Here is a 72,089-nt window from a genome sequence, read left to right on the forward strand (position 1 = left end):
ATATTGAAATGTGAAGTGTCACTTTGACTTGCTCTTCACATTTTATTCCTCCATTATTTCCTATTAAAAAATTAACTTGTAGACGCATGTCATGCTCATACACATGCTTCCCAAGTGTCTTGCACACACCTTCCACAAGACCATATTTTGCAAATATGAAACAAAATTTCAATCCAATACCAGTTTGACAAGCACCAAATCTTGCCCATCTTCACTTTCACCATCCTTATCTTAACACCTTTAAGAAATGAGCAACTTGACCTTGCTTCAAAATGAGGTGGTGTCATTTTGCAAAGAAGATTTAACCTTTTTACTAATGAAATATTTCACTACTATTGTCTTTAATTGATACTAAATTTTGCCATTTTCCAACAATTTGTATTCTTTGTCTACATTCAAAACCAGTATTCTACCACCATGTTCCTCTAAATAGAAATTATGAATGAATTAAATTGCATAATATTAATCAAAGTTGAGCAATAGTCCTAATTAATGCTTCTATACAACCTCTCCTATAGAATACTTCCCAACTGAAAGTGTCTACCTTTGCTAGTTGCCAATTCATTGCTAACTCCCTACAACCAACTCATTAGTTGTAGTAGGAACATCAACTCCCGTAGTTTCTTTGGTATTAAAATTCAATTTTTGTTGTAAGATTTGGTGATTCCTTTTTCTTTTAATGGTGATTTTAACCTTATCTTCTTGAATATTTCTCCCAACATGTTTAGAACTTGTCAAGTACTCTTTTCTTTGTATGTCATACTTCAATGTTCTTTCCTTTTAGGTATCCTATAGAGGTGACCCTTCACTATCAAATATACAATTCCCTTAATAGATTTATAAATATTCAGCATATAAGGAGTATGATTTGAACCATTGTTGCGTTTATCTTTATTCTCTAATTTTCCACAACCATTCAAGTCAAACTTCTCTTATTCCATTTTTAAGCTTTCATCAACTTTTTAACATAGTTGATCCCCTGATAGTGTTTCCTCTTTACATTCCATAGTGAGATATTTTGGTTGTTTTTTAATCCTCATACTTTTCTTAGTATCAGAGATTGATTTCATTCTATATGCCTTATCCTGCATTTTCCCAACATCATGTTCATTAACCGCTTCAATTCCTTGTAATGGGCTGTCAGAGGAATATCAATATAAAAATTGTGTACATAGGATCCTTGATACTTTTATCTGATAGTGGTTTCTCAATGAAAATCTTAAGATTCCTTGAACCTTATGATAATACAAAATATTCTTGTGATATTTGCATAGAGAATCAAATGCTATTGTTTCACTAGTTTCATCCACCAAAATTTCTACACCTCTTTACAAGATGGCCTTCATGGTATGCCCAATTCAACATTCTTCTTTACTTTCTCTTTTGCAAAGGGTATACTACCTTTTGAATCTCCAAAGTCACTAAAAAAAACTGCTCCATATTGGTCGGATCCAGTTTCATGATGTGGACCTTCACCTATATCAACAAATTCTCTAGAATCAATTTCCTTGAATTGACATTGTTTGCCTTTATAAGCTAAATCTGCATTAAATTTCCCACTTCCTCACATTACAAAAAGCATTTGTAGGATATACAACAACAAAAAGTTCTGGAATCCATACTAGAATTGACACTCCAAATTAAGATCTAAAAGGAGGTTCACTCAAAGTAATAGGAAAAAAATAATTGCTTGTGAGATGAGATGCTTCACAAGATAAACCATTAGAGTTCTTCGGGCACAAATATTGCATTTTTGCAACATAAAGACTAGAGTTATTCAAACAAACTAACATGTATTTTTAATTATTTCCTATACACTTTTGATTACAGACTATTCCATAATTTGCAATTATATGAATGTCAAAAAATGTTGATAGAAACCTTAAGCATCTTGAATGTTTGGAGATTTTTACCATCAAACTTAGGTAACTGCCATCCACAATTAACTTTAGAGTTGTTGTAGATACTCTACAAACTAGATTAACCATGCTTTCTTCACTTGTATATGTTTTCCCAACAACCCCTACATCTTTAGCATTTGAAATTTATACCAAGGACTTTGCTTTTCTTGACTTGTGGCATTGAACCTTGACACATTTACCCTTTTCCCTAAAGTGTTGAATTTAAAACTTATATCTTCCATCAATATCATGTTTAAACAAGGTTTCTCAACTCAATGAAGTTCTTATAGTGTATCATTAGGTACATTTTGACCAAATGAAGAATCAATAGAATTGTCTGAGTTTTTGTCCTTGTCATTAAATGAATTTTCTTCATCTTTGATATACTTTTTCCAAAAAACCATGTGTAACAAGTAATATGTAAGATTGAATAGGGGGCATCACTAGGCAATCAGAAAAGTTGGATTGCTCAAAAAATCACTTGAACTAGAATTTTGAAGCCAAAAGAAAGACCCCCCAATTTTGGGAAAGAAGATAAGGCTTTACGAGTACCATGCTCAACAAGTTCTATATACTTTGCCCCATCCTTGCAAATAGTTATAATAGCCATAGTGTTTTTCTAGTAGCCACCGCTACTTATTAGGCATTCATTTGTATATATATATCTCGTCAAACAAAATAATTGGCCCTATAGTTTCTTTTAATTTTAAAATTCTACAATATGGCTTTCAATATAGCACTTCTCCCCAGCCTACCTTAGTACTACACATTATTTAGAATGAATATTCTCTTCTCTATGTTGAGGTTATTTGTTGTACATGACCCACAAAATCATTGAAAAGTTGCATTAGCTGAGATAATTACCAACCCTATGTAAACCCACTCAAGATTTATATGAAGTCCAGGGCAATTTTCTCTGGATATAGTTGTGAATGTACTAATTACAAATATAGAATCACCCAAATTTACAAGAAATGGGTATAATGTTTACTATTGTTACCGATTGACTATGGTGTATTTGTGAAATTTACTTGTCCAATATTGCACTGTTGAACAGACAACTATGAGTTGTGAGGATTACAAAGGGTAGGTCCTAGAGGATTGGATTGGTTACAATAAATAGGATCAGTCTTTCAAGGAAGGTTTTTATTAGCGAAATCATTTAGCATTTTGTTGACAATACCTAGTACTTTGCCAATTACAATAAATAGGACCAACCTTTTAGAAATGTTGTCAAAGTATTCATGCACCCTTTATATGGTTTCATAAAGGCTACAAAATTTTGTTTTAAATTTGCTCTTTGAATTTGTCAATAATTTCTAATGACTTTTGAAAGAATCCACTGTGTGTAATGAAAGAAAGCTAAAGTGTAGAATAACGTTTTCAAATGCTTAATCTAACAAGAGAGATGATGCTTAATCTAATGACTTCTCCCAGGTGGAGGTTGTTCCTCTTATTTTTGTTGTGGACTCCCTTGTCCCCATGGATCCTACTCTCCCTCTTGTTACTGGTGTGGTCTCCTTGCACATTGTGGTTCTTACTCATGTTGCTCCTATTCAATAACAACCTTCTGCTTGAAGTGATGACACACCTTCTAAAGGGATTTCCCCTCTTGACTCCACTTGTAATGATACTCCTAACAATAGTATTGCTTGGACTTTTGTTTATCATAGATGAAAAGATAACTCTCCCAATACTCTTCCTCGACGAGTTGTGGGTGTTTCTTCCCACTCTTTAGTAGGGTTCCTAGTTGTATTTCTAGTGTGTTGTTGAAGGTTTGTTTGGCCTTTGTTTTACACAGTGGTCTTGTTACATGTTCTCAATGACATGTTCATCTTGAATTTGTACAGGGTCAACACCCTTGTTTTGTTTTTTACTTTAAAGTTGCCTATGGGCTATTTGTATGGAAGGTCAACACCATTGTTTTGTTGCTTTTAATAATAAAACACAAGAGAGATGATGCAAAATTTTCTTACACTCTTAAGCTATTGTAGATTAGATAAACACATATAAAATTATATCTAAACAAATAAAACCACAACACCAAATATACGTGGGAAAACCCTTTCAGGAAAAACACCACACTCCAAAAGCCAACCTCAATTGTATTATCAACACCAATAGTTACAATACATGCATAGAACCAACACTCTTCATGAGTAAATACAACAAATAATTCTAGAGAATATTTGGCACATCAATCCTTCTTAGAATATATTCAACCTAGCATACAAAATACACCGAAAGCCACATATTTATAGAGCTCAACACAAGTGGAAAGCGCCCATGGTTTTCAAAACCAACTTCAATGCCAAAGAGGCATATGGTATTGTAAACAACAATTTTCTAAACCCATGAAACATTGCACATAAAAACTTCCAATGCAACAAGGTGTAACACAGTCGGCATAACTGATGGAGATGATGATGAGATGAGAAGATGACTGGTAAAGTTGGTATGATCAGGTCTATGATGTCAAGGGGATATTCTTGGCTTGATGATGATGATATAATTGTAATAGGATGTTTGATGACTTTATTTGTGTTGTCATTGATTGCGACCATGTTTGTTTAGTCATCTAGGTCATCTAGATCTACCAGTAGTGGAATGAGTTAGACAACAAGCTAAGTTGTTGTCAACTGGTAAATAGGAACAAAGCAATGATCAAGTGACTGGTGCAGACGATTGGAAAATATTCAGGTGTTGCGGTTTAGAATATATGCTCATAACATTGGCATGAGTCTGTGATTCAAATTTCATCAGTTTGGTGAACCAGAAAGCACATTTGTAATTGACTGTTATGAACTCTGTGAAGAAGACTGAATACCGGTATCATATCTTTAACCAGTAATGATTTAAGGTTTGGCGGTGGATCTTATCATGATCATAACTTAGTGATGACATGTAAGAATCTGTGTGTAATGATAATATGGTATTTGAGCGCGTACAAGGATCAGATTTCTTGGGAAACAACAAAGTGCTTAGGAGAATGAAACAAGGGTTTGATTGCTTATCAAATTGTTGTGCGGTGATCATTCAATGACGAAAATCATCTAGAAATTTGTTGTAATAATCTGTAATGTAAATTCACTGTATCCTGTTGATGTAATTAGGGTTTGTAGCCGCCCTAACTTAAAAGTGTATTTAGGGATAGTTGCAGAAGAGATTTTGTGTTGGTGATTTGAGGAGAAGGTATTGTCAAACCAGATTGAAGTGTCTGCATGTGTGTAGCAGAGTTGCGTTGAAAAGGATATGTACTAGCAAGCAAGGAAGTGTTGTAATCAGATCATTTGCCTTGTTGTTCGCTAACAATTATAGCAATTTGAAATCCCTTAACCGGGTAGATCCTAACAGGTCTTATATTGTAAATCCCTTCACCGAGTGGCTCATTAACTTGAGTTTGAAGTCCTCTAAAAAGGTTACTCCTAACGGGGTAGAGCTCCTAATAGGGCTGAGGCAAAATCCCTTAACCAGGTGACTCCTAACAAGGTCTGCTCTTAACCAGGCATATTGCAAAGCTCTTAATCGGGCTAGGCCTTTAACCGAGTGCATTCCAAAAGAGTGAAAATATTTTGTGGGTGCTAATTCCCACTGTGGTTTTTCCCAGTTGGGTTTCCACGTGAAAAATATTTGTGTTCATGTGGTGGCTACATTGTTAATTTGTGCATTTGATATCTTTACATTGTTTGCATAATGATGAACACCTGAATGAATGATTTGTTAAATTTGCTTAAGAAGATTGTTTGAGTAGTTATTGGTACAGTTTTTTGAATTATTTCATAATTTTTTTACTATTGATTCACCCCCCCTCTCAGTAGTAACCGGATCCTCATAATAACAATTGGTATTAGAGCACTAGGTCCTCTTTGTGCAGAAGCAGTCTTTGTGCAGAAGCTTAACTGCTTGAGGTAAAGATCCAAGATGATGAAGAAAGAGGCTCCTAAGTTCACAAAGGATAAATACAGAATATGGAGCGACATAATGAAGATCTACATCAAAGGCATAGGGCCATAGTTCTGGGAGCATGTGGTTAATCAGTACACACCTCCTTCCGATACTCTAACTGCAAATCAGCTCAAGGAGCAGCAGGAGAATATTCAAGCATTGGAAGACATTGTAAGTACTCTTTCTAATTCTGAGTATATTGATGTTGATGGTTTAGAAACCTCTTATGAAGTTTGGGAAAAGTTGAAGTTGATTTATGATGGAGATGAGCATGTGCAAAAAGCTAAATAAGAAATCCTAAGAGGAAAGTTTGATGACATGAGGATGATGGAAGGTGAGAATATCACCCAGTACAGACAGAATAAAAGAAGTAGTTGGAGGAATCAAAAGTGCTAGTGGAACCATTGCAGAAGACACAGTGGTAAGTAAAATGCTTAGAACCTTACTACCTACTTATCCTATTAGAGTATCTGTTATCCAAGAATTGAGGTCTGTCAGCAAAGATAAAGTTACAGTTGATTCATTGATAGGCAAGCTTACTGCTTTTGAATTGAATAGATTTGACAATAGTGTACCTAAAGAAGAATCTGCTTTCAAAGCATCAATATCTAATGCACCGATAAGAAAAGGAAAGGATGTCTATCATAACCATGAATATAGGTCAAGTCATCATGGCAGTGGCAATGAAGAAGTGGATAATGAACATAACCTAATGGATATTGAGGCTTTACTGGAAAAGAAACTTCCTAGAGGCACCGGTAAGTACAAAGGCAAGCTTCGTCTTAAGTGCTTATCATGTAACAAAATAGGACATATTGTTGTTAATTGTCCTAAAAGTGATCAAAAGGAAAAGTTTGAAAGGTTTAAGGGAAAGGATAAGAAACAATGTTATGTTGCAGTAGATGAAGGTGTTACCGATGATGAATCAGAGGATGAAGATAATGAGGAAATTGTTTTTGTAGCAGTTAAAGAAGATCTTTCTAAAAAGAAAACTTTAGTGTCCCATATTGACAACAGTGATGAGTGGGTCATTGATATTGGTTTCTCACACCACATGACCGGTAACAAAAACAAGTTCATCTCACTTGAAGAATTTGATGGTGTAGTGAGATTTGGCAACAATACACCATGCTTGGTAAAAGGTAAAGGTTCAATTTCTTTAAATGGAAAAAGTAATGTTGATGATGTGTATTGGGTTGAAGGATTGAAGCATAACTTGTTGAGTGTTGTTCAACTAAATGATAAAGGTTATCATCTTGAGTTCAAGAATGGAGTGTGCAAGATTTTAGGAAGCAAAGGAGAACTGATTGCTATCAGTAAACAAACAAAAGGTAACTTATTCCATCTGAATACTAATGTTAACAGTTGTTTGGTTGCAAAAGTTGAGGACAGTTGGTTCTGGCATAGAAGATTTTGTCATGTAAATTTTGATAATTTGGTTAAGGTCAGCAATTCAAGTATGGTTAGAGGTATGCCACAACTAGTCAAACCAGACAATGTGATTTGTAAGGAGTGTCAGTTGGGTAAGATGACTACTTCCTCTTTCAAAAGAAAATCATTTTCTTCTGAAAATATTTTAGATTTGGTGCACACTGATTTATGTGGTCCTATGAGGACTAGGAGTTTTCAAGGTGATAAATATTTCATGATATTTACTAATGATCATTCAAGAATGATGTGGGTTACTTTTTTGAAGGAGAAGTCTGATGCTTTCATCAAGTTTAAGGCATTCAAAGCCTTAGTGAAGAAAGGAACCGGTAAGAACCTAAAGTTCCTGTGATCTGACTGGGGTGGAGAATTCACATCAACTGAATTTGTGAAATACTATGATGAGAATGGAATCAAGAGACAACTATCTGCACCAAGGACACCATAGCAAAATGGGATTGTAGAAAGGAAGAACCAAACCATAGTTGAAGCAACAAGAACAATGTTGATACAAGGGGATGTACCTAAAATGTTTGGGAGAGAAGCAGTCAACACTGCAATATACACAATGAATCCAGTATTGGTCAAGAAAGATAGTGACAAAACTCCCTATGAATTATGGTATGGTCGTACTCCTAAAGTTAGTTATTTCAAAGTCTTTGGCAGCAGGTGTTACATAAAGACAGATGAGTATACCGGTAAGTTTGATCCTAAAAGTGATGAAGTAACTTTTCTTGGTTACTCAACTAAGAGCAAAGCATTCAACTGCTTTAACAAAAGAACCAAGAAGATTGTAGAAAGTGTTAATGTAAAAGTTGATGAGTATTCTGACAAATCTGATGATACCAGCAAGTCTAATGCAGTAGAGGAACAAAAGCTAGTGATCATTGAACCGGAAGTTCAAAATGATGTTGACCATAACAATGTGGAGGATACTGCTCAACCGATTGAAGATGAAGAAGAAGAACGCGAAGAGACTTCTATACCAGAACTGTTTATACCTAGATATGAAAAGTTGAATCACTCTACAGATCAGATAATTGGAGATAGGAATGCTAGAGTACAAACAAAAAGAAAGATCAAAGAAAGTGCTTGTCTGATTTCCAAAATTGAACCTAAGATAGTGAGGGAAGCTCTCAAGGATGATGATTGGATAAAGTCTATGAATGAAGAGCTTGATCAAATAGAGAAGAACAAAACTTGGTCACTTGTCCCCAGACCAGCTGATAAAAATGTGATTGGTACTAAGTGGGTGTTCAGGAACAAATTAAATGAAAATGGTGAAATGATTAGGAACAAGGCTAGACTAGTTCGCAAAGGATATGCACAAGAAGAAGGTGAGGATTATGGAGAAACCTTCGCACCGGTTGCTAGACTTGAAGGAGTAAGAATGCTACTTGCATTTGCAACATTCAAGGGGTTCAAGGTATAACAAATGGATGTTAAGTCTACATTTTTGAATGGAAATCTAGAAGAAGAGGTTTACATTGAACAACCAGATGGATTTTCATTGACTGAAGACAAAGACATGGTGTGCAAACTTCATAAAGCTTTATATGGATTAAAGAAAGCTCCAAGGGCATGGTATGAAGACTCCATTCACACCTGATAAAGATTATATTTCAAAGAACTAGTGAGGACAACACAATTTACTTGAAGATAGAAGGAGACAAGTTATTGATTGCAGAAGTGTTTGTAGATGATGCCATATTTGGAGGAGATGATGACATGAGTTTAACTTTTATAGAAGGAATGAAAAAAGAATTTGAAATGTCTTTGATAGGTGAAATCAAATTTTTCATTGGTTTGCAGGTCCAACAAATGGAAGGAGGAATCTTTATCACCCAATCAAAATATGTGAAGAAAGTATTGAAAACCTTTGGAATGGAAGACTATAAACTGATTGGAACCCCTATGGTTACTGGTTGCAGATTATCCAAGGAAGATGATTCAGATCCAGTGGATGAAACTGAGTATAGATCCATGATTGGTAAACTACACCATGTTGTTCAAAGTAGACCAAACATTTCTCATGCAGTTGGTATAGTGCCTAGATTTTAGATAATCCTAAAGAGACTCATATGGTGGCAATGAAGAGAATTTGCAGGTATCTTACAGGAACTATTGATTATCGATTATGGTATCCATACAAAAGAAACTTCTCTTTGAAGGTGTTCACAGATGCTGATTGGGTAGGTAATATAGATGACCAAAAGAGCACAACCAATGGTGCATTCTTTCTAGGAGGAAGACCGGTATCCTAGACTAGTAAGAAACAAAGTTGCATTTCTTAGTCTACAACATAAGCAAAGTATGTGGCTACATCTATGAGCTATACTCAAGAAATATGGATGAGACATGTATTAGAAGGATTCAAGAAGAATATGACAAAACCGATGGTCATATATTGTGTTAATACTAGTGCAATAAACATTTAAAATAACCCAATATTGCATGCTAGAACAAAGCATATTGAACTGAAGTATCATTATTTGAGAGAGAGTGTAGGAAAAGAAAGTCAGTATGGATCATGTGTCAAGCAAGGAGTAGTTGGCTGATATCTTCACTAATCCATTGCCTAAAGAAACCTTTGAGTATGTCAGAGACAAGCTAGGGGTTACCCCCCTATGGAAGGTCAACTAAGATGATGTTGCAACATCAATCTAGTGAACTAATGGAAGATCTTTCACCATGGATTGATGAGAAAAGGGATACTCCTTAGGGGGAGCAGTAGAGATGAAGAAAACAATTGCAACATAAGATGAGTTTGACACTTTGCACCTTTGGCATTGTTGTCAAAGGGGGAGAAGAAAAGTAAACAGAGAGAAGAACAGTGAAGAGTAGAAAGAGAAGAACTGATAAACAGAGAAGAACAAGTACAACAAGTCATAACAGTTAGAGTTCCAGTTTTATATGATGAGCTTTTGGTGTTGCCATCAATGCCAAAGGGGGAGATTGCTGGCATAACTGATGGAGATGATGATGAGATGAGAAGATCACCGATAAAGTTGATATGATTAGGTATATGATGTCAAGGGGATATTGTTGGCTTGATGATGATGATATAATTGTAATAGGATGTTTGATGAATTTATTTGTGTTGTCATTGATGGCAACTATGTTTGTTTAGTCATCTAGGTCATCTAGACCTACCGGTATAGCCTAACTGGTAGTGGAATGAGTTAGACAACAAAATTGCTAAGTTGTTTTCAGTTGGTAAACAAGAACAGAGCGATGATCAAGTGACCGGTATGGATGATTGGAGAAGATTCAGGTGTTGCGGTTCAGAATATATGTTCATAACATTGGCATGAGTTTGTGATTGAAAATTGCATCAAGTTTGGTGAACCGGAAAACACATTTGTAATTGATTGTTATGAACTCTGTGAAAAAGAATGAATACTGGTATCAGATCTTTAACCGGTAATGATCTAAGGTTTGATGGTAGATCTTATAATTATCATAACTTAGTGATGATGTGTCAGAATCCGTGTGTAATGATAAGATGGTATTTGAGCACGTACAAGGATCAGATTTCTTGGGAAACAACAAAGTGCTTACGAGAATGAAATAAGGGTTTGATTGCTTATCAAATCGATGTGCGGTGATCATTCATCGGCGGAAATCATCTAGAAATTTGTTGTAATGATATGTAATGATTTGTAATGATTTGTAAAGTAAATTCATTGTATCTTGTTGATGTAATTAGGTTTTGTAGCCTCCCTAACTGAAAAGTGTATTCAGCGCTAGTTGGAGAAGAGATTTTGTGTTGGTGATTTGAGGAGAAGGTATTGTCGAACTAGACTGAAGTGTCCGCATGTGTGTAGTGCAATTGTGTTGAAAATGATATGTACTAGCAAGCAAGGAAGTGTTGTAATCAGATCATTTGCCTTGTTGTTCCCTAATAGTTATAGCAGTTTTAAATCCCTTAACCAGGTAGATCCTAACATGTCTTATATTATAAATCCCTTCACCAGGTGGCTCATTAACTTGAGTTTGAAATCCTCTAACAAGGTTACTCCTAACAAGGTATAGCTTCTAACAGGGCTGAGCCAAAATTCCTTAACCGGGTGACTCCTAACAGGGTCTTCTCTTAACTGAGCTAGACCTTTAATCGGACACATTCCAAAAGAGTACAAATATTTTGTGGGAGTTAATTCCCACCGTTGTTTGTCCCAATTGGGTTTCCGCATAAAAAATATTTGTGTTCATGTGATGGTTGCATTGTTGATTTGTGCATTTGATATCTTTGCATTGTTTGCATAATGATGAACACTTGAATGAATGATTTGTTAAATCTTCTTAAGAAGATTGTTTGAGTAGTTACCGGTACAATTTTTTGAAGGATTGCAGAATTGTTTTACTACTGATTCACCCCCCCCCTCTCAGTAGTAACTAGATCCTCATAATAACAAACACATCCATAATGATCATCTTGCCAGATGCAACACCTACTTCACACCACTTGTTGAAAGTGAACTCCATTATAAATATCAATTGCTAAATAATAACTCTTCATGACTCTCCCACCAAACTAGCAATCATCATAGTAATTTAAAGAAATTGTCATAGTTCCAACATAGAAACCTATGACACTAGTTCCCTAAATTTTAGAACTTCCAAAGTGGGTGAAAATAAAACAAATAATTAAATAAGCATGTTTGGGCTCTAAGGTTGAGACACCTTAATCCCAACATTCTCCCACTTGTTGAAGACATGTCAAGAGTTAAAACACTCTATCATCCACTCAAGGCTCCAAGGCCCATAGAACCACCACACTATCTAAACTTGTCAGTGGTCACTAGTTTTGTCAGTGCATCTACAAATTTCATTGAAGTGTCAACTTTTTCCAACTTCATATTTCCATCTTCCACCATATTATGAACAAAATGAAATTGTACATCAATATGCTTTGTTCTAGCATGAAAAATTGAAATCTTCGCTAAACAAATAACACTTTTGTTGTCATAATAGAGAGTGATTTGACCTACATCAAAATCATTATATAAACACAATCTCTTAAGCCAAATGGCTTCCTTACAAGTATGAGTAGCTGCCATGTACTCTACTTCTATAGCAGACAAAGTGACTACAACTTGTCGCTTACTCATCCAACTAATAGCACCTCCAAACATCATGAAAACATATTCACTGGTGGATATTCTACTATCAATGACACTTGTCCAATCCGAATCCACATATCCATGAATGCAAACTGAATGTCAAGGTCCAAAAGGATAACTATGAAAACACAAGGAATACTTAGAAGTACCTCTCAAATACCCGAACACTCTCTAACCACATCCCAATGCACCCTACTACGATTAGCCATATACTGACTAAGGACTCCCACTTCTTAAGCAATGTTTAGCCTCATATAGACCATAGCATACATCAAGCTGCCAACAACACTCGCATAAGGTACTCTACACATGTCCTCGATTTCAGTATGATACTTTAGACAATCATCTAGAAAAAGCTTTGACCCATGTAACACTAGAACAACTAATTTCTTGCAAGTTGACATGTTGAATCTATCCAACACAAAGTTAAAATACTTACTCTGGCTCATCCAAATCTTTTTGCTAGCTCTATCTCTAATGATCTCAATCCCAAGAATATATCTCATTACACCTAGATCTTTCATTTCAAACTATGCTGCTAACTGGGACTTCAAATCTGAATTCATTCTTCTACCATTTCCAATAAACAACATATCCACATATAGGACTATGATAAGAATGTGACCATTTTTAGGTTTATAATGCCCATGATGGTCAGATATAGATCTAAAAAACTCAAAGACAAGACATATAGGTGTCAAAATTTTGATACCACATTCTAAGAGACTATTTCAAACCATATAGACATTTATTCAACTTACAAACAAGGTTTTCATTACCTTTTTCAACAAAATGCTCTAGTTGTGACATGTAAATTTCCTCCTCCAAATCATCGTAAAGGAATGTTGTCTTTACACCCATTTGCTTGACTTCTAAGTCATAAGTTGTTCCAAGTGATGGCAAGAATCAAATGAATGTCAACTTAGCTATAGGAGATAATATTTCACCGTAGTCAATTCCTTCCACCTGAGAATACCCCTTTGCAACCAATTGTGCTTGTAATTCTCAACATTGCCACCTAGACCTAATTTCTTTTTGAACACCCATTTACATCCAATAGGTTTTTGTCCTTCAGGAAAAGGTACCAAATCCCATGTAGCATTCTTCTTCAATGAAACCATTTCTTCATTCATAGCTTCCATCTAGGAATCTGCATCATGCATACCCATAGCCTCTCTAACAATCCTAGGCTCATTAGTCTTACCAATCAAAGCAAATATGCAATTGGAATCCAACATAGAATATCCAAACCTTTATGGTGAATTCAGGTCATTACATGGCATGGGTAGGCCTCCTCAATTGTTTAGGTTGAGGTTCTTGCTCTTCTTTATAACCTCCAAAGATTCTTGATCTCTCCTCATCATTATGTCCACTTGGAGCTCGTAGTTCTTCTTTCTCAAGGGTAGATGGAATCTAGACTACCTCCTTCTAATTCTCTTCCTTCTCTAGCTGCCAATCAATGGTGGAAGGTTTCAACTCACGAAAGATCACACTTCTATTGTAGAGAACCTTCTTTGCAACTAGATCCCAAAGCTTGTAACCTTTCACACCAACACAATACTCAATGAAGATACACTTAATCACCTTGTTCTCCAATATTGATATTTTCTCACTTAGCACATGTGCATATGCCTCACAACCAAAGACTCTAAGATGTCTCAACAAGGGTTTCTTACCAAATCACGTCTCCATGGGTGCCTTTTCAACTAGTGTCGAAGTAGGAGATCTATTAATCAAATAACATTCAGTGGCTACAACTTTAGCCCAAAAATTATGTTTAATCCCAACACCACTCAACATACTCCTATCCCTCTCCATTAGAATTATGTTCATCCTCTCCGCAACTCCATTATTGTGAGGGATGTATGGAGTTGTCTTATGTCTTTCAATCAAGCATGGTCCTAAAAAAACCTTCCAAATTCTACCAAAAAAAACTCACCGCCATTGTCAGTTCTCGAAAACTTAATTTTTCTACCAGTTTGGTTTTCAACCAATTATTTGAGTTTCTTAAATCAACTAAAAACTTCAGATTTCCTTCTGAGAAAATACATAAATGTCCTTCTACTATAGTTTTCTATAAAAGAGATCAAATATATAGATCTAGATATCGAAGGAACATTAATATGACCAAACACATCTGAATGAATATAATCCAAAACCCCAAAAGACTTATGAGAACTAGAATAAAAAGAAACACTCTATTGTTTATCATAAACACAATGATTGCAAATGTCAAAGTCAAGAATAGAATCATCAAGCCTTCAACAAGGCTCTTATTTTTTAAGGCTCTAAGACATTTCTCACCAATGTGACCAAGTCTCTGGTGCCATAACATTGTATTCTCTGCTAGGAGGTTCATCTCCAAAGCATTTGCACCCTTAGGTACCCAAAAACATGACCATCAAATGCATAAACAATAATCTTCTTTTCTACTAAATTTGATGGTTGTTGGTTAAAGATTTTGTTCTCTTCAAAATATGACAGTATTGACTCCTAGCCCCGAACAAGAGAACAAACTATTAACAACAGTTGGAGAAGTTGCTATTGCTTTGCAACTTTTCTCTGAATTTTAGAGGTACAACTCCCTCTTAGGATACCAATTTGGGTTTTTCTAGGTATGCTTTTAACCAGAAAGTAGGAAAGGTGAGACTTTTAACCAGAAAGTCGTAAAGGAAAGGGAAACAAGAAACAAGAAAAAGTAACTTGCAACTAATTACTAACGAATGTCACTGCTATTTCATATTCATTCAAAGAAAAACATCATATAACAGTGAATAAAGGGGGAGAAACAAATGTCTTAATAATTAAAGTAAAAAATAATGAACATAAAAGAATCAACATAAGAAAGATGCTTATTCATCCAACATAGCACAAAGTCTAGTCACATCAGATAACTATTCAGAAACCCATCACTTAATATTAAAGCATCAAGATTTATCAAGTTCAGAATTCTTAGAAAACAACAAAAAGTCTGAATTTCTAAGGAACCCCCCAATCCTCCTCCTCCTACATCTAACTTTATACTTTCTTTTATAATAAAATTTATTTTTTTGCTTCCAAGAAACGGTTTCTGCAAAAGTAACGATCTTGAAAATGACTATTTTAAACATTATCCAAGGAGAAACAAAAATAAACCCATCTTGAAACCAAATTTAAAAATAAAACACTCCTAATTTTTCATATCTCTTCATTAGGTTTGGGGTTCCTGTTAGCAATAAATAAAAGTACTAGTGAATCTCCAACTAATTTGTTTCTTGGAAGTTGTGTGTCTTACAACAGCAAGCTGAGTTGGAAACCTATGAAAAAAAGATTTGAATTCTCTGATAACTTCATATTGGCTCATGAGAGAATATTGGTCGTCGGGAAGAAAAAGGAAACAAGAGTAATGCGGACTTCTAATTATCACCCGATAGATATCAGTTCTCCTTTTAGTATCCCAATATCGAGTGAAATCAGAACTTGGCAACTCCAAAGCATAACTCCGACGCGCTAAGGCTTAACCGACAAGGCATGACAGATAGGGAAAAAGAGAAAACAGTTGTTAAGTAGGTATGAATATTTTGAAAAATAAAAGGGGCTAAAAATAGCGAGGATGAAGAATCTGAAGCCCTTTTCTTGGATTTCACAAAAGCACTACTGCACTCAACATCACTTGTGGTGATTCCATCATGAGGTTCTCTTTATGATATAAGTACCAAAATGGTGGATCTACGTATACTAGTTTACTATTCACATGAACGGTTGGTTGTCAAGCCAAATTTTTTATACAATTGCCTTGAGCTATGTATAGGGTATCAAACATTAAAGGTCTAACTTAAAAATGAAGGCACTATATTTTGTAACAATGTAGGAAAGTTTAGTATTGTATATCTTTATAATGGATGTCTCTATGGTTGTTTATGGTGATTTAGAGAAATGCGTAATTGCAATTATATGTTTTCTATTGCCACAATTATTGGCATGGACGTAATGAAGATTTGATGTATACAAGATAGAACCTAATATATTACAAATGCTTTGTAATAATCATTTATTTATTTCATATGGATCATTTGCATTCTAGTCATAGATTATTAATGATCTCCATTGAAAAAATAAATATAACCTTTGATTTTCATATGATTGTTAACTTAGTTCCATCGATATTGGACTGAATATTTTTATTTCCTCTTTATTATTGATTACTTTGTTTTCTAATTATCCATCTTGGTTCAAGATCAAACACTTCTATTTATATACATCTATGTTCTTGTTAGTATTGTGAGTACATTACGTTTCATACATGTTCATGATTTTGTGTCACAAACCAAGGAGCTCTTTTAAGCAAACCTAACAACTATATCATCTGGTAATTTGAGAATGGATGTCTACACCTTACAATTGTGTAACATTATAGATAACAATCTATTAAGGGATTATAAAGAAGTTGATATCTATAGGTGCATGTGCAAGGCGTGTTATCAATTATGAAATAGGTCTAAAGTAATTAGATGATCTTAATCTAGTGATGGTTATACGGTTCAAGTGTGCATTTTGGATATAGTTGTTGTTTGTTACAATCATGTTATATTATAGCAAATTTAAATACCTATTAAGGTATACCTATAGGAACACCTTCTCGATTTTAAGATAAGTCCAAAGTGTAGGATAAATTACACACTTTGAATGTAGGCCTTCAACTACTCTTAATCTATTGATGAACTTCCCTTTTTACCTTCTTGATGAAATGTCCCTACCCTTGAAGTAAGAAGAAGTTCTAAGTTTGTGGACCTATGTATTGGAACCTAACAATGGTGTTTAATAGGGAGATCAAGTTTTGGTCTCTATTTTACAAAACCCTACAACATGTTCATTATAAAATTCAATGTGCAATTAATTAGTAATTTAATCATCCAAAAATAAACAATTACAAAAATAATTATCATAAAAAACTTTAATTTGAAGCACTAAATTGTACACAACTACAGTAATATCTACATATAGAACACCTACATGTTTAAGAATGTTATATTTAAAATTATAAAAATAAAATCTGTCAATGGAGGTGATTGAGGAGCAACCCAACTACGATCTTGATGTGTTTAAGTTATCAGATATCACAAGTTTATGTGACATAATGGAGGCATACCCACTTGTCCATTTTATATGTACTGAGGGACAAAACTGTTGAAATTTGGGAGTGATGCTTCATCAAACCCTTCGTAAGAATATTTTATTGCACATCCATTTCCTTAGGTTGTTTTAGCATATGGCTTGGCTGATATTACTAAGAAGAAGAGTGATAAGATATATGAAAAAGAAAAGGTTGTCCTTAAATGGTGAAAAGTACACATACCCCATCACAGTAGTGATTCGTTTGAAGAATTCTTCCAAACGAGCAAATTGTTCAGCTCATAATCTAAACTTTTATTTTCAATTGACAATCCATTTCTGGTTTGAAAAAAGTGTTTAATTGACTTGATTGATAAATTATACTGATTTATATTCTACGTAAATATGATGCCAACTTTTATGTACATTTAAAAAGTGAGTCATCTTCAATGAAAGCACAAAATAACATGAATAATTGTGTTCTATCAAAACATGCAAATGTACAATATGTGCATGATTTAGGATTACAAAGAAAGCCATTGGTTATATAGGTCAAGGTGAGACACATGACAACATAAGATAGTAATATATGTCCTAGAATAATGAATTAAGATATATGATGATAATTTCCTAAGTAAATTAGAGTGAATAGAACCTAATAGGGAAATCAGTTATGTAATATATCTCGTCCATACCAACAATTGACAAGCATTATGTTGCATACAACTAGGTCAATATAGCTAATTCTAGGGAAGATACATAGATATATCCAACTAAATTTGATCTTATCTATATCTTTGTGTCCAATTCTAAATATTACATCATCTTGCATTCAAATTTTCACCAAAAAGGTATTGGAGAACTTAAACAAATAAGTTACAACATCAATAAGTTGGCATTTGCCAATATAGTCCATTTAGACACTTGGCAACTCTTGAATTGTATTGTTAGGCTTGAAGAGAAAAAATATATTTCAATTCAAGCATTACCTCACATTGTAAATTTAATGGCCCGTGTCTTCAAAATGATGCTCTATACATACATATGAATGATCAGATAATGTGTACAAACTATATCTCTATCCACAACTATCAATCCACAATGGGTTTAGTAAGTTGCAAACCTTTCAATTTGGTCAATAGGTCCTCTATGTAAGGCTATTATCTATTGAGAGGTAGTTGACAAAGATAAAAAGATAGTGGGAAAAGTAACAATTTTGTTAATGATATTAAAACTTAATTTTATGCATATATTTCAATCATTGCAACACATGAGATCACATCTCCTTAGATTATGTTCAACCAAAATGATGCATTTTGACCATTTAACATGATAATGGATGATGAAATACATTCAATTAGTGGGAAAAAGAAGTAGACTTTTATGGATGAAGTAGATTCAATAAGAAGGAAGAGAGAAATGTTACTCCTCACAAAACCTTGCAAGGCATTGGAGAGAAGCGATTCTACCAATTTTAGTTAATTTGTGTCTTCGCATATATGTATTGGAAGAAGTATTATTTGTTTAGGATATACACAATGTGTACAAATTACAAATTATTGATATAAAAAAAAATCATAGGTAAGCAATAACCATGAAAGTAAATTCAACTTGTTCTTTTGAAGAGAAGGTGCATCTTTACTACATTACTGGTGTATTTGTCTAACTATTTGCATTGTTTTGATATTTTCTTAAAATGAAATTGATAGCCTCTAAGTAATTTTATCTTGTAGGATAAATATTTTTTACAAATAATATATGTTATTTGCATAAATTCCCCACATTGTGTAGCCCATTGAATCAAGTTTCTAGTTACACGTTCTTTAGAATCTTTAGTGAATTTTAACCATATGGTATGTGAGTGATCACATAGTCTTATAAAGTCCATAGGTCTTATGAAATCCCTAGATTCATTCCTTGGTTGAGCCAAACAAAAGCAATGAGTTACACTTTAAACATGGCATCAAAGTTTTTAGTAAATGTGTTTTGTGTTATAAAACATTGTTGAGTTACTCTCAATGGTCCTCTCACTTATGTGATGTTGCTCCTAATATTAGATCGCTAGCCTTTTGATTCTCCAACTTAATGTCAATTTTATTTCTAAAATGAAAAGTAGGGTTTACCTAATTTATGAAAGATGTTCCAATTTAATCAGGTCTCACAATGTACCACAAGTTTGAACTAAGGATTTGACAAATGTGTCAATGATCCAAACATTGTAGAATGTTAAGGAATCATGATTGTTGGATTTGTTTAGCCACATAATATGCAAACTTGGGCAACAATACTAGAAACAAGTGAGCACGAGTTGTTTCATACCCCCTTATGGAAGATGTTGAGCCACCTATCATTATTATCTTCTAGGGGAAACACCTTTAGTGTAATTATTGTGTTTAAGAGAATGATTGTCAAAATAAGAAATACATATATAATTTCAAAATAACGAGATGGGATGTAAGATTTGCTACAATATTAAGTTCTCTACTAATTAAAAAACAACTTAATTGAAATTAGGTGTTATTATTTTAATACTACTTGAGTTGTTCTTTCTGCAATAGAAATTTCCTAAGGTACATATTGGAACTTTCATAACATGTTTTCCTAAAGTGGTACAACTTTCTTATAGAAAATATTGTACGAGATGGTGTACATGTACTCCCACCTTTGTGGAATACAATCCAAGCTCTTTGGAATGAATTTGCACTTTACACATTTGTATTTTTGCACCACTTTGGTGAATGAATTTGAAGTATTTTGAATGGAGCAAAGGCTTCATATGTAAGGAGAGACAACATTCTTCTATCTTCTCCACATGGTTAGAATCAAAACTGAGGCATGGATGTCTACTAAAAACCCTATAATTGAAATCATCTACCAACTTTTCAATCAATCCAAGGTTCAAATTGTTGTCAACTTGAGTAGAGAGTAATGGAGAAAAGAAATTGGGGGTTTCAAACACTAGGGGAAGCGCACCAGTAATCGTTTTAGTTCCAATAACCAAACACTCCTTGCACACCCAACCCCCTAATTACTACTAACTTTAAACAAATCTAGAAAAAAACACATTAATGAATTTCACATGTACCAATAGCCACCCATTTTTTAGCATTTTTGAACCATAATTATCTCATTTGTGCACCTTTATTTGTACCAATAGCACATGACTATTGGGGCATTTGTGTATAAGTATTGGCAATTTTAAGTGCACTGTTATTGGAGCATCTTTAAGCATGTATCAGGTGACACTTTGAAATGTGTACTTTTTGACCCTTGCATGCATAATAGATCCCATAGTGTGCATCGTTGCTATTCAGAAGCCAAAACAACAACTATAAGTAGTTAAGTCGCATGTGGAGACAAAAAAAAAAAATCGTCAAAATCAAATGTACCGTTTAGAATCTGTGGGTGTGTGAAGTCAGCTATAATGGCTACTAGTACGCTTCCCCTAAGGCACTTTGACAATCAAAGAGATTATAACATTGCTTCTATAAGCCCTTCAAACGAATTCATTGTCTAAAATGACAGGGTCAATAAGAATGTTTGAGTTGGTCAATTGCATAATAAAAATAACAATATAGATAGTGGACCAATAAAACTCTAACATATGTCCATAAACAAGATTAATGAACGTATAGAAAAATGAAAAAATCAAGATCATTACTGTCGTCTTACATATTTAGAGAGCATTCTTAACTGAATCATTCCCGTCCATAAAAGAAATGGTAATATCTTTACTAGTTAATTAGCTTGGAAATATGTAAAGGCGCTTCTATTCACTTGGAAAATGGAAAACAAACCCGAGTTCAAGGAAGTGTCTTAATCCGTGTAGACCTCAACGACTTCACTCCATTTTCCTTGTCGTAAGAGGGAAAACCATTGGGACCCAACGCGTTTTGCCTTTTTATGCTGCATATTTCAGTAGGAGGACTGATGACAGGAGTTTCCCGTGCGGTCCCATTGAAACCCAACGCGTATTGCCTTTTTATTGATCAGGTTAAAAGTGTTTGATCTACAATTCCTCGCACAGGTCACAACAGAGCCAGAGAGGCTAGTGTGAGAGTTGAATGAGATTTATGAGACAAAGTAAGTGAAGAGACCGGTTACTGTTTATGTTTCAATTTTATTTTATTTTTTAACTCAATTTTCTTATAATTCAATTTCTAAAAAATAATAATAAAAAAGAAAAGTCTATTAATAAATTTCACATGTATCAATAATTGGTTACTTTTTAGCTTTTTTTTTCTATAATTGGTACATTTATGCACAATTATGGGGTATTTGTGCACTACTACTGGATCATTTGTGCATAAGTATTGGCAATTTTAAGTGCAGAGTTATTGAGGCATCTTTAAGTAGGTATGGGGAGCTAATTTGAAATGTGAGCTTTTTGATCCTTGTGTGCATAATAGATCATGCAGCCTGGCCAAAACAATAGCTATAAGCTGTTAAGTTGCATGTAGAGAGAACAACAAAATAATCTTCAAAATCCGATTTACTGTTTAGGATTTATGGGTGCTTGAAGTTAGCTTATGTATCTTGGAGTTGAACTAGTTTATGTATCTTGGAGTTGAACTCTCAGCAAGATAAAAAAAGTTCCATTCAACAACCATCGATTTTTATTTATTCATAGTTTTTAATGTTTTGGTTCAACATGGATTTTGTACTATGAATTTTGATTGAGTAATATTTTATTTTTGTTATCCATTTCTTTTCAAACAAAACTTGTGCTCCACAAAGACGCTTCCCCTTCGGTTTTGGGTATGGGGCCGATAGAATGCACCGACTTCATAGCTCCATAATATACTTATAAATATACTATGAAACTGGTGCATTCTATCGACCTCATAACCGACACCTCCCCGTACTGGATACTAGGAATGGTACAGGGACATGGGACAGCATTGAAATGTACCCTGTCAAGGGGTGAGATGACTGTTTTTGAAAATTTCTTTACAGCAGGATGACCACTCTTTTGATAGGAATTTTTTTTGGCAGATCTATACATGCAACTAAACCTTTTAGATGGCTAAGGTATGGCCGGATATGGGTCTGCCATCTATTTCTCAAAGAAGCCTTTGAAGAATTTTGTCAAACAGTTCCTACACTCTTTCTCTATTTCCATGAATTCACAATTTTCTTTGAGAAATGTTGTCAAAGTATTCACACACACCCTTTATATGGTTTCACAAAGGCTACAAAATTTTGTTTTACATCTGCTCTTTGGATTTGCCACGAGTTTCTAATGACTTCTGAACGAATCTACTGTGTGCAATTCCTATGATGTAGGAATCCCTTGAAACCACTCCACTTAGAGGAATTCTATCAAACAGTTTGCATGCCTTGTTTGTAATTCCACATTGCCTTTCAAATTGCATCAGTTTCGGACGGTTGGCCTCTCCCTTGCCTTCACACCATCCATCGGAAGCCCAACATTCCACCTCAACGCCTTACAAAAGAATTTAGCATCGAAATTTCAGATTTGTGTTTCCAGTGATATCGTTTCCTTGGCATCCTTGAGCTCTGCTCCAAATAAAATATATACTAAAATGCTCAAGTCTTTCTTCTACATCGGGTTGTTATTACCATTTCCAGTATAACCCTTCCATTAGTTAAATTTTGGATCAGAGTTTTGGACCATCTCTTATCTAAGTACCTTTTCCATGTCATCTCTCACTGTCTTGTTTTCCACCCTCCAAGTTTTTGGACTGTTCAGACCTCCCTTTCTATGATGCCTTTTGCATCCTTTTGCATAGAACATTACTTTTGCAACATAAACATTAAACATTAGAGTTCTTTAGATAAACTAAGATGTATTTTCGATCATTTCCCATACATTTTTTATTCTAGACTGTTCCATAATTCGCAATCTCATGAATCTTCAAAAATGTTGATACAAAACTTAAACATCTTGCATGTTTGGAGATTTTTACCATCAAACTTAGGTAACTACGGTCCAAAGTTAAGTTTAGTATTGTTGTAGATACTCTACAAACTAGATTAACCATGCTTTTCTCACTTAGGCTATATATGTTTTCTCAACAACCCCCAGGTCTTAGCATTTGAAATTTCTGTTAGAGACTCTGCTTTGCTGCACCGAACCTGACACATTTCCCTTGAAGTATGAAACTTATATGTCCCATCAATATCACGTTTAAACAAAGTTGCTCAGCCCAACTAATTTCTTACATTAAATCATCAAGTCCATTTTATACTACCTCAGTCCTTGTCCTTGTCATTAAATGAAAATTTTTCATCTTTGATAGACTTCTGCCAAAAAACCATGTGTAACAAGTAATATGTAATCTCGAATAGCGGGCATCATCGGGCGAACAAAATTGCTCAAAAAATCACTCATTTTGAAGCCAAAAGAAAGACCCCACAATTTTGGGAAAGGCGATCAGGCTTTTCAAGTACCCTGCTCAGTAGGTTCTATATATATGGTATTAACGGGTCTGCTTTTTGTTTCTTAAAATATTTTATGTAGACCTGCAAATGCAGACACTTATAATGGAAAAAGCTTACATCCAGCTTTCTCTTCATTTCAGCAAGCATACACTCTTCTAGTGACTCTTGCAGCATTGCTAAAAGATCATTTACTTAGCTTTTAAGTCTATTAGGTGCAAATTATTTAACCTCAATAGTGAATTTGAGAAATTTGAACACATCTTTTTCTTTCTTATAAATGGTTTCATAACATGATATTTGAACTTCTACAATATCACGTCAATAACTTAAACAAATTTATTTTATTTGTTATTTCTTTATAAAAAATATTATAGATCAAAAATATATAATAGATAAAAAATTTACAACTAGTGTGTTTAGAAAATTTGATTTTCAAGGAAATAAAATATTGTCTCATTTAATAGAATCATTCACATATACTTAACAATTAAAGTTTTTAATATCTAATTTTATTATTTTTATAGATTTTGAATTTATATTATACCACTTTTCATTGGATGTCACATAAATGATATACCTGAGTAAAAATAAAACATTTACTGATCTAGATTGTCCACTTGAATGCTAATCATAGTAGCTTACACTTTTGTCACATAAGTCGTCAAAGTGTGTGATGTTTAAGGGCAGCAGACTCTGAGTTGAGGCTATTTGTTGTACCTGACCCATAAAATCATTGAAAATGTTGCACTGGTTGAGATAATTACCAATCCTATATAAACCCACTCAAGATGTTTACTAAGACCAGGATAATCTTCTCTGGATATGGTTCACAAATGTGTAGTCTTCCGGGTATAAGAGAAATGGGTAAAGTGGTCACTATTGTTACCGATTGATTACGGTGCATTTGTGAAATTTACTTCTCCGATATTGCATTGTCAATCAGGCGGCTATGAGTTGTAAGGATTGCAAAGAATAGGCACTGTAGGACTGGATTGGTTACAATAAATAGGACGGTTTCATTCAGCATTTTGTTGACAATATCCACCACTTTGCCAGTAACTTCCTCTGCAAGTGAGAATTATGAGGAGGATAACTAAAATAGTATCAGTCTTGTTCAGAAGTTAAATGTTCACCCAAGTGATTGCACAGCAACACAAACAAAGCAAACCACACAACATTAATCACAAGTAATGGAACACCAACAAGGCATTGTGAGACCACATTTCTTTGAGGATTTTTGTCAAACAGCTCATACACCCTTTTTCTATTTCCATGAATCCACAATTCTTTGAGAAATGTTGTCAAAGTATTCATGCACCCTTCATATAGTTTCACAAAGTTTACAAAATTTTGTTTTACATCTGCTCTTTGGATTTGCCACGAGTTTCTAATGAGTTTGAATAAATCCAGTGTGTGCAATTCCTATGATGTTGGAATCCCTTGAGACCACTTTACTTTGAGGAATTCTATCAAACAGTTTGCATGCCTTGTTTATAATTCCACATTGCCTTCCAATTTGCATGGGTTTTGGACTATTGGCCTCTTCCTTGCCTTAAAACCATCCATCGGATCCCCAACATTCCACCCCAATGTCCAATGTCCAAAAAAAAATTTAAAGGTAAGGATGACCTAGAAGTGCCAAAATTGATCCAATAAGGCCTTGTTGTCACTAGATCAAATTTGATAGTGTCCAAAAATATTTTTTATCAAACAAGTGCATATTCAAAGAAAAGCAAAAGATAAAAGTGATCTACATTTGATGGTTGAGATTTTTGAGTTGGTTTTCTTCGAGCCATTCCCTAGCACCACATTTATAGTGAACTTGGCCATGCTATAACATACTATATCCAAAGGTGTCACTAATGTGAAAATGATTTGCAAGTCTCAAGCATGTTCTTTTGTGTCTCCCACATGGATTTTAATGAGTTTGTAGGCAATTTTCATGCAATTCAAAATGTGTGTCATAATGCATGGATATTTATGAGTAAATGATGATGAGTTTCCTCACCTCATTCATAGTGTTTCTAAGATTTCTTTTATAATATGAATATCAAAATGGTGAATCTACATATACCAAATTACTATTCATATAAATGGTTGGTTGTCAAGCCAATTTTTATTCTATAAATGCTTCAAGTTATTTCTAGGGAATCAAACATTAAAGGTCTACGTTATAAATGAAGGCACTATATTTTGTAATAATGTAAGAAATTTTATTATTGTATATCTCTATAATGGATGTATCAATGATTGTTTATGGTGATTTACAGAAATGCATAATTGCAATTATATGTTTTCTATTGCCACATTTATTGGCATGAATGTAATGAAGATTTGATGTATACAAGATAGAACCTAATATATTTCAAATGCTTTGTAAAAATCATTCATTTATTTCATATGAATCATTGTCGTTTTAGTCATGGATCATTAATGATCTCCTTTGCTAAAAAAAATATAATCTTTGATTTTCATATAACTATTAACTTAGTTCCATCGATGTTGCATTAAATATTTTCCTTTCCTCTTTATTATTCATTACTCTATTGTCTAATATATATCTATATTGGCTCAAGATCAAACACTTTTATTTATATACATCTATATTCTTGTTAGTTTTAGCAGTACATTAGGTTTTATACATATTCATGATTTAGGGTCACAAGCTAAGGAACTATTTTAAGTAAACTTCACAACTGTATCATTAGAGAATTTGAGCATGCATGTCTACACCTTACCATTGTGTAAAATTATAAATAAAAATATATTAAGGGATTGTAAAGAAGTTGATATATATAGGTGCATCTGCAAGATGTGTTATCAATTATGAAATAGGTCTTAAGTAGTTAATTGATCTCGACCTAATGATGGTTATAGGGGTCAAGTGTAGACTTCAACTATAGTAGTTGTTTGAACATTGCAACCATGTTATATTATAGCTAATTTAAAGACCTATTAAGGTATACCTACGGGAACACCTTCTCACTTTTAAGATAAGCCCAAAGTATAGGAGAAATTACCCACTTTGAATGTAGGCCTTCAATCATTCTTGATGAACTTCCTTTTTTACCTTCTTGATGAAATATCCCTAGCCTTGAACTAAGAAGAAATTCTAAGATTGTGAACCTATAGTTTTAGAACCTACTTATAATGTTTAATAGGGAGATGAATTATTGATTTCTATTTTACAAACTCCTATAACATGTTCGTTATAAAAATCAATATACAATTATTAATAAATTAATTATCATTCAGAAATAAACAATTACAAAAAAATAATCATCAAACAAAGACTATAAATTAGAACATTAAAATGAACACATCTACATTAATATCTAGATATATTGAACACCTACCTATTTAAGAATGCATCCATTTCCTTAGCTTGTTTGTTGCATATGGCGTCGGTGGTAGTGCTACGAAGAAGAGTGATAACTGATACATTAAAAGCTGTCAGTCATTAAATGGCGAAAAGTACAGATACTCTATTCACATTACTGCTGCAAACGCTCGTGATGACAGCCTTTATGTACATTTAAAAAGTGTATTAAATGATTGTTTTTAATGTTCAGTGTTGAATTTCTTCACATACAAGATATTTATTGATCTTCAATTATATGTGAAATGGACATTATCAATTATGAAGTCTATGGATCATTTGTATTTGAAAATTTATTGTCTAATTAAAGACTATATATTGTTGTTCATCATTGGTGTAAGAATTGATATAGCATGTTCTATATCGTGCAAGATTTGGCTATGGACGTAGTCACCCAAGACCTAGGATCTTCAATGAAAGTACAACAGAAATCCAACATGAAAGAATAATTATATTTTATCAAAAGATGAAATGTGTGATATGTGCATGATTTGGGATTACAAAAAAGTCTATTGGTTATATAGGTCATGGTAAGACACATGACAACATTAGATTATGACGTGTCTTATTTTATAATGTAAAACATATGATGATAGTGTCCTGAGTAAATTAGTGTGAATAGAACCTAATAGGAATATTGGTTATGTAAAATTAGTGTGAATAGAACCTAATAGGAATATTGGTTATGTAATATATCTCATCCATAACAACAATTGGAAAGCATTATGTTGCACACAACTAGGTCAATGGTAGCTAATTCTAGGGAAGATACATAGATATATCCAACTAAATTTGACCTTATCTATATATTTGTGTTCATTGCTAACGAGTACATCATCTTGCATTCAAATTTTCACCAAAAAGGAATTGGAGAACTTACACAAATAAATTGCAACATCAATAAGTTGATATTTGCCAATATAGTCCATTTAGACACTTGGCAACTCTTGAATTGTATTCTTAGGCTTGAAGCGAGAAAAAATATTTCAATTCAAACATTACCTCTTATTGTAAATTTAATGGCTTATCTCTTCCAAAGGATGCTTTATACCTACATAGGAATGATCAGATTTAATGTGTACGAAGTAAACCTTTATCTACAACTATCAATCCCCAATGGGTTTAGTAAGTTCCAAACCTTTCAAATTGGTCAATAGGTCCTCTATTTAAGGCTATCATCTCTTGAAAGATAGTTGGCAAAGATAAAAAAAAAAAAGATAGTGGGAAAAGTAACAATTTTGTTGATGATATTAAACCTCCATTTTATGCACATATTTAAATCATTGCAACACATGAGACCACATCTCCTTAGATTAACAATATGATGCATTTTGACCATTTCAACATTCTAATGGATGGTGGAATACATTTAATTAATGGCAAAAAGAAGTAGACTTTGATGGATGAAGCGGATTCAATAAGAAAGAATAGAGAAATGTCATTCTTCACAAAACATTGCAAGGCTTTGGAGAGAATTAATTCTCCCAATTTTAGTTAATTTGTGTCTTCGCATATATGTATTGGAAGAACTATTATTTGTTTAGGATATACACAACATATACAAATTATAAATTATTGATATAAAAGAAAATCACAGGTAAGCAATAGCCATGAAAGTAAATTCAACTTGTTCTTTTAAAGAGAAGGTGCATCTTTGTTGCATTTCTAGTGTATTTGTCTAACTATTTGCATTTTTTTAGATTTTCTTAAAATGAAATTGATATCCTCTAAGTAATTTTATCTTGTATGATAAATATTTTTTACAAATGATATATGTTATTTACATAACTTCCCCATATTGTGTAGCTCATTGAATCAAGTTTCTAGTTACATGTTCTTTAGAATCTTTAGTAAATTTTAACCATGTGGTATATAAGTGATCACATAGTCTTCTAAAGTTCATAGGTCTTATGATGTCCCTAGATTCATTCCTTGGTTGAGTCAAAGAAAAATAATGAGTTACACTTTAGACGTGGCATCAAAGTCTTTAGTAAATGTATTTTGTGTTATAAAACATTGTTGACTTACTCCATTTTCCTTGTTGTAAGAGGGAAAACCATTGGGACCCAACGCGTTTTGCATATTTGAGTAGGAGTTTACCATCATGCAGTCCCATTGGGATCCAACGCCGCCAACGCGTTTTGCATATTTGAGTAGGAGTTTACCACCGTGCAGTCCCATTGGGATCCAACGCCAACACGTTTTGCATATTTGAGTAGGAGTTTACCACCATGCAGTCCCATTGGGATCCAATGCCAACGCGTTTTGCATATTTGAGTAGAGTTTACCACCGTGCAGTCCCATTGGGATCCAACGCCAACGTGTTTTGCATATTTGAGTAGGAGTTTACCACCGTGCAGTCCCATTGGGATCCAACGCCAATGCCTTTTGCATATTTGAGTAGGAGTTTACCACCATGCAGTCCCATTGGGATCCAACGCCAATGCGTTTTGCATATTTGAGTAGGAGTTTACCACCGTGCAGTCCCATTGGGATCCAATGCTAACACGTTTTGCATATTTGAGTAGGAGTTTACCACCGTGCAGTCCCATTGGGATCCAATGCCAACGCGTTTTGCATATTTGAGTAGGAGTTTACCACCGTGCAGTCCCATTGGGATCCAACACCAACGCGTATTGCCTTTTTATTGATCAGGTAAAAAGTGTTTGATCCACAATTCCTCACTTTCCACAGCTCACTACACAGCTGGAGAGGCTGGTGAGAGAGAGTTACTTTGTGAATGAATGATTTTTTTTAATCATATTTATGAGATAAAAAAGCAGTTTATGTATTTTGGAGTTGAATTGTTTAGTAAGATAAAAAAGTTCTATTCAACAATTGTTAACTTTGATTTATTTATCGTTTTTCATTTTTTGGTTGATCATGGATTTTTTGTTATGAATTTTGATCAAGTAATATGTTATTTTTGTTATCCACTTCTTTTCAAATAAAGCACGTGTTTCATGGGATAGGTCCTTGTGTTGGTACCTCTATTCTTGTATAGTCAAATACAACATTAAAATGTACCTTGTCAAGTTGTGAGATGACTATGTTTTGGAAGTTTCTTCACAACAAGATGACCACTCTTTGGTAGGAATTTTTTTGGTAGAGCAATAGATGTTGCTAAAAATTTTGGGTGGATGGCTAAGGTATGGCCAAATATGGGTCTCCCATCTATTTATTTCCTTCATAAGGTTTCTTTATGTTGCCCTTTGGTTCGACAGAGGATAGTGCATTTGCCGAGAATGATTGTCAGTGGTTTTATGCAAGCTCTGGTCTACATTTATGGCTTTGGGAGCCCTCTTTTGATCCTAATTGTGTTTCTTTCTCAAAGATGACTTTCTGGATTCTAATTAACAACCTCCCCTTCATGTGTAGATGGCCAAAATGCTAACCCTGTTGTTTGAAAATATTAGACTGTTTGTGAAGGTGGATGCAAACCAAAACACTTCCTCTAGCAGGTTTGCTAGAGCCTGTAATGCCCCGCCAGGAAACCCCGAAGGGATAAGCCAAAACACAAGAATAGAGTGCAATAATTTTTATTTTTATTTTTTTTAAAGTTACACCACATTAAGATACAACAAGATATCAAAGATTCAGATTACATAGCGGAAGACATCAACTAACACCTAAAGAGTTTCCCAACGAGATTACTTAAATTTCACAATTCGCTTAACTCACACAATTAATCCAATAAGCTGATTATCTTAATAACGAGATAATTCTTAATCAGGATAATTTCTTTCAGAAGATGGAAATATAAAGCACAAGCAAAGATTCATCCATTGAGATCTATTCATAATCTTCATTCAAGCTTTTCATAAAAATACAAGCCATACATCTAATATTCTAACACACTAGAATTTCATCATAAACGTATGAGATCTTTTCAAGCATACTTAATTTCCTTAACAACAACTGAATATATTCCATTACTCTAAGTTGCATTCTTTCATTTTCCAATTTATTGCATTTAAAAGATGATTGCATACATGCATCTACGATAAATCTCATCTAAACCACTTATGCATTTGATCAAAATGGCATTCAAGGAAGACTGCATATAAGCATTTAAAGTTAATTCCATTTATCCACTTATCCATTCTAACATAAGCTATTCGTCCATGATAAAGTTGAATAAGGGAAACATGAGAAAATAACATCACATAACACCATAATGATCTCGGAGTTCACCCCTAAAGGGCTACATCTCCGGGTTTGCTCAACTGCAAGACCCCTCTGATAATTAATAAAGTTAAGAATACATGAGGTTACACCATTACAATCCTGCCATCAAGGCGAAATATAAACAATATACAAACGACCACATCGGTCAATTAATACATAAACGATCCCTGAAAAGAAAAGGATCCAGCTGAACATAATCAAGCTAAGACAAAGGTCCATTGGAGCATCCACAAAACTGAGTCATCACCACCCAAGGTCTAACATGAAACCGATACTCACAAGGGTAAGAACAATAGGGCGACCCACAAAAGTGCTCCTAACAGGACAAAACGACAACACACTAGCGAACGTAGGGACAAGTGTCATCACACAACTTGGTACGGTTACCATGGCAAGTCTTCATAGGTCCTGGCCCCATACAGTGGGTTACCCTGGCAACCTAATCCGAGCCTTCGACCCATACAAGCCTCATGTGGACCCACACATCCTCTCGTGAAGACAAGGATGATGGTTTGCCATTTCAGGCCTTCTCACAGCATGTCGGGTCTATGTTAGCACTCATCCCATGTGTGAGGCAAATTATCTTACTTAGAGATTACATTCTAATCTACTGATAGGTTATCACTTATTAGACTTACTTTCGATGGGTTACCCAGCAGCCACTTTGGGCGCGGCCCCCAATCGAAAGCCACTTTCCCATACGACACTAGCCTAAACTCGGACGAACTCAAAAACCAAGGAAATAGACATGGTCAGACGAACGGAGTTCAAAAGGAGGAAACAACCATCTGGTCAAACATGACTCAAAAGAGGTACACTACTGGCAGTACTCTAACTAGAGACCCAACCAACAATGGTCAACCACAATTCAACATTCAACACCCACACAAAGGATATGACCAAATACGACACTACCACAAAACAATAGTCAACTCGGAACCGAGGACTGATATAAGTACCCCAAATCAATCCATACAATAGGGTCCTATCAAACAAAGCACAACTTGCCATTACATAAGCAAAAGCGAATACAGAAATTAAACTCGCATAGGTAATATTCAGCAGATACAATCTTTCCGAATTGATCTAAACATTAAAAGTCGAACAAGCTTTCTACATGATCTATGTTTCCCAAAAATACACTAGCAGGAAATCCTCATTGCAAGGTGAATACAATATCACAATTTGCAATAGTACCATTGTCTACTTCTCAAACAGAGGAAAAATATAAATTAACCATTCATTTTACTAAATGAGAATATCAGTAACTAAACAATTTTCCCAAATGGTACTTAATTAAATTTCCAAAAGCACATCGTTTTAATTCATAATGTCCAAGGGTTAAATATTCATTTCTAACATTTCCAGATTAACAGATGGTTTCCTTGAGCATAAAAAAGAAAATTACTCAAATAATTATTAATCAAGGTATATATTTATTAATCCAAGATTAATCAAAATATAACCAGTTAATATTCAATCGCGAAATTAGCAATTCTAGAATTTAATTAAAAAAAATTGCATTAATCATAAAATGAAATCGAATATTAATTTAACGTATAAATTCCCTTATACAATTAATTAATATCAAATTAATCATTACTTAAGATTTACACCACATTAATCATAATTAAAAACTCAATTAAAAATTAACATTAAACAATATTAAAATATTGTATGTATTTATTTTTTTTTGAATAAAAAAATACATTAAAAAAAAAACATTTATTAAAAACTAACAAAAAAAAAAAAACAATGTTAAATGGGGGCGGCGAAAGCTGGGCCCACCTCCCAACACGGGGGTTGGGTGGACCAAACCCCAGTCGCAGGGAAAACCTTGCGGGCGGCGCCACTGTGGTGCACGCAGGTTCCGCGGCGCCCTGCGGCCACCACAGTGAGCCCGCGGCCACTGTGAGCGGCGAACGTGAGCGGGAGAGGGGGAGGAGGGGGCGGGTGGAGCTCCGCTCCCTGCCCTCCAACCCCAAACACAAGTTTTATTTTTATACGCACAGTTCGAAACTCAAAAAAAAATGCCACACCGAAATTTGTTTATAAATTTTGATTTAATATAAGTTCGGTTTAAAAGAACTATGTTTTGGTATCACAAATTTGATGGGTTTTCATCTCTCCAAACACCAATGGGTTTCAAACACCCAAGGAAAAATTGAGGAAAAAACAAAAAAACCCCAAAACAATTTTCCAGCAAAATCCATATTGGACCAAAAGGAGCCATTTTCACCACAATGATGCAACCAAATTGTTTTCTTGAAGAACACAAGCAATAGATCTTAACCCATAAATCCAAAATCAAATCTAAAATTCAATTTTAAAAGATTGGATCTTTAACAACCAACATTTTGCTTTCAACCAACAGAGTATTTCCATGGCAACAAGGAAGACAAATAATGTAATTCCTACCTCCATACGCATTCCTGGAATAGCTTGAAGGAGAGCCCAACCTGCAAGATCCCGAAGAACTTCTTCCTCCCAAAACCCCCCAAAACTTTCATCCCAACCAAAAAAATATATTTTCCAACAAAAATATCCCTCCTCAAAATTTTCCAAAAATTTAGGTTATAAGGAAGAGTTGACCAAAAATTCCATTTTTGGAATTAAAATTTTTATTTAAAAATAATTCCCAAAATTACTATTTTCCAACTATATCAACAAATTAAATTGCTTTTCAATTCAAAAATTGATTTTCTCACTCAACTGAAATTTAACCTTTCTATATCAAAAATGCCAAAAGATTAAATTAATTCTATTGCAATTAAATTTAAATCTTTCTTTTTCAACAGCATATACAACATGCATTTAATATTCAAAATCAACCATTTAATTGAACTTACTCCCAATTTAAGACGAGCAATCCAATATGAACGAAAATCGCATAACGAAATCCCGATTAATTTAGTCCATTAATCTTTAATGCACAAATACATATTTAATCAAATTAAATACTAAGGACTAATTAATCAATTTTAACCATACACACCAAGCATGCAAACCAAGAAAGTCAACCAGACAAACGACTCGCAAACCCAACCAAAAAGGGAAAACCGACGACGACTGATGATGCTCACTTGAGCACGACTATGGTCAACTAGGGTCTTACGACCACCTAATCCAACTCTAAGGATTAAAGAGGTACACTCAAACCTGCAAATCCAGGTGAAGACAATCCTCACACTCATGCGGCGTTGTACCTGAAATCTCCTGCAACCAAGAGTCATACATGCATACATATATAAACTTAATGAAAGCGTTAGCCCGATATTAGTACCATGAAATAGGAACACTAAACAACTTGCATACAACTAGTGTGAAAACCACATCAATAGCTATGCATTAAATCAAACATCTGACTATAATCATTGTATTAAGATAAACTAACCAAGATTAGAAATTGATTAGGGCAGGGGTACTACAGAGCCTATGTGTGTGTGAAACTTACTACACCAATCCTCTACACTTTTAACAATCTTTACCTGTGTTCCATCCACAGAGGCAATGAAAGCATTTGAATTTTGTTAATTTGTTTGTTAATTTTGTTGATTTTGTTAATTTGTTTGTTATTCTCATGTGAAATCTCAATTCAAGTCTAATGCCATGCATTAAGATACTAATGTGTCTATGATGAATGCTTTGTCAATGTTATGATATGCATATTTGAAATTTCTATATATTTTTAAAAGTTCCCCTATTTTTTAACAATTGTCTGTCATCCCCTACAAAATGGCACAAAAGTACCCTCGTACTGGAAACATGACCCACCAGCCCATACCATTGCCTTCCTTGAAACTCAGTGGAACATGTCTAACTAAATTGATAAAGACTCAACATTTAAAGTATATGTGCAAAGGCAAACAAAACATGTTTGTCCATTTCTCTTTGGGTGTGTTCCACCTTCATGTTTTACACCTAAAATGGTATGAGCTAGTTTTTAGCTCCCTATTAATGTTTTAACATTCCATTTTGTTTTCACTCTTCTATAGTGTTTTAGCTAATGGTCACATGTTGAGTTAAATTGTTTGACATTATATTATCCTTTTTATTTGATCTTTTGTCCATATAGTTCTCTTGTCTGTAAGATTGCTTTAACTTTATCTCACACATACCTTTTGATTTCTACATTGGTGTTTGGACACTCCTACATGTTATTTCTCCATTTATTCATTCACTTAGTGTTAATTCCCCAAGATTGTTGTACTTTTTTTCAGATTGAGAGTCTTCCATGTGTTGAAGTTAGTTAAGTACAAGGCTTCATGTGTAAGTGTCTAGTACAACTACTTGTATATATTTATTTAGATATTGTACTTCTTGATAGGATTGTGTAATAATTTTATCCATAATGTTTTGTATTGGCATTTGGCATCTGATTATGTATTATGGAATGTATATTATGTATGTGCATTTAAACTATTTTAGTATTTAGTTTTACTATTATTTTCTCGATATCTTATATATGATGTATCATGTAATTTAGTTCAACACCATATTGCTTATTATGATTTTTGATATTATATTTATGTTTTTGATCATAGACTTTAGAGTGAATTTTAATTGATACAATTATTGATATTATTTTGTTGAGATTATATTGCATTGAGTAATTGATTGTGTTCTCAATATCTTATATGGAGAAGGTGCACTAGCAGACACAAAAACAATTCCTCTTATTATCATATTAATTATCATACATGAATAATTATTCATTATCATTAATTTTACATTATAAATTATTTGATTAAATAATATTTTATTATTTAAATAAAATAAGCTAATTATCCATATGAATAAATTTAAAAAATTATAATTATCATTTCATAACTTATCCAATAGTTAATTTGTCATAAATAAATTTCATTAAATGAATTAATTCATAATAATGTTTTCACAAATTAACTAACCCTTCAAATTACTAACTTCCTCGTCAATTTTTTCATTTAATATATTAATAAATTTACTTTATCCTCGTTCAAATTGAAAATATTTCTCACACTAATTTTTTTGGTTAACTCTTAACCTTTGAATGAATCTCCATCATACATTTCTTCCAAATCTATAAAATCATATCATTTTTATATTCTATTATTTTTATCCTTAAAAATGATTAATGTTATAATGTTGAGTTCAATATCCACACATTATCAAAATTGCTTCAATACACTCAATTTGAGGTTTGCATTTGTGTTTGAACTTAGAATCTAAGTTTAATGCTCTTATTCGTATGTAATATTTCAAATTTATATTGCATTCAACATTTGATATTTCATTGCATTTCTAGGCATGAGTTTTGCCACAAAAGTGATTATTTAGAGACTATTCAATTTGGGCAAATATATAAATGTATCTCCTCATCTCACTCACTTTGAGTTATGAGATGTATTTTTCATATCTATCAAATTAAGGCTTGAATCAAAGTCAATTTTTTATTCATATGTTGTGAATAAATCAATAATGCATGTGTTTTCATTACATGTACTTATTTTGTCACCTCATTCTCATTTTCTGTATTTATTTGATTTTTATAATTACTTATTTTGAAATGTTGTGATATTGTCTATATGTTAATAATCAAAGTTAAATGGCTAATTATCATCATGAAAATTTTGTATACATGCAAATATTATGAAATTTTATTGCATTTAAAAATTAAAAGGATTATTTAGACTTTATGTCCTAGTCAAATTGATTATGTTAATCCATTACATAAAAGAATATTTTAATTAAATCTAATTGGGAACATTAGTAATTTTCTAAAGTATGTAATTTAAGAACATCTTTGATTAAATATCTACTAGAATATATCCTTCTCAAGGCACCTATTGCACTTTTATGTGAGAAATTGATTTAAAAATAGGCACTTTGAGAAGGATATCTCTTGATGCATTTTGTATAGATTTATTAAACATATATATGCTAGTAGCATATGATGTTTCAACAAGTAAGATATTATTTGAATTCTCATCGTAATTATAAGATTATTGAAAAGTGATTTATTTGATGAAAAGAAATGTACAAAAATAAAATATAAATAAGTAATATAACTCTATTTTTACCCTAATTGAATTAAATATAACTATTAAATATAATACAATTTTACTTGAATTGAACCCTAATAATAATCCTAATTAAATCCTAATTTTAACTTTGACTATTACCCTATTTGAACCCTAACCCTAACCCCAAGCTTTATCATGGAACCCTAAGTGAATGCTAACTCTAACCCAAATTAAACACTTACCCTTATTGAACTCTAACCCAAACTCTAATTAAACTCGAACAGTAACTTATGAGATAAGATAATCCTAACTCTAACACTAACTTTTACCCTAATTAAAGTATAACCCTAATCCTAATTTTAATTAAAATTTAATTTTCTAACCTTAACCATAACCATAGTTGAACTCTTACTCTCATTGAACTCAAATCTTAATACTAATCAAATCATAACCCTAATTGAACCCTAATCCTAACCCTTATTAAACACAAAACCCTAATTAAATAGTGATAATAATTAAACTCTAGAATCCTAACCTTAATTTTGTTCGAACCTTAACCTTAATTGAACTATAACCCTAACTCTAAACACTAATTAAATCATAACCCTAACCCTAACCCTTACCCTGATTAAACTCTAATCCTAAACCTATGAATTGAACCCTAATCTTAATCTTAATTGAACACTAGTTGAACCCTAACTATAACCTTGACCCTAATCCTATTCAAACCCCAACCCTGGCCATAACCATAAGATTTATTGTAGAACCCTAACCCTAGCCCTAATCCCATGAATTGAACCCTAACCTTAACCCTAAGTGAACACTTACTTTTATTGAACTCTAACCCTAACTCTAATTGAACCTTAACCTTAATGGAATCCTAACCCTAATTAAACCATAATTTTGACCCTAGTTGAACCCTAACCTTATTTCAACCCCAACTATAACCCTATCCCCAAGCTTTATTATAGAACCCCAAGCTTTATTGATAGTGTTTAAGTTTCTATTTTATTCGATTCATGAGATTCATGTTCTTCTATATTATCATCCTTGATTGAGCATTTATAAGCTAATGGTAACAAGGTAGGAATGTGGTTGGTAGGTCAAGTTAGCCATAAGCTCTAAAGTGGTAGTAAATCTCATATGCATGGTTGTATGTTGGACCTCAATACCTTGATCACCACCATCAATTGGGATAACCTACCCTTGGGATCTTATGACATAATCATTGGTAAAAATTGGCTCATCAGGATAGCTTCAATCATCACCAAAATATAGTAAAGTATGTTGATGATCATAGCAATAATGTTATGATAATTGGTGTTTAGAGACTCATCTCTCTTCATATAAATCTCAATTATGCAACTTAAGTGGTGAATGTGATAGGGGTGCCAAGTTTTTGCAATAATGTTAAGTGACAATTTTAAAAATAAGTGTTAGGAATTTCCCTTAATGGTCATCTACTCTTGAGGGAGTTTGTTGATGTATTTTCTATTGTCATATTGGGCATGCCACCAAAATGGGATATGGACTTCCACATTGAACTTATTCCAAGGTGTAAGACTATTTAACATGTACCATACTGTAAGACCACTTAGGAACTCAAGAAGATTCATTTGTAATTAGAAGAGTTGCTTGAGACAAGCATATATGACCTAGTGTATCTCCTTGGGGTGCCTATGTCATATTCATGAAGGAGGACTTCATCTATTCATTTATCCATTAATTATTGATGGTTGGATAAAATGATTAAAGGAACCATTATCCCTTGCCAGATATTGATGACTTGTTTGATTAGATGAATGGAGTCAAGATGTTGTCTAAAATTGATCTTCTTTAGATATCATTAGCTTCGGATACATAAAATAGACATTCATCAGACAACTTTATAAACTTGCTACAGAAATTATGAATTCACCATAATCCTATTTATATTAACAAATAGTCCATTGATATTCAAATTGATGAACTAAGTATTTCACATATGTTTAAACTATTTTTTTTTGGTGTTCTTTGATGCTGATATTTGACCTATTAAAAAATCTTTTTAACCATTGATCGCTATAATCAAGTCATTCCCTCTCATTAAAAGAATGGTCATATGTATACTAGTTGATTAGCTTAGAAATATCTAAAGGCGATTTTATTGCCTTGGAATATGATTATAAATCTTAATTCAAGGAAGTGTCTTAATCCATAAGGGGCGTAGACTTCAGTCTCTTCATTTTCCTATTCGTAAATCACGGAGTAAGAAAGCCATTGGAAGCGCCAAATGTGCTACTCGTCTTGGTTTTCCTTAAATAAAGAATCGTACTAAGCACAATGGGGAAGAATCCATTTGTGTTTTCTCTATGGCTGGTGTGTGGTTTGAGCTTTCAGAATGATTGAATGAAAATTTGTAATGTGTCAATTTCCATTTGATCATTGTTTTCTATTTTTGATTGATCACAATTTTTTTTGTTATGAATTCTGATCAAGTAATCTATTATTCTAACAAAGTTGATAAAGATTCAACATGTACAATATCTAGTGCAAAGGCGACAAAACTTGTTAGCCCATTTTCTTTGGGTGTTTTCCACCTCTTTATTTTGCATCTAAAATGATATGAGTTAGTTCTTAGTTTGGCTATTAATATTTTCCACTCTTCTATAATATTTTTGCTTGTGGTTACATGTAGAATTGAGTCGCTTGACATGTCTTTTTCATCCACGTTGTTTTGTCGACATGATTCTTTTGATTTTTTCTCACATACCTTTTGATTTCCACGTAGGTGTTTTTGCAATATTGCATGTTAAATTTCCATTTATTCAAACTTACATTAATTATCAAGAGATTGTTGGATTTTCTTCAAATTGAGGAGTCTCTAATGCACATCTTGAAGTTTAGGATTTGATTCTTTGGTGGTCATTTATAGATAGACCATGTCATTATAGATGTAGGCATAATGCTTGTGTTATATGAACCACCCATACTAGAGCATTGAAGTTCTTTAAGAGTAAGGCTTCATACTTATGTGACTAGTACAACTACTTGTATATATTTGTTTTGATATTGTACTTCTTCATAAGATTTTGTATCGTTGTTGTATAATAACTTAATCGATAATGTTTTGTATTGATTATGTGTTATGGAATGCATATTATGTATTCAATTAAACTATTTTAGTGTTTAGCTTAACTATTTTTTCTATATCGATTATATATGATTTATCATGTTATTTAGTTCAACACCATGTTGTTTATTATGATTATTGATATTTGTATTTATGTTTTTGGATCATGGACTTTAGAATGATTTTCAACTAATATATTTGATGCTCTGCTAAATGGACAAGGTTAGCAAATGACAAACAACACAAGAAACAAGAAAATCATTAGTGTTAGTCAATCAAAAACTAATCTAAATAGGCATATCAAAAGAGATACTAAAATCATGTTAATATATCTAACAAATGAAATAAAGATAATGAATCATCTCCAAATGCCTCTTAGCATGCTCTTAGCTCCTTCTCCCTTGTTCCTCTCCTCTCCAAGTTCCAAAATAGTGTAGCTCTCAGCAGCTTTGTGCACTATGGATGCTTATGGATGATTGAGATTGAAATATTGCTCTCAATGTAAATAAAAAGCTAATACTATGCTATTGATACTAAAATGATTTATTTTATCCAAAATGACAAGATATTAGTTGATTATGCTAAAATACTCTCTCAAAATGCCTATAGGTTAAATGCATGCAAGTTTTCAGGATCTGGAGTATGGAGAAATGGGCTCTATTTATAGGAAAAATGGAGCAATGGATGGTTGAGATTGAGTAATCTCAACAAGGGTCAGGATTGAATGATTTCAAATCCATGTGAGAGCTTTCAACCCAATCCCAGGATGACAAGTGTCAATGTGAGATAGGTTGAGAGGGGAGGGAATAAGCATTAAATGCTTGATATGACCTTGGGAGTTAAAGTCAAGGTTAGTTGAATGAATAAACTCTTTATTCAAAAAATAAAGCTTTTATCCAATGGATAAACTCTTGTGCAAATGTGAAAACGATAAATATGGTCAAAACAATAAATGTTTGGGGAGACAAGTTTGAAATAACCATAAATGGTTATGTAAGAGCCATAAATGGTCATGTAAGAGCCATTAGTGGTCTTGGAAGACTTTGGGGGTTAATTTGTTGAACACACAAAGCATTAAATGCTTTTCAAAGACTTTTGAAGTCTTTGAGAAGTGACTCCATTTTGCTTAGGAATGTGACAATAAATAGGGGATGGATTAAGCTAATTAGGAAGGGGTTAGAAGAATCTAGAAGGGGATTAGATTTTGCAATTGGATTTGGTGAGTGAGGGAAAATAGGATTTTTATTAAAATAAAATTAGTTTATTTCAATAAATGTGTGCAAGTTGCATTTGTAGGAAAATGCAAGTGGGGGGGATAATGATTTAAATAAATATTTTTATTTAATTTATTTAAAAGAGGAATAGGGGGATTTAATTAAATAAATAGATTTTATTTATTTAATTGATTTGAATTTGGTTTAATGAATGAATTAAAATAAATTGAATAATTTATTTAATTAATAGGAGAATATTTGGAGATGAATTAATTAAATATTAATTTAATTAACTGATGGCTAGTGGATTTTTAATCAAATAAATAGCGAATATTTATTTAATTAAGCTGGACAGATTTATGTGACTACATTTGCCCCTTTTTGAGACGGTGTGGTTTATCACGTCGTTTCAAAGAAAGAAAAATCGGTGTGAAGAAAATGCCCCATAAAATGTTAATTTAATGGGTGGTATGCCCCTTCGAGAGATGGGTCGAATTTTTTTGAAAAATCGGGTGATCTCTCGAAAAAGAATGAAAATTGGCAGGGTGTTAGAAGAGAAGGAGTTAGCAATATGGGTGAAAAATAGAAGAAATCGGGGGAAAAATGGAGAAATGGGGGGCTCAGGAAGTTCACGGGGACCATGGCTGTGAGCGGGGGGAAGTTATGGTGACGACGAAGGGTATAAATGGGGTGAAAGGGATGAAAACAAGATCATTTGTGACTGCGACCAGTGTAAAACCAGAGCTCTGATAGTGACATTTTGGAGGAGCGAGCAGCAGTCAGGATGCCGATACCGATTACCGAGCACAAATTTGAGCGAGTCTGACGGTTCCAGCTGCCAGACGACTATGGACCAGCGGTACACAAATTGAAATTTTCAATTTTTAAGCATTTTAGATAGGTGTTTGGCTAAGTCGAAGTTGAGTCGGAGCAAGAGCGCTGGAACTATGGTTTTGGCGCTTTTGCTCCATGAACTAGCGCTATTGTGCCGCAATGGCGCTATTGCCCCATTGTTTGAGCACTTTTGAAATGTTTTAGCGCTATTGTAGACATGTTTAGGCGCTATTGATTGATAAGCGTTATTGAGGGATTGTTTGAGCGCTATTGATCTTGATTAGCGCTACTGTGTAGTTGTTTTAGCGCATTTGTAGTTGGAGCGCTATTGGATAGCTTATTGAACACTTTTGTTAGGGTTGTAGCGCTATTGTTGAGAAACTAGCGTCTTTGCTGGTAAAATAGCGCTTTTGTTTTAGGATAAAGAGATGCCCCAGTTTGGATGAAGAAAATCTCCTGATGCTAATGATGGATGGATGGCGATGTGAAGTGGGAGTTGTTTTGAACCATAGCAGCCTGATGAGACTTAGGCCATTAGAATAAATGCCTGTTGAAGTCTAGGTTGCCATGATTGCTTACCTGTTGAGACCCAAAGATACCTGATCAAAGTATCTGTTGATAGTCTAGGTTTAAACTTAAGAAAGTTTGAAAACAAAACAACTGATGATGATTGATGAATGTCCATGTGCAGGAGGAGCTAGGCGTGTTGCAATTACGCGAGCGACATCCTGTGACATAGGGGTTGCGGGATCGATTGACAGAGGCGGAGGTTGATTGCATTGCCGCAATCGGATTATATGAGGTGATGCACATGCCCGTGATTCGTATGAATCACGGATTGATCACAGCATTAGCAGAGCGGTGGCACAGCGAGACGTGCACCTTCCATCTGGCACAGGGGGAGATGACAGTGACCCTTGAGGATGTGTGGCGCATCCTGCAGATTCCGATTCGGGGGGAGCTGGTCACATATGACAGACCCTAGGGGACCCTTACAGTGCAAAGGATTTTTGATGAGGACGTGTTTATTGATGATGGCTCGATTGCCTGGGAGGAGATAGCAGAGTTATATGAGCCTCTTCCAGCAGTCTTATCAAGTATCGTGGGAGGACTTTTTTGTCCAAACAGGCGATCACATGGTTTGGCCGTGGGGTGGGGACAGGTGATCGAGATGATGGTTACCGAGGGGACCCGATTTGCGTGGGGGTCGTGCGTGCTGGCGCACCTATACCAGGAGCTCCATGAGGTGGTTTACCGGAAGAGGGGTTCTTTAGCAATGGGCGTGACGCTACTGCATATTTGGGCTTGGGAGCACCTACCAGTGACTCGACCGATGAGTCTGAGATTTCGTGCAGTAGACCAGCCGTATATGTTCATGTATAGCGGCATGATGAGTCAGCCCCACCTGGGGAAGTTAGAGTGGTGGCGACGGGCATTGGATGATCTGGATGTAGTCATATGGCGACCATACCTGGAGTGTGAGCCATGGGATGATGATGCAGAGGCACTGCCCTACGTTTTTATGACCTGATTCCTCGTTGGGAGGACCTCATACCATGTGGAGAGACAGATGCCTGGGGAGTGTTGAGACAGTTTGGATGGCAGCAGGGACTGCCCAGTGGATCAGGAGAGTATGCTCGGGTTATTCGGGAGAGGTACGCATGGGGGCCAGGGCTACCGTATGATCAGACACTGGCGGAGTTCCGGACACTGCAGGCGAGACCCTGGGACATATGACCGAGGGTCGTGGATGCAGGGGCTATAGATGAGTATACGCAATACCGGGCAGTGCACCTGATCTTACGGATATCTAACCCAGCAGAGTCAATCCCAAATTTTGAGGATGAGAGGGGACGGAGACGGAGGAGGGTAGGAGGTCGAGGACTGAGGGCAAGTGGAGGAGGAGAGGGAGAAGGAGGAGGAGGAGGTGGTGGGTTGGGGATGCGGGTTCAACGGAGAGGGAGAGGTGGACTGCCTCTATGGATAGCATAGGGGCCATTGATTCAGGGAGGAGTTTGGCTGGGTGGGAGGGGGATGGAGAGGGAGATCCCGATGGACAGAGGGGAGGGAGCTACTGGAGAGGGTGGTGCAGGTGAGGCGGCTATGGATACCGGGGAGGGAGCCATTGAAGATCTTCGAGATCACATGATAGTGCATTTGCAGACCCGGATAGAGGATTTGGAGGCGGAGGTGGCAGCTAGGGATGTGCAGCTATTTGCACGGGAGTCAGAGCTGGCGGTGGTGCTGCAGGAGAGGGATAGTGCAGTGGAGAGATTAGCAGAGCTGCAGGAGAGAGTCCGGGTTGGAGTAGGAGCACAAGGGCCTACGGGGAGGTGATGAGGGAGATGTGACGAGCACAGACAGAGATAGACTACTGACGGGGTTTATATGAGCAGGTGGTGCTAGTTAGTCAGCGAGCTCATAGCTATTCTCAGATGTGGCAGGCTAGATCAGAGCGATCGCAGAGGGTGCAGAGCAGTGGGGGTGTGATGGGTCCTCTACGGAGGGAGAGATCAGGGGATGCAGGAGTGAGTGGGGGTTCGATGAGGCCTCCACGGAGAGATGGATCAAGTGGTGCAGGCACTAGTGGGAGAGCAGGGGGCGATGGTGGTACAACATCTGGCCAGAGTGGCATTTGAGAGAGCATTTTTGCATATATGTATTGTACCATTGTTTATTTGTTGGACTGTATCTTGGATGGCTCTTGGTAGCCGATTTTGTAGACTTCATTGTACTCTGATATATGAGATGATATATATGAGGAGATCCCATATTTTGATGATATGTAGTTGATATGTATGGATGTTTATGCAGGATGATGAGTTATTGCTTAGATGGATTTGTGTACATGTATGCATTTGATGAGATGTTTCTTTTATGCATGTTTTTATGATGATTTATGATGTGGGATACTGACATATGAATGCAGGCTTATATATGTATGATTTGATTTTTGATGTAATGTTTTATGTATGTAATGCCATGATGATGATGTATGCTTATGATGATTTATGAACAGGATTTTGGTGTTTCCTATGCAATGATAATTTATGCGATGATGTTAATGCAATGGTTGACTGAATCATTTTATGTATGGATATGCATCTAGATGTTTTTAGATGAATGTAATATGGAGAAACAAAATGTAAAGTACAAATGTTTATATTTTAAATGAATGCATATGTATAATGGATATATATAAAATGGTATGAACCAATGTTTGGAAACAAATGGATTTTATGATTCTAAATGCTTAAATATGATTTAAGTAAAAATGATAATGTGATGGTACTATAACTTATGGTTTTAATAACTGCACCTTAATGCAATTAAAAAGGATAATGAATGTAATGTGAAATGAATCCTAAAATGAGCCTAATAAGATATTTTAATAAATGGATGAATGAATGCATTTTTTCACTAATGAATGGATGCAATAATAAATGATAAAGGATGATGAAATGATGATGAATAATTGACACTAAATGAATGCCTAGTAAATGATTTAAAACAATCAAAGACAATTTGATCCCATGAATGAATCTAATTATTTATGATTGATGCAATGATGCAAATGATTAATGAAAACTAATGTCAAGAAAATGAACTATATGCAATATTAAGTTAAAAATGACATGAATGGACTTAATGCAAGATGCACCTAAATGCGATGATGATATGACCATGAGGAATGCAAGGTTTTTAAGACTTTGCATGATGCATTGATGATGTATCAGAGTACTTGGTCGTGATTGTATCCAAGACCAGCTTTAATGGTCATTTTTGCATATAAAGCCTACATATGAATGAATGAATGGATGGGTGATATGCAACGGAATGCAATATATAAACAAATGAGATGGAAATGACGATCCATAGTGCTCTATTTTCATCATTGAGCTTTAAAATGTTGGAAGAGAATACAAGCATCTTGACATAATGATTCAAGATGACCTGAGTATTCCTTACATGGATTTTATATAGCAAGTTAATACAAATGACTTGATATAAGGGTCAAGTCGACCAGAGTATTGCTTGCGGAACAGACAAGGATTATCTCCGTTCATGCGTGACTTGGATCGTCCTCCTTGATCTTTTGCTGATCAGATCCTGAGACAAGTGCATACCGTACTAAGAGATAAAAACCTTTATCCAAATTGGATGAGGGGGAAGGAACCAAAGGAAAAGCATTGTACCTGCAAACAAACAATATATAGATAAAGAATAAAGAATAAGGATCCTTGGTAATAGTTCATGCTCATATGGTCGAGGTATACGCTGTAGTCAACAAGTCGTAATGATCTATGACTGGATTTAGCATAAGATCACGTAGCTTGGTGAACTTCCCACGTAGACACCATTAGTACATGCCCCAGAACTTCATCGGAAATAATGCGCAAACGATACAAAACAATGCTAAAAGATCCCGATACAGATAAACGAATGATTGTACTCACAAATCAACCAAGTATTTGATAGCTTAACATAATTTTCTTGTCAAAGAAAATGTCACTTTTGTCTTTGTTTTGGTAAGGAAGGATGCATCCTTGTTTGAAAGACAATTTCTGATTTTGTTGATGTTGATTGTGTGGTTTGATTGGTAAATGGTCATCGTGTGAGTATTATGTTAATGTTTGTTTTGTATCTGTGCGGATGAGTATGTACAAGGTGTTGCCATGTTTTTGTTGGATTTTCGATGGTTTTTCAATGTTTTTTGGATTTTATGGAACAGTTTTTTGAATGTTTTTGGATTTTGTGAGTCATTTTTGAATGTTTTTGGATTTTGTGAAACGTTTTTGAATGTTTTTGGATTTTGTGAGACATTTTTTAATGTTTTTGCCAATGAATCACCAGTAATGTAGAATCCACTTCCATCATCTAGATTTTAAGGGTATTGCCCCCAAGTGTAGACATGACTATGATAGAGTGGGATGTGAGACGCATGAAGTACTATCTCTTTATTGCAGATCAAATAACAAGCCATGGTTTGGATGGATGGATGTGTGTATGTATGAATGTGATCGTAACGAGCCTGAAAGATACTGGAGCCATTGTTTTTATGAGTGGTGCCTGTTTGCCAGGTTTTCACCATCGCACTTACCCAAGGTACCACCGGAGTGGTTGTTCACCGTTTGGATGCATGATTTTTTTTTTTTACTTTCTGAATGTTTTTGTATTTCTTCAGGACATTTTCTGAATGTTTTTGGTATTTTCTGGTATGCAAGGGAGCCTGATGCTCTGTACAGCTTAGGTATAAAACCGTTTGAGGTGCATGTTGTTGATTGGATCTGCTAGTGGCTCTCCTTCTGATGTAGCCAACTGATATGCCCCAAACCCGAATACAACAGTGACAACATATGGGCCCAGCCAGTTTGATTCAAACTTGCCCTGATGTTCTCTGTTTGGTTGGTTGCGAGGATTCTCTCGAAGAACAAGATCACCTACCTCAAATGTACGAGATCTAACTCGGTGATTGTAGCTTCTACTCATGCGCTGCTGATAGGCTTTGAGATGGTTGTATGCAGCTTGTCGCTTCTCATCTAGTAACTCTAAGTCCTGAAGACGGGATACTCTGTAGGCTTCATCATCTATTAGATTATGCAAGGAAACCCGTAGTGATGGTATTTCCACCTCAATAGGTAAGATAGCTTCAGCACCATAGACCAATGAATAAGGAGTTGCGCCTGTAGGGGTCTGAATGCTAGTTCGATATGCCCATAGTGTTGGATTCAGTTGAACATGCCAATCACGACCGACATCATTAATTGTCTTCTTTAGGATCCTCAATATGTTTTTATTGGATGCTTCGGACTGACCATTGCCTTGTGGGTAATAGGGAGTGGAAAAGTGGTGTTGGATATGAAATTTCTCACAAAGTTCACGGACATCCTAATTTTTGAAAGGAAGACCGTTATCTGTGATGATGGACATGGGCACACCATACCGATAGATGATGTAGTTGAGGATGAATGAAGCGATCTGCTTGCCGGTGACTTGGGTAAGTGGAATAGCTTCGATCCACTTTGTGAAATATTCGATGGCGGTAATAATGAATTTATGGCCGTTGGATGAAGATGGATGGATTTTACCCACAAGGTCAAGGCCCCACTGACAGAAAGGCCATGGTGTTGTGATTGGTTGCAGTTCCTGGGCTTGTGCATGTATCAGGTCGCCATGAACTTGACATTTCTTGCACTTTCGGACAAAGTAGTAGGAGTCTTTTTCCATAGATGGCCAATAGTATCCATTGCGCAGGAGTTTCTTGGCTAGTGACAGACCACTTGAGTGAGTCCCGCAAATTCCTTCATGGACTTCTTCCAAAGCCTTTGTTATCTCACCTTGTTCCAGACATCGAAGGAGAGTACCATCAAGATTGCATCGGTATAGGGTTTCAACAATAATGGTATATCGAGCAGTTTGGCGAATGAAGGTTTTACGTTGGTTATTTGATTGGTTGGGAGGAAGGGTGTGATCGCGGAGATAGGTGTAGAACTCACCGTACCATGGGGATTCAGAACCGACAAGGTGACATATCATTTTGGATTCGGTGATATCATAAGCGGGAATCCAAAGCTGTTCTACCAAGAACTCGTAGCGTGTTGAATTTTGTGGAAGATCTAGGAGAGATGCGATGGTAGCCATAGCGTCAGCAGCTTGATTCTGATCTCTTGGTATCTGCTCAAAAGTGATAGTAGTAAATGATGTCTTTAGAGTGTCCACCATTTGCTTATATGGCATGAGTTTATCATCCTTTGTCTGATATTCATCTGTTGCTTGTCGAATGACCAGTTGTGAGTCGCCATATACTTGCAGTTCTTGTAATTTCCATTGTACGGCTAGCCTGAGTCCTGTGATCAAGGCCTCATACTCTGCTATGTTGTTGGTGCATGGAAATGTGAGCCTGTAATACTTCGAGATGCTATCACCTTGAGGTGTGATAAACAGAATGCCTGCCCCCAAGCCATGTCTAGTGTATGAACCATCAAAGTATAGCTTCCATGTTTCTATTGTTGTGATCATGAATATCTCTTCATCTGGAAAATTGGAAATGAGAGGATGATCACCTATGAGAGGTGCATCGGCCAACTGATCTGCAATAACTTGACCTTTGATAGCTTTACGATCTACATACTCGATATCAAATTCACTCAGAATCATCACCCATTTGGCCAAGCGACCTGTCAATGCTGCTTTGCTGAGTAAATACTTGAGTGGATCAATCTTTGCAATGAGTTGTACTTTGTGTGTTAACAGATAGTGCCTCAGTTTAGTGGCTGCTAAGATTACTGCTAGGCAAGCTCGCTCGATAGGTGTATAATTGAGTTCATAGCCCACCAATGTGCGAGAGATGTAGTAAACAACACACTCTTTTCCTTTTGCATTATGTTGTGCCAGTAGTACACCCAATGTTGTACTTGTTGCTGAGATATAGAGTAATAATGGTCTACTTGGATCTGGTGGCATCAGCAATGGTGGATTCATGAGATAGTCTTTAAGCGTCTAAAATGCTTGCTGGCATCGGGCATCCCACTGAAAGCGGATGTTCTTGTGTAGTAGGTGTGTGAATGGGTGACACTTATCAGCCAATTGTGCAATGAATCTTCGGATGGATTGAAGCCGCCCTTGTAATGTCCTTAGCTGACTGATATTATTTGGTGGTGGCATGTCCATGATTGCTTGTACCTTTGCTGGGTCGACCTCAATACCTTTAGCTGAGACAATGTATCCTAGAAGCTTCCCAGAGGTCACTCCAAAGACACATTTCTTTGGGTTGAGTCGAACATGGGATTGTTCCAGTCTATCAAAGATTTTATCTAAGATGTGGAGATGCCCTTCTCTGGTGAGTGATTTTGCCAGTAAGTCATCAACATAATCTTCCATTATGGTATGCATCATATCATGAAAGATAGTAGTCATTGCTCGTTGATAGGTTGCTCCTGCATTCTTTAGACCAAAAGGCATTACATTCCAACAATATGTGCCCCATGGACAGGTGAAGGTTGTCTTATGTTGATCTTTCGGTGCGATCTTTATCTGATTGTATCCTGAAAAGCCATCCATGAGTGAAAGCATGGCATGTCCTGCTGTCAAATCCACTATGATGTCGATATTTGGTAGGGGGGAGTCATCCTTAGGACATGCCTTGTTGAGATCTCTGAAGTCAGTACAAATGTGGATGCCCCCTTTTGGTTTGCCGACAAGCACAATATTGGAGATCCATTCTGCATAATCAATTGGTCTAATGAAACCAACATCTAGGAGTTTCTTGAGTTCTGTTTTGACTAGTACTGCAATCTGAGGATGCATCTTGCGAAGCTTCTGCTTGACAGGTTTGGCTCCTTCTGTGACGGTGAGGTGATGCATGACCAAATCAGGATCAAGCCCAGGCATGTCTGCATATGACCATGCAAAGTTGATCTGACACTTCTGGAAGAACTCTATAAATTTAGGTTGTTCCTCTGGAGTGAGAAGAGATGCCAGATGTATGAGATAAGGATTTTCAGTAGTCCCCACATTGTATTCTTTGGTTTCCTCGATGAGAATCATTGATCGTTCCTGTTGTGTACTAGCAGTGAGAATGTCAAACCCTTCATCCTCAGGCGCCTCAGAGAGGTTTTCACCATTGGATACGCTCTTTCTTTTTGCTTTTGTCAGATCAAACAGTGCCACAGTGTGGTTTTCACTGGAAGATCCATGTTTTATCATTATATTTTTGCAGTTGAAAGGTTTGGCATCCGCCCCGAAGTATGTTGCGCTATTTAGTTCTATGGCGAATCCAGCTTTGTGATCCCCGCTTGGTATGTTATCTCGTAAGTCCAAGAAGTTAATGATGGCATCATCATTTTGGAAGAAGTCAAGACATGGGGGATTTCGTTGGTTCCATTCGATGAGTTCAGGATGGATAATGGGCATTACTTCATCAATTAGGTTAAGTTCGTTAGAGGTATCAGTGAGGGTTAAGACGTTATGGTGAAGGTCGTTGATGGTACTCTCCCTGTCAGAATAAGGCGTAGGATGAGATGTAGGGTCTGTGGAAGATGTTTCCAGTTCAGGAACCCAAGTGGTCTTTATCTGTACTTCTCCATAAATAGGGATGTCTTTGCGTGGTGGAGGTAGTGATGTGTCTTCCTCATCTGAAGTGTTAAGCTATACAGAATCAAATTCCCACTCATGTGAGTCGGTCTCTGAGTCACTTTCCAGCATCCGATTACTATACCATACTGGGATATCTTTTGAGTTAAACACTGCAGGTGTGATTGGTTGATGTACCTTTGTAGCGATTGGTGTTGCAGGAAGGTTGATGGGGATAAAAGAATATGGTACAGGGAGTACCGATAGTGTTGACTCAGTTGCTTCTGCTGGTACTGCTGGTGCCATGGATGTTGCTGCGGGTTCCGATACAGTTGCTGCTACTAATGGTGTTGCTGATGGGATTACTAGTTTGCTTGGTGGGATGATTGGCATTGGTGATAGTTGTGTTGGGATTCTGAGCCTGTGTGGGGCAGTTGTGATGGTGTTTGATGCTGCTTTGATAATGAAAGGTGTCCTTTTGGCAGTAGGCTGACATAATGGTTTGCTGGGTTTTCCTTTGAATTTGAGTTTAGGAAAGATCTCTTTTTCAAAGCCTAGGCCTGTATTACCTTTGGGCTTTAATTCCGGCAGCAGAGGTTCATGTCGTCCTTGTTTGCAATATCCCAAAGCACTCTGACCATCATACCCCATTCTTTGCATAATGAGGAGACCTTTGCCATACTTGATCCGTAGGAAGTTTAACTTGTGGTATATCAGTGGTGATGGGATCGTTATAGATCCACTCTGCTAAGTCCTCATCTTGAGTTTCTTCTTCTTGACTCTTTCCAAGGATGAAAGGCGTCAAAGCACATGCTGGCATGATCAGTGGTTGTTGGAGTAACTGCTGCGGTTTACCATGTGTTTTAGGAGAAGTGGGCATTTGTCCCACACAAAAGAGTTGACTCAAGTTGTATTCCCCAGGACCTTCCTCTGCTATCTTCATCTTAAGCTTTTCTTGCTTTGGTATAGTGGTGTTCGAACTGGCAAGAGAGGTGGGACTTATATATGATGTGGAAGAAATGGCTTCTCTATTATTAGGAATGGTAATCTCTGGTTGATGGCTGATATTATGGCAATACGCAAAGGGATTTGCATCGCCTAGGATTGTGATCTCTACACTGTTATGTGGGAACTTGATACATTGATGGTAGGTAGATGGAACGGCTTGCATGGCATGTATCCAAGGTCTTCCTAACAATAGATTGTATGGCAGAGGAAGGTCCAGAACCTGACAGATGATGTGCTTTACCACAGGGCCTACTCGGATTGGGAGTACCAAAGCTCCTTTGGATGAATGCTTGGCATCGTCATAGGCTTTGATTGTGATCTTCTTACGAGGATCCACTGATTCTACCACATATCCCTATGTTGTGACCAACTATAGTGTACAAATGTTCAAGCCTGCTCCATTATCGATCAAGACTCGCTTGATCCTGTGTTGGTTGATGAAGCCTTCAATGTGTAGCGAAGCATTATGAGGTTGCTGGAAGGAAGAGTTGTCACTTTCGAAAAAAGTGAGACAAGGTGATGACTTTAGATTTCCAACCATGGCTTGAAATTGGTCTGTATTCAGATTTGCAGGGACTGACGCCTCTTGGAGTGCTTGATCCGAGATAGTTTTATGAGATGGCGATAGGCGCAATAGTTCTAGAATGGATATAAGCGCAGGCGTTTTGTCTAATTGTTCCACAAGATTGTACTACTTTGGGATGGAGGTGGTGCTTTGTGGAGTTGCCTTTATGGTGACCTTGCCATGACGTGTAACAACATTGCAATTTGAGTTGGGATTTTTGAAGGTTATAGTTGCAACTTGTTCACTGGCATCATACAGATGATTTACAGTGTAATTATATGTAGCCTGTGTATCAGTGGTATCAGTGCCTCGCCTGGAAGTGGAAGGACCCCTTTGATCTTGTGATGGAAGTGGATTTTTGAACATCAGATGATCATTATTTGTTGTTTTTGAGTCATGTCCTTCAATTTCAATTTCTCCTCAATCAATAAGATCCTGAATAAGATCTTTTAATCGGTGACAATTACTTGTCTTGTGTCCTCTTCCTTGATGGAAATCACAGTGTTCAGCATCTCTCCACCATGTTGGTTTGACCTGAGGCTCATAGTTTGATGTTTTTGGTAAAGTGACCAAATTTTGAGAAATGAGTTGTCGCAATACTGTTTCAATGGGTTCCCCTAAGGGAGTGTATGTGCGTTTTTGTTTTTGCTAATGAGGTCTTGGTTCATCGTGAGATGTGATGCAACCTTAATTGGAAGGAACATTTGTGTTGTTCTGAGGTGGAGGATTTTGTCCTGCAAACCGAACCACGGGTTGTGCATTTTGTATAGTCATAGCATCCACAACCCCATCGTTGATGATATTCTTGTTTTTGTTCCAGAAGCTTGGTTTATCACTATTGAAGCGTGGGCAAGGACCATCCTTTGGTTCATTATAGATTTTGATGAGTCCTTTCTTGATAATTTCCCGTTCACATTTCAAACCCTTGGTGATCATATCATTAAAAGAGTCTATGTCTTTGACATCCAGGTGAAATTCCATTTCTTCGTTTAAGTTGGAAATGAATATTTCCACTAGTTCTCGTTTAGGTAACTGAGGAGAACGTCTGCTAGACATTTGGCACCATCATTGTAGGAATACTGAGAATAGTTCACCTGGTTTTTGTTTGGTGTTGCACAGATCAGCCATAGTGATGTCGCGTTCAATGTTATGAGAGTAATGAGCGAGGAATTTCTGGATAAGTTCCTCAAATGTTCTAATGCCACCTAATAGTCGGGAAAACCATGATGTGGTTGTTCATCCCAAGCTTTGGGGAAAAAGGTGCATTAGGTATGTGTCTTCATATGCTACTTCGAGACAAGCGAAATGAAATTCTCTGACATAATCACGGGGATCCCCCTTTCCTCTATATTTTTCGAATTTGGGTGTTTCGAATCCTCATGGAAAGGGTGGCATATAAAGATTCCTATCAAAAGGATAGGGACATATGTCAATGAGTGAGAATTGGTTAGTTTTGACACCACTATGAAGTTGTTGGGCGAGATTCTCGACTTGTTGCCGCAACATCTCCATTTCATTTGGAGGAGGAGGTGGTGGGTTACCTCGAGGAATGTTATATCTGATGGGATCTCTACCTCTTTCCTCTTCATGGCGACTTTGTCTTTCTGATGCTTGTTTTAATTGGGCAAGATCAAAGTCAGAGGGGAGTTTTTCTCCTTCTTGAGCGAGTTTTAAGAAGTGAGCATCCGCATTGCTCCTGAGTATTTCGTCAAACAGTCTGTTAAAGAGAGGGTTATGCTAGGCCCTTTCTATTGTTGCAGGAGTAGGAGTACTTGGGTTTTCGTCATTCACTTTTCTTCCAAGTGCTTCTTGAAATTCATTGAGATTTTCCTCTTCTTCTTCTTCCATTTCTATTTCTTGTTGCCTTGATTGTGATCGGGTTTGGGCCATTTTGCTTGCAAGTTTTTGTTGAAGTTGTGTGAAAATGATGATGAGTTGTTTGATGAAATGAAAGATTGATGGTTGGTGAATTGTGTTGCATGTAGATCTCTAGCACTTTTAAGGTAGATGTAACTAAAATTTCTTCTTTGAATTTCTTGTGTGTTTTGATAAGATTTTATGTGATAAGGTGTAGAGAAATCCGAGATGTGTTACAGATTTAACTACCTAGTAATGAGAGGATTCACTTATAAACTAGTTTTAACCTGCGTAGATGTGTCTCTTAGGATGAGCTTATCCTAGATGTAGAAACAATCTAAAAGGTGATGTGATATGATTGATTCAAGCAACATCTAAAAAGAGAACTTGGGACAAGAACCTCTTAATGTTTTGAGAGTTGGGATTGATTGATGATGAATTGATGATGGATGAAAAATGTTTTCAACTTCAATAAAAACTTTGTGTTACAAATGGGACAAACTCTACCTCTTCTCTTTCGGGTGTTGGTGGTATTTCTCAAGCTATGTTGTATGTGATACAAATGTTTGGGAAAAATTTGGGATTAATCTTACCTCCTTGGTTTTTGTGATAACTCAGAGCTCTATATTGCATAAAAGCTCTGCGGTTCAATGATTCTGAATCAAATTCGTTTGTTTTGCCTTGAAGGTAGAGGCGCATGTGACGTAGAAAAACTCTATGGGAGATAAAGATTTGTCTATTTATATAGAAGAGTTTCCTCCTTTTGATCAAAGTATTTGAGCTTAATGGTCTTCTTTTCAAGTTGATATTCTGATGACGCTTCTTCTTTCGCAAGATGTGAAGAATGGTCATAAAGTTTTGATACTTTTGTTGTTTGCACTTTGTTTTTGATGTGTTTGGTCTGATGAATACTTTGTTTTTGGAAGTGATTTTCTGATTTTTCTTTGACAAGAAAACAAAGCAAGCACACAAACACAAGAATGTTGCCTCAAAGGCACAAATGAGTATGGGTCTAGATCAACCCAATCCTTGGACTTGTATATGACCCTTCCTTTAGATGTATTTTTAAGGTGTATTTCCAAAGCCTGAAGTCGGCTCAATTTGTACTTGGTCTTGACTAAAACGAACACACTTCAAGCACTTTTTATCCCTAAGGTCAAATGGCCAGTTGTGATAAATTTAGCCCACATCTTGATATTTCTTCGACTTTGGTACTACATACCTTATGAATCCCGCCTTGGCAGGTAAGGATGTGATATACTAAGTCTTGCATGAGCATAACAAATAGATGATCCCTATGATGGGGGAGTCACCACTTTTATCAAGCCACAAGTGACTTTTCAAAAAGCTATGTTTCTACTCAAGGAAATAAGTATGGTGAGTATCTTGGTAGCAAAACCATCTATGCTTTTGCACTAAATTATATCGCAAATATCCTCAATCAATAGAATGGGTGGGCTACTACTTAAAGGTGTTTAGTCATGTTCGATGTTTTTGGACATAAGTTCATTCTACAGTGACTCACTTAAGAGCCTTGTAACTGGTGGTGGGGCCCATTTGTCCTTTCGGCCAGTTACACTGTAGGAATAGCTATACCCAAGGCTACAGCTTTCGCTCTCACCTGATTTCTATAGCGGCTCGAAGGATTTACCACGCGAGGTTGTTCCCAAGAGTGATGTGTCTCTTGGTAGGCCTTTCTTAAAAAGATAAAATTTTGAGTGTTACTAACACTTTTCTCTTGCACCTAGGACCACGAAAGCCAAGGGAGAGGATAGTGTGTGTTAGAGGTAGGACCACTCGACTGACTTTGCACAAGCGTGCCAAACACAAAAGATACTTGTTCTTTTAACTCATCATTTGCAATGTGATCTAACTATTTGGAGATGTTGCTCCAACAATCATGATGTTCTTTTTAACTTCAAAGGCAATATGTTTAAGTAACTAGGAAAATGAAATCCTGGTCAACTTAATAAAAAGCACGTTTTGCTTGAAGTAAATCGATTTGAGAACAATTTTGACAAATTGGGGATTCTTTTTAACTTGCACAAAATGAAGTGTTGATTGTGAATTTTAGTTTGATGCAAGAAATAAAATTTGTCTTATTGATTTTAAGCACCAAAAGAATTTGTTCCTAACTTTGCAAAAAAATAATTTTGTGTGTTTGTTTTTGTGATTCTTTTTAACTTTGAACAAGTGTGATTCTTTTTTAGAGCTCCAAATGAAAGATGTGGTTCTTTTTAAAACTCCAAATGAATGTGTAGTTGATTTTAACCCAAAAGGAAAATGAATTTATTTTATCCTAACTTGAAAGACGAAGTTAGAAATATGAACAAATTTATTTCCTAAGCTAAAATTGCTAAAAAAATCCTATTGTAGGGGTTAGTTAAAACCTGCACAAAAGATAATTAGTTAGAAAAATCCACATGTTTTGGTGGGCTTCTACAAGCCTAAGATTTTTGGTTTTTGGTTACAAGGAATTTTCTTACAACTCTCTGTTACAATAGCGCTAGTCTGCATTTGAACAAAGGCGTTATTTAACACAAAAGCGCTAAAAGAAAGGGAAAGACAGAGAAGGCAAAAGCGCTGAAACAGGGTGAATAGCGCCAAAACAATGTCAAACGTGTCAAAACAGTGTCAAAAGCGTTGAACTTGATACAATAGCGCTATTGTAAGAACATTAGCGCTAGAACAACAAGTATCGATAGCGCTAGAACGAGATCAATAGCGCCAAAGCGCAACCTGTGTGACATTTTAAACATTCAAACATGTTATTGATTAAAAATAATGATCTTTTTGGTGTTTGGATTCACGTCGAGTTCACCAAATGATGCTCTGCTAAATGGACAAGGTTAGCAAATGACAAACAACACAAGAAACAAGAAAATCATTAGTGTTAGTCAATCAAAAACTAATCTAAATAGGCATATCAAAAGAGATACTAAAATCATGCTAATATATCTAACAAATGAAACAAAGATAATGAGGCATCTCCAAATGCCTCTTAGCATGCTCTTAGCTCCTTCTCCCTTGTTCCTCTCCTCTCCAAGTTCCAAAATAGTGTAGCTCTCAGCAGCTTTTTGCACTATGGATGCTTATGGAGGATTGAGATTGAAATATTGCTCTAAACGTAAATAAAAAGCTAATACTATGCTATTGATACTAAAATGATTTATTTTATCCAAAATGACAAGATATTAGTTGATTATGCTAAAATGCTCTCTCAAAATGCCTATAGGTTAAATGGATACAAGTTTTCAGGATCTGGAGTATGAAGAAATGGGCTCTATTTATAGGAAAAATGGAGCAATGGATGGTTGAGATTGAGTAATCTCAACAAGGGTCAGGATTGAATGATTTCAAATCCATGTGAGGGCTTTCAACCCAATCCCAAGATGACAAGTGTCAATGTGAGATAGGTTGAGAGGGGAGGGAATAAACATTAAATGCTTGATATGACCTTGGAAGTTAAAGTCAAGGTTAGTTGAATGAATAAACTCTTTATTCAAAGAATAAAGCTTTTATCCAATGGATAAACTCTTGTGCAAATGTGAAAAGGATAAATATGGTCAAAACAATAAATGTTTGGGGAGACAAGTTTGAAATAACCATAAATGGCTATGTAAGAGCCATAAATGGTCATGTAAGAGCCATTAGTGGTCTTGGAAGACTTTGGGGCTAATTTGTTGAACACACAAAGCATTAAATGTTTTTCAAAGACTTTTGAAGTCTTTGAGAAGTGACTCCATTTTGCTTAGGAATGTGACAATAAATAGGGGATGGATTACGCTAATTAGGAAGGGGTTAGAAGAATCTAGAAGGGGATTAGATTTTGCAATTGGATTTGGTGAGTGAGGGAAAATAGGATTTTTATTAAAATAAAATTAGTTTATTTCAATAAATGTGTGCAAGTTGCATTTGTAGGAAAATGCAAGTGGGGGGGATAATGATTTAAATAAATGTTTTTATTTAATTTATTTAAAAGAGGAATAGGGGGATTTAATTAAATAAATAGATTTTATTTATTTAATTGATTTGAATTTGGTTTAATGAATTAATTAAAATAAATTGAATAATTTATTTAATTAATAGGAGAATGTTTGGAGATGAATTAATTAAATATTAATTTATTAATTTAATTAACTGATGGCTAGTGGATTTTTAATCAAATAAATAGCGAATATTTATTCAATTAAGCTGGACAGATTTATGTGACTACAATATTTATTAGTGTTATTTCATTTAGATTATATCACATTGGGTGTTTTATTGTGTTTTGACTATCTTGTATGGTTATTTAGAGACTATATAGTTTGGGCAAAAATATTGTATACATATCTCCTCATTTCACTCAATTTGAATTTTGACATGTATTTTGTGATATCCATCAAAGTAAGGTTCAAACCAAAATCAATTTTGGATCACATGTGAATAAACTAATAATGTGTGTGTTTTCATTGTGTGTTTATTTAGGCACATGTCAAAGGTGTTGGTCAGTGTTGCCATTGATGTCAAGGCATTTGAAAGATTGCAATTATTGTCATGTCATATATATGCATTTGTGTTCCAAAAAGACAAAGCCAAGTGTGTGTATGTGTGTATACATACATATTGTAGACACTAAAAAATGGTCAACACCTGTGTCTCCTTTTTTTTAACATATTATGTGCATCTAGTGCCTCTTAAGTTTAATTGATTAATTAAACCCCCTTTTACTAACAATTCTTCTAAGTCCTAAATAAATTAATTAAATAATTTATTTATTTGTCTCCTTTGTCTGTTAATTAAATAAATTCATTTAATTTAATTAGCTAATTCATAAATATAATCAATAAATTAATAAATCATATATATCTTCCTCCAAAATAAAGATAATTAATAAATTTTATTTATTAATTCATCTTTATCTACTTTTTGTGAGGAGATAATTAATAAATCTTATTTATTAATTATCTCTATTTATTCTCTCATGTGAGTATATTTCATGTTTTTCTTAATTTTTTATTCTTCCGATTTGTCTTCTTATATAAAGATATTTAATAGTTTTTAATTATTAAATCTTCTCATAAATCCTCCTAATTTTCAAATTTGGAAACTAATATCTTTCCTTGATTTTTAAAAATCAATATTTTTGGCAACATCTTTTAAATTTTAATTTGTAAATTAAAAAATGAGGCATGCTCCTTCCAAAATCTATTTTTTCTTGTGAGAAGATAATTAATAAATCTTATTTATTAATTTTCTTATAAAAGGATATTTTATTTATTTAATTCTTCTATTTATCTTTTCGAATCAAAATATTTAATAATTTTTAATTATTAAAATCTTCCTATATTTTCAACTTGGTAATTTGGTATTTATGAGAAGATAATTAAAGATTTTATTATTTATTCTCATAATATCTTTCCATTTGCTTTCTTCTATCTTCATCCTTCCTCGAATGGCATCTCTGTCGTGCAATCAATCAGGTCCATCCATCTAACCAAAAATCTTTTCAATCTTAGCCATCCAATCAAATCCCAATTTTTCTATAAATTGAGCTCATTGCTCATTTTCGACAACCACATTTCGAGTACCCTTATGCTACTGTTTTCACTTTGCAATCTTGCTTCCATCACGCTTGCACTTTTGTAGGTGAGATCCACAAAAGTCTTTGATTTCCCTTTTTTTGATGACACACACACACATACATACATGTGTACATGTGTACATGTATATACACACACATGTGTGTGTGTATACATGTATATATATATACATGTGTGTGTATATGTGTGTGTGTGTGTATGTGCACATATGTATATACATATGTGCATATATATATATATGTGTGTGTGTGTGTGTGTACATGCATACATGTATGTATACATGTATATGAACATGTACATATACATGTATACATGTATATGTACATGTATATATCTACATGTATCTATATACATGTATACATGTACATATATATATATGTATGTATGTATGTATATATATATATGTATGTATGTATGTATGTATGTATGTATATATATATATATATGTATGTGTGTATATATATATATGTATGTATGTATATATACATGTGTGTGTGTATATGTATGTATGTATGTATGCATGTATGTGTGTATATGTATGTATGTATGTATTTATGTACACACATACATACATACCTATATATACATGTGTGTATGTATATACATGTGTATATATGTATATACACATGCATATACACATGTATATATTTTTTTGGTTGGTACTAATATATTTTTATTAATATTTAAAACATATTACAAAGTAGAAATATCATCCATCCACCCTCCACATAAATGTATCAAGAAAGCTCAAAAAGAGATGTCCAAAATTGGGTAAAACATTACCCAAACCCTACCCCCTTCTACCAGATTCAACCCTATATACCCATTTCTACAAAGACATTGAAAATAACTACAAAGACAAAAAAAAAATACATACTGTCATAGCCTCTATTCAAACCCTACCCCTGTCAACTAGGATTCCCCCTAGATTCATCCATACATACACTATAAATTTTTAAGCGTAGAGTCCATACAAAAATACTAAAAACATTGAACAAAAAACATTGACATTGTATGTATTAGTTCTTTCTCAATGATTTCAAGGTTCCATTGACCCAGTAGTCTTTTAGCTCGAATCTCACACCAGGCTCCTCCTCTATCCCAAGTTTCATCTTGCCTCTGGCTCGCTCTTTCTCCTTTGCATGCAAAAAACACATCAACAAATCCTAGCTGATGAGAGCTTATGCCCAATGCTCATCTTTGTTTATCCCTTTTGCCCATCAAATGAAAGGCATCAATTGTTGGGGAGTATCATCTGAGCTTTTGCTTTCCTTCATCAGCATGAAACCCACCCCTGTAATAGCACTCTCCAACACAAATTGAACTCCATACAACCAATCTTTTACTACACACCCCTTCAAAACCCATTCTGCATCTTCCTTTTGCCCAACCTCTAATCCCCATGCCACCAGCATCAAGACAATATCAATATTTGTTCGATATTTGCGATCTATCTCCATGAAATCTTCACCAAGAAGTACTTCCATAATCTTTATTAAGATTTCATCGTTAAATTTAAAGAGGTTCTTCATTATTTTCTCACTAATTTTACCCATAAATGCTAACTGTTGTCGAAGTGTAATCAAGGAAAAGGTGGCCTCCATCCTAACTTGCATTTGCCACTTGTCCTTACATGTGGGCTCCAACACACCATCCATAGGTTTTATTACCTACTCGATCCCTGTCACATTGATTCATTGCCACTTCTTTCGATTAAAATATTTTTGAAATTGTGGCATACCACCTCATCTCACAAATTGAGCTCCAAATTATAAAGATCTTCCATCATACACCCTATCCCATCATCAAATTGCAGTACTCATTTAGATAGCCTGTCCACAACCTCATTCCCCAATCTCCACACATGCCCAATATTAAAATCTTCAAAGGTTTCTAAAATTTTCTTGGAAACAGATATTGTAAGATCTACACAATTAATCACTAATAAAAAATAAGATTTACTGAATAAAGAAGGCTAATGAAGATCTAATCTAGAAAGAGTCAAACATTGACTTAAAACATTGTTTTCTTTTAATTAGCACAACTTGATTTTGAGTTTGTACTTTTAACATATGTTGATTATGGTTCTGTAAAGCGGAAAAATTGAACCCTAGTCGTCCTCCCCTCCCCAACTCCGAGGAGAGAGAAGGGAGAGTCACTAGGGTTGATGGTTTTCACTTAGGAGGGACTTTACATTCAAAAGAGGGGTTGAAACCCACAAGATCCAATCCCACGCAATGCAAGATTGGATTCTATATGAGTTTCAAGGGTTGTGATAGCAAGGATACCCTCTTCTGTAAAGAAATGTAGATAGAAAGATTGAACTAGGAATGCATGTAAAGTGGGAAATATTCGCTTATAAACTGAGATAGGGATATAGGATGAAGCTGCGGACCTGGAATTAGCAGTAAAATGTCGAGACGGCGCTATCCTGCAAATTTGAACAAAAGTTGACAGGACGATGGCGCCCGGCGTGCACACGGTCCTCCGAAAAATCCGCGAAACGAAGGGGGATCTGTTCGTCTCTGCACAAGGATTCCAGATCTTCAATTTCAGCTGCGTACCTGCAACCTACACACAAAAAAGCGAAGACGATTGGGGGGTTAGGGATTAGGGGTTTGCCCTTAGGTCAAACCCCGGTTTTGGAATTAACCAAGAAATGAGAAATGCTGTAAATGTAAATGACTATAATGTAAAACAAGTACTAATACCTTGTTGTAAGGATGTTTGTATCCTTATATGTGAAGGTATAGATGTTGTTGTTTGTTGTATGTTGTATGTGATATGTGATCTCCTCTTCAATGGTTGAATCCTTGTCTTGAATGCAACACCTAGCCTTGAATGGAGACTTAGAATGATCAATTGAAGGAATGTTTGAATGCTTGAATGCTTGAATGTTTGAGTATCGTTTCCACGTCTTGTACACATATGTCCCTCCTCCTCAAATGGGAGAGGAAATGTAGTTTTTATACTTGCCAATTAGGGTTGATAGACTGATTTTCCCGACCTTAGGCCGACCAGGAAATGTTATTTTCCAAATTGCAAACAAAAAGGCCCGAAGTCCCATAAGAGACCGGGCCCAAAATAGGGCCAGGGACCAGGGCGCTGGGCGCCATGGTCTTGGGGGACCAAGGCGCTGGGCGCCCTAGTCCTGAAGGACCAGGGCGCTGGGCGCCATGGTCCCACCTCCAGGGACAACAGGGTGCAAGGAGGATTAGGCCAGGGTGCTGAAAAATGCAGTTTTTGATGTTGTGGACAAGTTTCGGGGTCTCCATTCAGGTTCAGTGTTGCGTCGCCATCGTGAAGACCCAAATGCAGTCGAAATTGCAAGTGTCACAATTTTAGGACGCTACATTTAGCCCCCACTTTAGCGGGAGTATAAGCGTACGCTCATACTTCCGGTAAAGTACAAGGAAACAATATTGAAAAACTTTCACCACGTCAAGGAGGCAAGATACACCCAGCCCCCGGTGGACTAAGGATCTTACGACTTCGATTGACAAAGTAAAAGGGAAGATCACGAGGGAGAACCATGACTGTCAATAGTAGGGTTCCCTCACTATGAGTCATGCAAGAAAGATATCAAAAATTTTCAAGGCAAAGCTAAATTTGCCTAGAAATTTTCAAGTATCTTGAAAAGATATGAACGGGATGTATGCCCCCCTACGTTAAAGCGATCGCACACGCCTCATCGGGGGTGATTGCTTTAAGGTAGTGATACATATAAGAAATGAGAAAGGAAAGGAGCACGTTATCACAAGGATTTAGCCCCCAAGTGTGAGTTAAGCCCAAGGATAATAGACACAAAACACAAAGCATAAGGTGACTTCGCTTTCCTCAGGGTCAGTATGCTGTATGATTATTCATGTATATCATATGTATGTATGCATAATTGTTCTTCATTCCCCAATCAAGGAAGGTCACCTAGAAGAAGGGAACACATGTGTCTTTTGAGTCAACATGAGAGAGATCGAGAGATCTCAATGTTTTGCATCGTCCTTAAGTAGACAACACTAAGGACAACAAATAGAAGAATGAGAGTAACATATAGAAGAAGTAACAAAAGAGAGGAGGAGAGAATCTGCTATGCTAATGAAACTAGTCTAGCACGTCATCTACCCCCCGATCTTGCTGATCAATGTTTCGGGAAGGTAGGGAACATGCTAGAGGAGGAACATTCAACACAGCAGATGGAGCTATCACAAGATCCAAACAAGGGCTATGTTCATATCCCAAGCCGCGGTGTTCTTGTCTAGGAGCTAGGATAAGTGCTTTAGAAAATGCGTTAGATAGATAATTATCAACATCAACATGTTCATATTCACTATCAGAATGTAAAGAAGTAACATTTTCATCTATATCATCATCAAGATTTATAAAAATAGGATCTTTAACTCGCACAGGATCAAGACCATCATGCATCTTATGTTTAGGAGATTTTGGCTCAATTTCCGGCTGAGGAGAAAATGGAATAATACTAGTTGAAGGTGTTTTTGGGGATTGCAAAGTTTGAGCTCTAAGACGACGCTTTCACCGGCGTTCACATGCAGAACGATTTCATCTAGTCTTAGTAGGAAGTTGCGAAGATTGAGGAGGAGGAATGTTCTCATCCTTATCACTTGGGTGTTTAGGTTGTGGTCAATTAGGTTGAACAATAGGAGAAGAGGAAGGTCTCTTCTCTCCATAAGAGGAAGGAGGAGGAACTGCTCCATATAAGGGAGGAATATTTGGTTTAGGAAGGAGGCCAAGTCCATCATGACGAGGAGGGATAGGTCTACTTTTAGGAAGTTTATTAGATATAGGCATAGTCACATCCATAGGGATGGGTTGGGAATCTTCTTGAGGAAAGACATTAATTTTATCTTTCAAAGGAAGAACTTCCTTCTCAAGAATGATAGGAATGTCAAGTTTGGGTGTTCTAGGTTCACTTAGAGATAGGATCATATCTTTTTTCCACTTTTAATAAGATTTGAAAAGATGATCACTTCACGGAGGAAGGGGTTGGAATTGTTTAGGCCAAAAATAATCAATAGGAACGCTAGAAGTTCTTTCAGCTGGTTTAAAGAGACTATGATTGACAGTAACAACTTCACCATTATGGGGAAATTTCAAACATTTGTGAATAGGAGAAGCAATAGCTTTCATGGAAGACAGCCAAGGATAGCCTAGCTTCACACGAAATTGTTCGGATGATGGAATAATAGCAAAGTCCACATCAAGGGATTTGTTATGGACCTCAATAGGTAATGTAATAGAACCAATTGTAGGAGAAGAAAATGCATCAAATAGTTTCACAACCACATTTGTTTCATCATAGATCACTTGATTCAATTGCAAAGTAAAAAGAAATTCTTCAGTAATGACATTAACCATGCAAGAAGGATCAATAAGCACTCCACGGCAAGGTGTATTCTTGACTTTTGCAACTATATATAAAGGACCATCAGGTGCCCTGATAGTTTCGCTAGAATCAAAGGTGATGGAAAGTTCTTTAGGGATTTTCTGCTGCTCCACAAAGTTAATCACATTCGGAGTCATAGACACAAGATCATCAGGTGAGACAGAGGAATCAGTAGTATCAATCGCATTAGAGGTATGAGAAGGTAATGGATCAGTAAAAATCTGAAGATTTTGGTTAGGAGGAGCTACAGATGTATTGCCTTTATCATTCACTCCAGAAACAGAGATAGTATTATTATCAATCAAATCTTGAATTTTACCCTTTAAAGCAAAACATTTTTCAGTATCATGCCCAGGTTGACGATGAAATTGACAAAAAGATTTGTTATCAAAATAGGGTGAAGTAATCTTTGTAGGATCAATTTGCCTTATAGGAGGAAGAGTAAGCACATTTTGTTCCAATAATTTATTCATAATACTATGCAATGATTCATTCAAAGGAGTAAACTTTCTTTCTTTCTTGAAAAACTTAGAAATAGGAGACACACCTGATGCTGCATTCACATTGTTGTTGATGATGTTTTCATTGAATTTAATGGACTCTCTATTCGGTTTAAACTTCCCAAATGGTTGTTGACTACTATCACCCTTATCACTCGGAGCCATAGGATGTGATTGTTCCATTTGACTCATAGTCAGTTGATAATTGTGAAGAGTTGCGCACAACTGTTGGAAAGAAGTAAACTCAGAAAACAGGAGTTTTTCTCTAATGTCTTTTTGTAAATTAGAAATAAAGATTCTTTGAATATCATTGTCAGGCACTGGAAAGGAAATTTGAGCATACAAATGTTTATATCTACCAATGAAATCAGTCACTTTTTCTTTAACACCTTCTTTACAATGCATTAAATCAATAAAAGTAACTTTAGGACTTATATTGTTTTGAAATTGTTGAATGAAAGCATTTGCAAGTTGTTCGAAAGAAGTAATAGAATAGGAAGGCAATGAGCAATACCATTGTAGGGCTTTGTCTCTTAATGTTCTAGTAAACAGTTTTGCAAGCAACCTTTGGTCATAAGCAAAATCAGTACATATTGTTTGAAAGGTCTTAACATGTGTTAGAGGATCACCCTTACCATTATAAAGTTCCAAGTGCGGAATTTCAACATGTTTAGGGGGGATAGCTCGAACAATGTCAAGAGAAAGTGGGCTCGCGACATCAAATGTGGGCACACTAAACTTAGATTGGTTCATAGAGGCAATTTGTTGTTGTAAAGAAGAGACAGTTTGTGCAAGATTGTTAATGGTCGCTTCAGTCGAAGAGTTCATATTAGACGTGTTAGATTGTGATGGAGGTGTTATGTTATTGAAAGAAGGTAGAGAGTAAGGTGGTGGGACACTATGATAGTTAGTCATAGGAGATGATTGGACAGGAGGAACACTACAAGGAGGAATGGAAGGGTTAAATGAATTTCCCCCTTGCGTCATGTTCATTTGTGGAGATATAATAGGAACACTCATTGAAGGAATGAATGAAGGAAGAGGGTTAATTGAAGAAGAAGGATTTCCCCCATGATTAGTGATCATAGGAGGAATGTCTTGTATTGAAGTAGTCATTATGTTTGATGTAAAAGTAGGTATACTAGCAATAGGAGTTGTCAAAGGAATAGAATGATTAACTTGAGTAGGAGGTTGTGTATAACCCAAAGTTTCGGCACAACTTTTCATAGGCATCACATTCGAATCCACAATGTGTGCAATACCACGCAAAATATCAATTCCATTCTTATCACTTTGAAGCATACGTTTTAGACCCTCAATTAAAGGAAGAGCTTGACTATCAGGGTATTCTTGAGACATCCATTGTCGAAAATCGTCAAATTGGTTATCCAATTTTGAAAGTTGTTCTACAGAAACCTCATGGAGAGCTTCTTCATCATTAAGAGGATTAGAGGAATTACCCATGTCCTCGTTAAAAAGGCCATTCAAATTAGGTTCCATCTCCTCAGTAATTAAACCTTGGAAAGACTTAATTCTAAGGCTTCGTCTAACGGGAATAGTGTAGGTAGGACTTATTGTTGTAAAACTCATGCACTAAAGAAAGAGAGAAGATTTTGAATTTTAGAGGTAGCAAATTTCAGTAAAACCAGCCAGTCTTCTAGATTTAAGCTGTTAAATACAATCAGGACAATCTCCCGAAATTTCGGAAAAAATGTCAGGGACCGTGGCGCTCGGGGTGCACACGGTCCTCGCAACTTTTTTCAAAATTTGCAGGGATGAAAGTTATGATGATTTTACAGCTAACCTGAAAAAATTGAGTGATTTTACGATCTGTAGATAGGCCAAATTAAAGTTGCAATCTCAAAATTGAACCCTACCAAGATTGTCGAAAAATGCAAAATTTGAATTTTGAAAAAGAGAGGGAAACTGAAATTTTGAATTTTATGATTTTAGAGGGAATACCAAAAGCAATGCAAGTTTTGAAATTTGAAAGTTGACTCAATTTCATGCAAAATTCAATTTTGAAAGCGGAAATCAAAGTTGTTGTAATTAAGCACTTAATTTCAAAAGTCACAAATTGCAAAAATTTGAATAAATCACTGAAATTTTGAATGAATGATAACACACTTTTCAGATTTAGGACTGTAAGAAACACAATTTTGACACAAATTTCAATTTCAACAATTTTTGAATGATTAGAAGCCTCAATCCAAGCAATCGCTAGACCAACTTTGACCATAATTTTGAAGGTGTTAAAATTGATAAAATCAGCCAAAATTCTGGATTTTAGCAGAAAAATACAGTAAGATCTAGCTCCCGAAATTTCGGAAAAAATGTCGGGGACGATGGCGCTCGGGGTGCACACGGTCCTCGCAACTTTTTTCCAAATTTTCAGGGATGAAAGATATTGTGATTTTATTGCGGAATCCAAAGTTACAGCTGATTTGGAGATGTTTTGATCAGTGAAATTGTCGGACAAAGGTTGAATTAGGAAGGTTTCAAAAATTAGGGTTTTGACACTTAACCACTTAATTTTCAAAATTAAAGCACAAATATGAATTGATAATTTATAATAGAAGGGCAGATCTGAAACAAGCATTAACAATTAAACATTTCACAAGCTCAATTACTTAAAAAGAAAATTTAGGGTTTTTATGCAATTAACCTCTAAAAATTTTGCAAAAGATCAAACATGGAAACGTAATCAAGGAATCCAATTTTCAGATCTAACCATGAATAATCAAAAAGGATTTTCACATCGAGTTCACCAAAATGTAAAGCGGAAAAATTGAACCCTAGTCGTCCTCCCCTCCCCAACTCCAAGGAGAGAGAAGGGAGAGTCACTAGGGTTGATGGTTTTCACTTAGGAGGGACTTTACATTCAAAAGAGGGGTTGAAACCCACAAGATCCAATCCCACGCAATGCAAGATTGGATTCTATATGAGTTTCAAGGGTTGTGATAGCAAGGATACCCTCTTTTGTAAAGAAATGTAGATAGAAAGATTGAACTAGGAATGCATGTAAAGTGGGAAATATTCGCTTATAAACTGAGATAGGGATATAGGATGAAGTTGCGGACCTGGAATTAGCAGTAAAATGTCGAGACGGCGCTGTCCTGCAAATTTGAGCAAAAGTTGACGGGACGATGGCGCTTGGCGTGCACACGATCCTCCGAAAAATCCGCGAAACGAAGGGGGATCTGTTCGTCTCTGCACAAGGATTCCAGATCTTCAATTTCAACTGCGTACTTGCAACCTACACACAGAAAAGCGAAGACGATTGGGGGGTTAGGGATTAGGGGTTTGCCCTTAGGTCAAACCCTGGTTTTGGAATTAACCAAGAAATGAGAAATGTTGTAAATGTAAATGACTGTAATGTAAAACAAGTACTAATACCTTGTTGTAAGGATGTTTGTATCCTTATATGCGAAGGTATAGATGTTGTTGTTTGTTGTATGTTGTATGTGATATGTGATCTCCTCTTCAATGGTTGAATCCTTGTCTTGAATGCAACACCTAGCCTTGAATGGAGACTTAGAATGATCAATTGAAGGAATGTTTGAATGCTTGAATGCTTGAATGTTTGAGTATCGTTTCCACGTCTTGTACACATATGTCCCTCCTCCTCAAATGGGAGAGGAAATGTAGTTTTTATACTTGCCAATTAGGATTGATAGACTGATTTTCCCGACCTTAGGCCGACCAGGAAATGTTATTTTCCAAATTGCAAACAAAAAGGCCCGAAGTCCCATAGGAGACCGGGCCCAAAATAGGGCCAGGGACTAGGGCGCTGGGCGCCATGGTCCCACCTCCAGGGACAGTAGGGTGCAAGGAGGATCAGGCCAGGGTGTTGAAAAATGCAGTTTTTGATGTTGTGGACAAGTTTCGGGGTCTCCATTCAGGTTCAGTGTTGCGTCGCCATCGTGAAGACCCAAATGCAGTCGAAATTGCAAGTGTCACAATTTTAGGACGCTACAGGTTCTTTGCATAGCAATATAATGTAAAAATCTATTTTTATAGATACAAGTACACATTTCATGATAACTCAAATTATGCAAGAGAAGAGTCAGTAGTAACTAGTCCTATATCAGTAGGCTACAATTTGGATAAAATCGTAACATTGTAATGCTCATGTGAGGGTTGTGTTTGTGTGTGCGAATAATGTATTTATCTTTTGGAAGCAGTGAAGAAGTGTGAAGGAGCAGAATATGTGTTATGTGCTTAACCAGAACCGTAACCAAGCATGAGGAGATGCTATTCTATCAGTTCATGAGCTTCCAGATGTAATCGAAATGTTTTTGCAAGACAGTGAATCTTCCCCAGGGTTGTAGCCCTTGTTGTTGTTTTTTAGCAGTGAGCTCTAGGCAGTGTGCCTGAATGCATGTGCATTCCCCATTGTAGTATTTCATATACTTCTAACAGGGTATCATCTTATTGTGGGTAGGTTCTCACTGTGGTTTTTCTCTTAACCAGTTTTTCCACATCAAAAATCTTGGTGTTATGTGTGTTATTGATGTGGTGTTAATTTATGCTTTCATTGTTATTTATCAAATCTAAAATTGTGTTTGAGTTAAGTAAATTTTTTGAGAAAATTGATTCACACCCCCCCCCTCCTAGTTTTCTGCCCTTGTTGCCAACACATGTCAATGATAATGAATGATGAAACTCATCCAATCAGTGAGAAAATAAACAAGAGTTTGATGGATGCAATAAATTCAATAAGGAAAAGAGAAATGTCACACAACATGCATCAAAGAAACTTGATTTTCTTAATTTTGGTTTACTGATGTCTTAATATGTATGTATTTGAGGAATATTATTTGTTTATGAGATACATGATGTGCATACATTATAAATTATTGATATTATAACAAATAATAAGCAAGAAGTGGCCATGAAAGTAGATCCAACTTGTTATTTTAAAGAGGTGTATATTTCTAGTGTATTTGTCTAGTTGCTTGCATTATTTTGAGGTTATCTTAAGTAAAGTTAATAGCCTCTAAGTAATTTTATCTTGTAGGATAATGTTTTGTTCAAAGAATGCAAATTCATCTTATATGTAGAAGTTCCCAATCATTGCACAAGCCATCCAATTAAGTTTCTAGTTTTGTGGGCCTCATAATCTCTTTCATTATTACTTCTAGATTTAAATTAGATGTTTGAAATTTGTATTATGTGATGTCCTCATACATGAATTTATTAAGAGAAATAAATGAATTAAATTAAATAGAGAGCTTGAGAAACATTTTGAGTTTAAAGTGTTATCAATGTAAGGTTTATAAATGGGCTCATGTTGCTTACTTGTACCTCTCAACATAGTATAGTGTATCATGTGGTGTCTTTAGTGGTAGCAAGCCCAAGGCTTTATCAATTAGGCATGCTCTAATGTGTGGTGGCATATCTACATTTGTAGCATGGAACTCATATGGATACCTTGCGATGAGCCCCATTCACAATGTATCTTGATTGATGACAC

The sequence above is a fragment of the Cryptomeria japonica genome, chromosome 1 (assembly GCF_030272615.1).
Source record: "Cryptomeria japonica chromosome 1, Sugi_1.0, whole genome shotgun sequence".
NCBI lineage: Eukaryota > Viridiplantae > Streptophyta > Pinopsida > Cupressales > Cupressaceae > Cryptomeria > Cryptomeria japonica.